Genomic DNA, 72,089 nt, shown 5'->3' with positions numbered 1-72,089 from the left:
ATTAAACACTCATTAATTAGCACTTAACACAATTATCACACACATATTAAAATATTTAAATAGGTAAAATCACACCATGGCGACAAATAGAATAAAAGATGCATATTTTTTGTGATTTTCCTTTTTATAACTGAATTATGATTTAATTACACACGACATATATATTTTGTATTTTTTGTTTGATAAGACTAAATAAGAATGGACAGAACCACAAATAACTACCAAAAAATGTCACGTAAATTCCAAAAATTGTACGGCGAGACCATTTGTTATTATTTTGATTTCTTTTGGAGTGATTGTCGCGTAAACAAAAATCACGTGCTCACAGAAGTCAGGAGCCCGCCTGTAGAACGGAGGTTGTTTATTTTAAGATGGAGAAGTCAGGAGCCCGCCTGTAGAACGGAGGTTGTTATATTTTTAAGATGGAGAAGTCAGGAACCCGCCTATAGAACGGAGGTTGTTATATTTTTAAGTTGAAGAAGTCAGGAGCCCGCCTGTAGAACGGAGGTTGTTATATTTTTAAAGTTGAAAAGTCAGGACCCCGCCTGGAGAATGGAGATTGTGTCATCTTTCAAAAATCAAGTTGGAGTCAGGAGCGTCCTCGCCTGCAGAACAGAGGAATACATTTCAAGATCAAATCAGAAGTCAGTAATGAGGAGGGTTACAACAAAAATCCCCAGCATAACAAGTTTTAATGTAGAAAGCAGTGTCCCCAGCAGATAGATCGGAATAATAAAACTTGTGTTCAGAAAAGCAAAAGGCCAGTGTCATCCCCGGCAGTTTTCGAAAGAAAGGCACCAGAGGAAACCCAAGCCGACAAGAAAGCAAAGCAACCAGAGCACGTGGAAGATAGATAAGATTTTGTAATTCATAGACTATAGTTTAGTCTAGCTTTTTGTTTTCTTTCAGCATAGTGTAATAAGGAGGTCGGTAAGCAGTAGCAGCAGCATGTAACAACTGTAGCGGTTTACAGTCCCATGGTAGTCCCAGCTACCAAAACTTCCCGAACTACATTGGTCTGATTCCCTTTTAGCCGGGGATATGTCGGAAACCTTTGAAGCAAAGGTTCGGTTAAATCTTTTTCAAAAAATGCTTCACTCGGAGTACTCGGATGGGCAAAAATCGCTCACTTTATCTTTGCACGAAAAACTCTTCGTGTTTTCGTACAAAGAGGGGCAGCTGTAAGCACGTGATTTTTGCCCTATGAGAGAATTACTCCCAAAAAAAATTCAAAATAAAACAATTTTCCTTTGTGTACAATTTTGAGAATTTTCGTGGCATTTTTCAATAATTATTTGTATTTGTCCATGCATGTTTATTTATTAAATTAATAAAAAATACAAAAATATGTCGCATTTGCATTTAGGATTTAATTCTACCATTAAGAGTAATTAAGTTTGTTTTACAAAATAAAAAAATCACAAAAAATAATGTATTTTGCATTTTTACCATTTAATGTCCAATTGTATGATTTTATTTTTAATTGGTATTTAATTATGTGTGATAATTGTTATTAGGAGTTAATTAGTATTTTAAGATAATTTTGGTTTTTATAATTTAATCTTAACATTTTAGCTTTATTAATTAGGAAATTGAATAAATAAAAAAGAACAAAAATAGAGAGAAAACCGGACTGGGCCACCTTTCAAATTAAATCAACTAGGCCCCAAAACCCAAACCCCTTTACCCATTTTTGTCTGCCCTGCCCCATGGCCCAAACGACCCCCCCCCCCCCTTTCTTTTACTTTCATTTTTCAATTACATTCACCCTTACACCCAAATAACCAAACCTTAGAGACCCCTAAACACCCACCCCCTGCTGCGTCGTCTTCTTCAAACCACCAAACAGTCGCCACCCTCAAGACTTCCCTCCCCACGAACCAGACACACCCCCTTCGTCTCCAGCCTCAGTCCGTCGAACCAGACACCTCCAGCCATGAACGACGCACAAGCACCTTAGGCAGCAACCAAGCGACCTTTCTCCTTCCCCCAACTGCCCAGCGACGCCAAACCTCCATTAACGCTAGCTCCACGCCGGAGACCAACGTCCGAAATGACCACCAGCCTTCACGTCCCAAACGACCACCAGTACACCAACCAAACGACCCTTCTCCTCTTCTTCACAAGAGCCAGCAAACACCCGCCAATGACCCGTCGTCGTTACCACCCCAGCCACACCGGAAAAACCAGTGTTGCCCTCCCCGTCCGCTATTAATAGCAGCACGTTGCTGCTTCTTCTTCTGCTACGTCCAGCCAGCTTCACCTTCCTTCGTCTTCGTCGAGCTCCGGCCAGCTCCACCAGTTCATTGACAAGCAGCGTTGCTATTGTCCCTTTCTTTTTCTTCATCGATTGAACTCCATCACCATCGTAAAATGGCGACGGAAGTTTGTTTCATCAATGGAGTTCGAGGAGAGTTCGTTTGAGTTTGTCGACTGACTTTCAAGTTTATCGTTCCATTTGGTGTAACGTTCCTGTTGAGTCGAGATCCGTTAGGTTTGACAGTCTTGGTTCGAGTTTTTCCATTGTCGTTCGAGTTCGCCATTGTTCATTTCCGGTTAGTTGGTTTAAGTTTCATTTCTGTCCATATTTTGCTTGATATTCTCGGATCCGAAATCAGTGTATGTTTGTTTCTTTCTTGTTCGTGGTTTATCGTTTCTTGATTATTTCTTCAGTTTGTTTTTATTCATTTAAAAGAATTTAGTTTTAATATAGAAGTGTGTTAGTTTGATAACTTGAATCCTTCCTCTTGGTTGTAATATTGTTAGATTTAGTTTAAGGTTCAATTGATTATTGAGTTTAATGATTTGAATCTATTTATTTATTCCGTTTAAGTTTAATTTGAATTTGAACTCAGTGATTTGATTATACTTGTTTGTTATTGTTGTTGAATCTGAAAGTAGGTTTGTTGTTTAAAAAATATTGTCCAATCAAAATAATTCCAGTTGTTTCTTTGTTGTTCATCATTTAGTTTGAATTTGTTGATTGAATTTGATTAAGAATTGGTTATAGCTGCTATATTTTGGTTAATTGATTAGGTGAATTGGTTATAGCTGGTAATCTGATTTTAGTTCTTAGATAATTTTTGAAGTTTGAACAGATTTTTTTGAATCAGGGCAGTAAAGTAGTTTTAGGGGTAATACGGGAATTAACCAATTGCAGATTTATTTAATTTAAGTGCTCCGTCCACTAAGCTCTAATAATAGTAAAATATTATAGTGGGGAACAAGACATATGGTAGTGGGAATCTAATATATTCATTTAAGTGGTAGTGGGGAACAAGACATAATGATGTAAAGTAAAAAGGAGGATGATTAATAATGAGGTCTTCTTTGACCACTAAAAAGGGGGGGGAACCATGGGGTCCATGTTGACTACTTTTACTTAATTAAAATCAGAAATAGTATAAGTAATAATAAAGGTTAAAAGGTACACATAGTAGAAGAATATTGGGCTGAAAAGTAAAAGAGGTAAAAAAGGGTAGTAATAATAGTTTAAAAAAAAGTAAAAAGGAAATAGGTAAAAAGAAAATGAGGAGTCTTGCTTTGGGTATAAATGAGGACTCATTTGACACTTAAAAGGGGACTGAATTTGGAGATAAAAATTTCAGAACTAAAGAGGAGATAAAAACAGACTTTTAAATCTTGAAAGTTGAGGATTGAGAAAAAAGAACTGATTTTCAGAAATCATAAAGAGTCAATAGTTTGAGAGTGTTCTACTTCGAGTCTTAAAGAAAAAAATCAGAATTATCCCATTGTCTCTTCTGTTTTTTTTGGTTCATTCTGTCCTGTCTTTGAGAGTTATTGGGATTTCTGGGTCTTCGCTTGGTTTTTCCTAAGTCTGGTTGATTTTTTGGTTACTGCTCCACCGGTTTTCAAACTCTGTTTCTGGACTATTGCATTACTGCTACTGGTTGTTTGTTGTTGTTGCGTTGTTCCTACTGTTGTTGATCCTATTCTTCCTTTCCTTGTATTCAAATACCAGGTACACTATTCTGAATCATTTTGACATATGCATTGAAACTGAAATGAAATGGCCAGAAGATTTATGCTTCTAATTATAGAATATTCTTATTTTTGGTTAGATATTCATTATGTGTTTCATGTTATATGAATGGTAGCGTTAAATTGCGGAACTATTGGATGGGTGTTGGTATGAACACCATAAGTATTAGTTTCGGTTTGTTAATTTTTTAGTTTGAGATTGCATTCAAATCAAATTGGTAAATAGTCAATATGGGAAATCGATTTAATTTTGGGGGGGAAGGGTTAGTAAAATATAGATTTGAATTTGCAAATATTGGAATAGAAGCAATTTGAGTTTTTTTTAATCTTTGAATCTTGTTAGTAACAAAGATCCGCAAATATTAGGCCAATAATTTCGTAGAATCAACAGGCTTAATGCTTTTAATGTGTGATTCAACGTAGCAAGGCTAAGAACATTAATCCATTAGATGTGAGCTTGAGCAAGATGAGTCAACGTTTAAGTTTAATAAACTTTCTAATAAGCTTTAGTAATTATGGTTAAATCTAGTTTCAAATGGTTGTGAATAATTAATTCTAATAGTTTTTTTATAACAATGCGAGCTTTTAATCTAGCTATAATTGATTTCTTTTGAATATTAGTTGGCGAATTTCGTATTTTATTTACAATTTTGAATATTTTTTTTAGTAAAATTTCTTTCCATTAATATTTGTCTTAATCTAGCAATTAGTATGTTACGTTTTCTTATTTTTTTAAACTCGTAATTAATTAGGATTTTTATTTTATTTTAGAGGCTAATTTAAATAGAAATGTAGTCACTTTAGGATATCCTTAAAATAAAGGAGGCGTGCCTCGCCACAGTAAATCACAAATTGCGGGGCCCTCAATAAAAGGGCTCAATAACTGGATAGACTTTGGAGTTGGCCGTCTAGTGAATTTTCACGGCCTCCTCCCAAAATAACGATATGATAGTCTCTTTAGGACGCGCCTTAATTAATCTTACCTTCCTAAAACTCGGGTGTGCATTTATGCAACCCAAATCCAAATCTCGACAGAGTCGAAATGTGCCGACGACCACATGTACACTGATTGTAACGTGGTTCGAGATGCATTTCCATGACGTTGCAAATTTTTTTAAAAAATAAAAAAATTTAACTAATGAGACGTGCCTCGCCGAACAAGAATACGCTGGCTACAGGGCCCTCTATATGTGTTTTGATGAAACTTCTTAGATTTCGGGACGGGGCCGTTTAACAAAATTTTACGGCCTTTCCAAAACAACAATATGCTAGTCGCTTTAGGCGCGTCTTCAATAAATTATTTTCTTAAATACGGGTGTGCATTCATGTGACCCAAATCCAAATCTCAATGGAGTCGAAATGTGTCGATAACCACGGGTGCATTGACTGTGACGTGGTTCGAGATACGTTTTCACAACGTTGCAATTCTCCGTAAAATAATAACAATAATAATAAAATTGATAAAAGCGGTTCAAAGTTAAAATTTGCATATAAGTTCTTAATTGTTAAAAATCAGATAAATAAGCCGAATATAACAGTTGAACCACCGCGCTAGAACCACGGAACTCGGGAATGCCTAACACCTTCTCCCGGGTTAATAGAATTCCTTATCCGGATTTCTGGTTCGCGGACTGTTAAACAGAGTCAATCTTTTCCTCGATTCGGTATTCGACCGGTGACTTGGGACACCATAAATCTCCCAAGTGGCGACTCTGAATTAATTAAACAAATCCCGTTTCGATTGTCCTTTAATTAGAAAAACTCCCTTATACCCTTACGGGGTAGGAAAAAGGAGGTGTGACAATCTTTTGTAACATGATCACGGATAAAATGATGATTGATTTCAATGTGCTTTGCTCTAGAATGATGCACATAATTTTTTAAAGGTAAATAGCACTAGTGTTATCACACATAATTGGAACATAATTAAGACGTAAATCATAGTCTAACAGTTGATGCATAATCCATAAAACTTGTGTGCAACAGTTGCCTATAACCAGGTATTCTGCTTCAGTAGTAGATAAGGCGACACAACTTTGTTTCTTGATGTGCCAAGATATAAGAGATTTTTTCAAGTAATTGGACATTCCACTCTTTCTTTTCTTGTCAATTTTATCACCTACAAAACTTTGCATCTGAAAAACCTTTGAGATCAAAGACATTTAAGCTTTCATACCATAGTCAATAATTGTCCCTATCAGACATCTAATAATTCGTTTAACGACATCCAAGTGAGATTCCTTGGGAGCTGAGTGATATCTTGCACACTTGTAGACACTAAATCTGATATTAGGTCGATTAGCTGTAAGATAGAGTAGAGATCTGATCATACCTCCATACATTATTTCATCAACACTCTTACTATTTTTATCTTCATCAAGGGTGGTTGATGGACTCATGGAAGTCCCTATGGCTTTGTCATTAGACATGCCAAATATCTTAATGAGTCTGCTAATGAAAATCCCTTTATGTGATTGCTTGATTTGTATCCCAAGGAAGAAAGTTAATTCTCCCATCATACTCATTTCAAATTTTCCTTTCATGATGTTTGGAAAATCCTTGCATAAATTTGGGTTAGTACTTCCAAAAATAATATTATCAACATAGATTTGTACAATTAAATTACCTTCGTCTGAGCGCTTAATAAAGAGAATAGTGTCAATATTACCTCGATCAAACCCATGTTTGACTAGAAATAAACTTAGCATTTCATACCAAGCTCTAGGAGCTTGGTTCAACCCATATAGGGCTTTTGATAGTTTATAGACATGATTTGGAAATGATTCATTTACAAGTCCTGGGGTTTAATTAATAATCACTTCCTCAAAGATGAATCCGTTTAAGAAGGCATTTTTCACGTCCATGTGGAACAGTCTAAAGCACTTGTGAGCAGCATAGGCTAATGAGATACTTATAGATTCTAACATGGAAACAGGTGTGAAGGATTCCTCATAGTCAATTATTTCTTGTTGTGAATAACCTTGAACAGCCAGTCTAGCTTTATTTTGTATCACTTGGACAAACTCGTTCAGCTTATTCTTGTAAACCCACTTTGTTCCAACAATATATGCATTTGGGGATTTAAGGATGAGTTCTCATACCTTATTCTTCTCGAAATGATCAAGCTCCTCTTGCATTTCAGTTTTCAATATATTATCCCCAAGAGCCTCATTTACCATTTTTGGTTCAAATTGAGAGATGAGGGCAATTTTTGATGTCTGCTTTTGAGATCTTCTCGTTTTCATGTCTTCCAGAGGATTGATAATGATGTCTTTATGTGGATATCCAGATTCACCTTTCCATTCATTTGGAACAACTGAGGCTGGCTCTTTTTCGGTGGGAATTGATTGTTCAATTGTATGTGACTCCTAGTTTTTTATGTGACTGTCAGTTGATTGATGTTGCTAATTAGTCACCTCATCACGAATGTCCTCACCTGTATTAACAAATTTTGGAACTATGGAAACTTTCTCGTCTTCAGGAAGTTTTTCATTCCTTGAGCGAGGGTTAGTATCCACAAATACAACATAATAAATAAATTCCGTTTATTAAAAACTCTATATGCTCTACTTGAGGGAAAGTATCCAAGAAAAATATCTTCATCGCTTTTTCGATCAAACTTACCAAGGTTTTTTTCCCATTATTGTAGATAAAAGCATTTGCATCCAAATGGATGAAAGTAGCTGGTGTTGGGTCTTTTACCTTTCCACAACTCATATGGAGTCTTTTTTAGAATGGGTCGAATCAGGCATCTATTAATGATAGGATATGTGGTACTTACAGCTTCTGCCCCAAAGTAGTGTGGAAGAGAGTTTTCAACAATCATAGTTCTTGCCATATCTTGCAAGGTTTTATTTTTGTGTTCTACCGCTCCGTTTTGTTGAGGTGATCTTAGGGAAGAAAAATTGTGAGAAATTCCTTGATCATTGCAGAAATTTTTAAATGCTTTGCTTTCAAATTCAACTCTATGATTACTTCTTATGGCAGAGATGTAATATCCCTTTCCTCATTGTACCTTCTTGCAAAAGACTTCAAAATTCCTTAATGCTTCATATTTATGACTCAGAAAAATAATCTAGGTAAATCGAAAAAAATCATCTACTATAACAAAAGAATATTTTCTACCACTAATGCCAATAGTTATGGTTGGACCAAAGATATCCATATGCAAAAGTTGAAGAGGTTTTGTAGTAAAAACTATGTTTTTGACTTTAAAAGAAGACATATTTGTTTTCCTAACTGACATGCATCACAAATTTAATCTTTTGAAAAATCTAGTTTTGGAAGACAAATGACAAGATCACGTTTGGAGAATTTTTGAATTGTATGTATGCTAGCATGACCAATTTTTCTATATCATACTCAAGGATCATCAATCATAGAAGCTAGACAAATTTGATTTCCTGGACTATCTATATTACTGAGAGTGTAGACATTCCTATCTCTATTCCTATATAGAATAATTTTACCTAATTTGTCTTCAATGAACCAACCATACTTTTTAAAATGAACCTCATAGTCATTGTCATATAGTTGACTGATGCTGAGTAGGTTGTAGCCAAGTTCATCTACCAGGTAGACTTCGTCTACATCACATGATGAGCTGAGGGGGACTCTTCCAACTCCAATGATGCTTCCTTTTGATTTGTCTCTAAAACTGACCGATCCACCATCTAGCTTAGTGACATTTTTGAATAATTGTTTGTCACATGTCATGTGTTTGGAACACGCGCTATTAAGATACCATTTCCCTTTTTGATTCTTCTTACGGTGTTCCTGCAAAAACAAATTACTTATTTTTAGGTACTCAAGCCTGCTTGGGTCCTGGATAGTTAGTATTTTGATTGTTAGCCTGATTTGAGGCCTTGGGTCACCAAACTCACCTTTTGTTATTCTTAAACCTACAATAGTTAGATGTATGGCCAAGTATTCCAAAATAAAAGCAAGATGGATTATTAAAACTTTCAGGGGCTTTTTCTCTGCTATTTCTAAACCTGCAATGATTAGAGTTGTGACCATCTTTACCACAATGAATGCATGCGGAGTAATTTCTTGTCGTAGATGAGTTATTACGAGAAGTTGACTAGTTTGATTTGATAGAATTGTGATTGGTGGATTTTCACAATCCATTCAGTTGAAGTTGAAGTTCATGAACTTCTTCTTTAAGCATGTCTCTTTTAATTTCACATACTTCTAGTTTTAGTGACGAGGCTTTCTTTTCTCTTTTAATCTTTCGAAGTTCATTTAGAACTTTATCAATGTCTGCAAGAGCAATATCAATAAATTCTTGAAGTTCATTACATTTAAGATACATAGATAAACGTACCTCACTTGTTCATTTGTCTGCCATGAGGCCAAGTTCGCTTGAATCTTTATTAGTGTCTTTTTTGATGGTCATAAACACATGTTGGCAATTTTCTCATGATCAGATTCTTTTTTATCACTCCATACTCCAAATGACTTCTTCTTGTGGAAGTTTCTGCTGAGTTTCTTTTTCAGTTCAGGGCATTCAGCTTGAATGTGTCCGTCTTTTTGTCACGAACCAAATTTCACATGTCGTGATGGCGCCTATCACAATACTAGGAAAGCAAACAATCACAATAAACCACACATCTTTAGAATTTGAAACCATACCAGAATAAGTTTAAAAGTAAGATCCCATAAATACTGATACAAAAATAGTGCAACTCAATACAACATTCTCAAATTCGGGTGTCACTAAGTACATGAGCATCTATACAAAAATATGGTCTGACTGTTGAAACACTATCTAGGAAGGTAGAACAGTATATATAAATAAAACTAAAATATAATGGAGGAGAGTCAAGGTCTACTGACGCCAAAACAGCTTCCTCGAGAATCTCCGAACTGATAAAGCTCCAAAATTAGCAACCACCGTACCCGGAAGTACCTGGATCTGCACATGAAGTGCAGAATGTAATATGAGTACAAATAACTCAATAAGTAACAAAACGAACCTTTGGACTGAAAGTAGTGATGAGCTTCGCATGTACAGTCCAAATACAGGAATAATAGTACAAAAATGTATACACGCTTTCAAGTTCAACAGTTTAAGTTTAAAACGGGTAAAATGTGCCAAGTATGACTGAAATGAGGAGTGATACATTTCTATACATACATGTCACTTATTCATGCCAACTGCAATGCAATACAGTGATAAAAATCATATGCATCCTCTCGGGATATCAATTCACTCAGTCCTCCCATTCACTCAATCCTCACAGCCACTTAATCCTCACAGTCACTCAGTCCTCACAGTCACTTAATCTTCCCAATCACTTGGCATTCATACTCACACTCAGTAGGTACCTACGCTCACTATTGATAAGTCAGACTCCTGAGGGGCGAATCTTGCCCAAGCGCTAAAATAATACAATAATGGAATGAATCAATAAAGACTGCTGCGACGCACAGCTCGATCCCATAAATAACTTCACAATCAGTCCCTCGGCCTCACTCAGTCATCAATCTCTCCAGTCTTTTGGGCTCACAAATATCATGAAAATCAGTCAAAACAATGATAATATGATGTAGTAATATATGGCAACAGAGACTAAAATATGATATGTAAATGATAAATGTGACTGAGTACAAAATTTCAAATTAAACAAGTAATTCAATAGGAACACGACCTTTGTGGGTGCTAATAGTACCAGCATATAGCCTAAGCATGATCTCTAACATAAATCACAGTTCAATTTCTCTAACACATGGAGAATATATAAAAAATAACAAGATTATTAGACTACACAGCTCCACAGAATCAATTGAGTCACAATTTCTATGGTGCACGCCCACGCCCGTCACCTAGCATGTGTCTCTTCTCCACACCAATCACATAACACGTAATTCAGGAATTTCATACCTTTAGAACCAAGTTTAGAAGTGCTACTTACCTCAGACCGTGCAAAATCTCTACTCCAACAAGTCCTTGCCTCGCAAATCAACCTCCAAATGCCTCGAATCTAGCCACAAACAACTTGATAAAATCAACGCAAGCTATAGGAATCAATTCCATATAAAAAATGCTAAGTTCTTAATCAAAGACAAAAGTCAACTCAAAATTCAACCCCTGTGCCCATGCCTCAGAATCCGACAAAAGTTATAAAATCCGAACACCCATTCAACCACGAATCCATCCATACCAAACTTACCAAATTCTGACACCAAATCGTCACTCAAATCCCCAATTCTTATTTTCTAATTCCTATCCCAAAATTCCTAAAATTACACCTTAAAAACACGTAAACTAAGTGGAAAATTCAATGTTAATTCAATATTATTGAATAAAAATGATTAAAAGTGTCTTACCTCAAGAGTTTTTGTAAATCCCTCTCAAATATCGCCCTCAACCGAGCTTTTAAAGTCCAAAAATGACAAAAACCCGAAATCCTCAAATCCTTATTCTGCCTGGTGCTTTCGCACATGCGCTCTAACTAACCGCACGTGTGGTCTTGCTTTTGCGGAAATTTTCATTGCTTATGTGATTCTCCCATTCCATCCCACTTCCGCATCTGCGAACAAACATGCGCAGATGCAAGTCCGCATCTACGCTCCCCAATCCCCTCACTAAGCTTTACACCTGCGCCTATACGCCGCATCTGTGACCTCGCAGGTGCGAAAAATAACCTCGCACCTGCGACCACTACCCAATACATTCTAGGCCCCATATGTGACCATTCCCTAGCTTCTGCGGTTGTGCACCTGCGACCAAATCCATCGCAAGTGTGATCACACCAGTCCAGAACTCCTCAACCATTTCTCAAGTTCAAAATTCGATCCGTTAACCATTCGAAATTCGCTCGAGGCCCCCTCGATCTCAACCAAATATACCAACATGTCCTAAACATGATACAAACTTAGTCTAGACCTCAAATCACGTCAAACAACATCAAAAATACGAATCGCACCCCAATTCAAGCCTAGTGAAACTAACAAATTTCCAACTTCTACTATCACTGTCGAAACCTATCAAATCAACTCCGGATTGACCTCAAATTTTGCACATAAGTCATAAATAGCATAAAATACCTCTTCCAATTTCCAAATACAAAATCTGAGCCCGATAATCATAAAGTCAACTCTCGGTCAAACTTCTCAATTCTCCAAACTCCTAATTTTCCAACTTTCTTTATTTAAAGCTAAAATCATCTACGGACCTCCAAATTGATATCCAGACACACTCCTAAGTCCAAAATCACCACACGAAACTATCGGAACCATCAAAACTCTATTCCGGAGTCATTTACACATAAGTCAATATCCGGTCAGCTCTTTCAACTTAAGCTTCCAACCTTGGGATTAATAGCCTCTTTGGCCAAGCTGGAGAAATCAGCTTATATTGAGAAGTGCTTTTGAAAAAAGTACTTTTGGAGAGAATCAGTTTGTGTTTGGCTAATCAGTCTAAAAAACACTTTTGAGAAATAATTTGTGTTTGGCCAAGCTTTTTAGAAAGTGCTTTTAAGTGTAAAATTACGAATAAAGACATGAATAGATTTACTTAATAATTAATATTATAAGTAAATAAATAATATCAAAATTATGTTATTACATGCAATGATTTAAAAAAATCATTTTATTTAAGTAAAATATGAAAATAAAATTAAAAAATACTTAATTCTTTTAATATAAGTTAAATATATTAAAATTCCTTCAACAAATATAAAAGCATTCACCCCTAAAGTCAATATATATTAGAAAGCTTCCTAAAAATAAGAAGAAATATTTATAAATTAATATCCTAAGTATTAGGTTTAAGGGTTATTTTGGTATATTCTATATTTTGTTAAGTGTATTTTAGGTAAGAAAAAAAGCCAAAACTGCTTCTGCTTCTGCTTTTGGAAAGAAGCTACTTTTTCTGCTTCTCTGAAACTGCTTTTGCTTCTTCCCAAAAGCACTTTTTCCCAAATAAGCTTGGCCAAACACCTCAAATTAGGAAAAAAAAAGTGCTTTTGAGGGAAAAAAGCACTTTTTTTGTCTTGAGAAGCTTGGCCAAATAGACTATAAGTGTCCCAATTCATTCCAAAATATCCCCTAAACCAAACCAACTACTTCGGCAAGCTACATAATAGTAATTGAGCATAAAAAAATAGCAAATGAAGGAACGAGTCTATAATACTCAAAGGATCGGCCGGATCGTTACATTTTTCCGCATTAATAGCACTTCCATCATTTTTGTCATTCTCATTTCCCATCTTTCCTTTTCTGAAATTTGGCTGACCTCTTCTGTTGTTTATGTTTTTCCACATCATACTTGTTACAACTTTAGCGAGCATAGATATATTTTCATCTTGTTCTCCTCCTCCTTCGTCTTCTGATTTAGCCATTGTTGCTTTAAACGCAATTATCTTCTTCTTTTCTTGTTGTACTTGTATGCCTAAATGTGTTTTTCTCAAAGGCAATTAGATCACCTCTAAGTTCATCATATGACATCTTGTCAAGATCCTGACATTCTAGTGCAATGAATTTGGGTTGCCAAATAGTGGGTAGACTTCTTAGTATTTTCCTGACCTGTACTCCACTTCTAATTGGTCTACCAAAGGATTTCAAATCTCTAAGAATTTTGCTGAATCGAGAGAACATTTCTTCCATTGATTCTCCATCTTTAATTTGAAATAATTCATAGTCACAAACCATGAGATTTATCCTTGTTTTTTTTTACTTTGTTTGTTCTTTCATATGTGACTTCTAACTTGTCCCACATTTTTTTGCAGTTTCACAGCTTGATATCTTTTCATATTCTTCTCCGCTTATCGCATTGTACAAGAGATTCTTAGCCTTAGCATTCACTTGAATAACAACTTCTTATTCTTCAATGTGATCATCTAAGTCGAGACGATCAGATGATGTTATGATCTCACCGTGTTTATCCTTCCATAGTGGAATGGAAGATTTTCCTTTTTATCACATGCCATACTTTAATGTTATAATGATATACTATAAGTTTCCATACGCACTTTCTAGTGTGAGAAGTGTTGGCCATTGAAGTAGGGTAGACTTACCTGAGAGGTTCCTTTTTAGAATAGTGCTCCAACGACTGTGTTTGTCACCATGATCTCTTCCTCGCTTGATGTTAGGCAATAATTGTGATCTTTGATCAATTGAAAGTACAAGAGGGAGGGGGGTTGAATTGTAAAATATTTAAAAACTTAGTTGACTAGAGAGGAAATTAGTCGACTAAGCTTTTTCAGCGGGTTCGATCGCAACAGAATTAAACTGTCAGAGATAAAAGCAGTAAAGATATAGAAGTTTTATACTGGTACAGTATCAGTGTGGTACCTACATCCAGTTCCCTTGGGTCACAATGGTTCTTTTAGATCTTCAATATTGAGTCGTTACAACGAGTTGTGATTTTTGTTCGTTCACCACTAACGATATTCAGCAACAGTGTTTGTCTAAACTTGACACAACTCTTATTTTATTTTCTAACTCTTCCTATATTTTATGACACTTGTAAATTCAAGAATACAGTATTTGTACTAAGAACAAGAAAGATATAGAAACTTGTATTAAGTTGTGTAACCTTCCTCGTCCTTCCTCCTCTTCTTTAATAGTGCTCGATGAAGTTTCTGATTCTTCTTTTCTGAGATTGTGGAAGATCATTGATTGTAAGATTTTTTGCTTTGAAGCAGAATCTTCTAAGAGTAGGACCCAAAGGTAGCCTCATGAATCTAGCGTGTGAAGTACATCCAGATTCTTTCTCAATCCATAGTTTGGCTCCTTCATCTTTTCAATCAATTGCTCTTAAAAACTTCCGTTGATTTCTATTGACTGATTCCCTTTTCTTCCTCGTATGCTCGAAAATCTCTTGCTTATTTGATTGATTCTCTTTCCTTCCTTGTATGCTTGATAATCTCTTGCTTTTTTATTGATTTTCTTTCCTTCCTGGTATCCCTTTGATAGACAATTTGAATGTCATAACTGTTGGCTCCCTTCGATATGTTTAGATGATTTCCTTTCCTTCCTTATATTATTCGGAGTCGTTGCTTCCTTGTGAATCTGCACACATAGTACAATGTACATTAGTCAAGGTTTTTATTAATCATCATTAAAATTCTAAACTTAACACTATGTATATCGGCTAAAAAAATTAGACAATAAATTCAACCTACTATTTGTGTAAAAATCCGAAAGTTAAAAATAGAAGTTTACTTGGGTCAACATACGTTAAGGGAGCCGTAAGCTACCTATTCAATTCAAATTTGGGCAAGTTAGATGAGTTATTATAATATTAAAGTTGACAAATTTGGATAGACTGCGGTCAAGTTGGATGCGTTAATATGAATTGACTAAATAACTAGTTATAACTCAATCCGTCCAAAATGTACTTAGGTTAAAATTAATTGAGCAACTTATCGTGTAATGACCAATCCATATAACTTAATTAGCTTGTTTGACACATTTTGCAGGCTAGTTATTAGAATATAAAAACGTACAATTTTCTTAATTAAGATCATCTTGCGTACTAATTTGATATAAGAACATTACATAAAGAAAGGATAATAATGTATACGGTCGAAATCAGGATCTTCCATTGAATGGCAGACTGGGATTGAAACGTGAACGGCTGAAGATCGACCTTGGGTTCTATCGAACTAGGACACGAGGTCAAAATGCCCGTCTTCAAGGATATCGAATCTGTGAACTCAGAATCGATCCTGACACCGAAAGAGTTCGAGAAAACCTTGTCAAACCATATTACAGAAGGCCGAAATATCTGTAACCGGTCGGGTATCACGGTGGAAATCTCGGTACATATCAATGAGAAACCGGATAATGAGTAAATCAAGGGATTTTCTATCTTTTATAGGATTGTACCTAAAGTAGGACTCCCCTACAATATAAAGGGGGTCTAATTATTTGTAAAACACATTATAACATCCACTCAGAAGCAATATACTGTTATTTTCTCTTTATGTTCTATTTCAACTGTGTCTTGATACTGATAGAAGTGCATCTTATTCAAGGGGGCCCTCTCCCAAGGCTATTACTGTCTAATTCGTGTGGTTTTAATTTACTTCATCATACTTTATTTCCAATCATAATTTAACTTATTGATTTGTGTCAATTTAATCTACGTATACTTAAAACCACTTACAATTTCAATTGTTATCCGATTTTGAGGATAAATAGTTTGGCGCCTATCATGGGACTAAGGATAATAGTGGTTATTTGATACGAATTACTATAACACACACTATTTTACACTTGTTCTTTGAAGTGTCTCTGATTTTAGGATAGAAATATCAGACCCCCAATCAGCACCCCTACATGTTGACAATGAGTTTGGCCACCATGACGAAAATGACAGCGTAGCGCCCGGGAACGACATGCCCCTAGTCGATCTCGACGGAGTCCCGGGTGCAGTTACTATCGACGTGAGCTCGCATGTGGCCATCAACTCAAACTTGCCACTGATCCTAAAGGTAGAATCTGTAGGGATGTTCAATCGGTCGCACAAAGCACACACGGCAGCGAGGATGGTAGAATCAACTTGCGGGTGATCTTCGAAATGTTAGAGGCTCAACAAGCGGCGATAGCCCAACTCTAGACTCTGAGCCGCCTATCAAGTTGGACTGATCCTGGGCCACCCTAGGAGGTTGTTCACATAGTTGAGTCGGCCTCAGGGAGATTGAATGAAGAGTCGGGAACCAACCCGGTAATTATAAAGACGTTCAAGGAACTGACAAAGCGGATAGAGTCGTGAGAGAAGAAGATGGAGAAAAATGATAAGAAGGTGAAAACCTACAATTTCATGGTCGATCAAATCCTAGGAGAGCCACCGATATTGAAAGGCATGGACTCCAAAAAGTTCGTACAGAAACCTTTTCCTCCGAGCATGGCTCCCAAGACGATTCCTAAGAAGTTCTGCATGCCCAAAATTCCTAAGTACAACAGAACGACCGCCCCAAATGAGAATGTTACCTCCTACACATATGCCATCAAAGGAAACAACTTGGAGGATGACGAGATCGAATCTGACTTGTAATGAAATTCGGGGAGTCCCTGTCAAAGGGAGCCATGATATGGTATCACAATTTACCACCTAATTCTATATATTCATTTGTTATGCTTGTAGAATTTTACATGAAGGCACACGCCGGGGATGTCAAGGTTGAATCCAGGAAATCGGACCTTTTCAAAGTAAGCCAGAAGGATAATAAAATGCTCAGAGAGTTTGTGTCCCGGTTTTAAATTAAATGAATGGACCTACCACTGGTCGCTGATGATTGGGACTTTCAAGCTTTCACCCAAGGACTGAATGTTCAAAGATCGATGACTTCGCATCAGTTGAAGTAGAATTTGATAGAGTAGTCGGTTGTCACTTCGGTCGATGTGCATAATTGGTTTCAATCAAAAATCAGAGTCAAAAGATGATCAACTTAGGGCTCTTTTCGGGTCCGTTTATCCTGTCAGACTCGTCGATAGAATCAAGAGAGATATCAATTGTGAACCGAGATCAAACAACGATCGGTACCAGCCGTATAATAGGGACCGGAGAAGCAGTGGGTTCGGGTGAAGTTCTACGCAAAATGAAAGGAGAAGTGATCGAGGACAGAGTACTCGAGGACACATGAGCAAGAACGGCTTTGACAGGCCTATTACACCTAAAGAAATACCAAGGTTATCAGAATATAACTTTAATGTTGATGTGAATGCCATCATATCAGCTATCAGACACATCAAAGATACCAAATGGTCTCGACCTTTACAATCATATCCAACCCAAAGGGATCCTAACTAGATGTGCAAATATCATAGCATTCATGGCCACAAAACGAAGGATTGCCGACAGTTGAAATGGAGGATTGCCGACAGTTGAGAGAGGAAGTAGCCCAATTGTTCAACAACGGGCACCTTCGAGAATTTCTAAGCGTCCAAGCCAAGAATCATTTCAGAAACAGGGATTCTAATGAAAAACCTCAACATGTCATTAACATGATCATCGATGGAGCCGATGTCCCTCAAGGGCCGATATTGAAGCGCACCAAAGTGTCCATCACAAGGGAAAAAAGGACTCGAGATTACATACCAGAGGAACATTGTCTTTCAACGACGAGGACACAGAAGGGATCGTGCAACCCCACAATGATGCACTAGTAATATTTGTTACTTATAAATAAATATTGAGTTAAGCATAAGTTAATTGATCCAGGTAGCTCAGTCACATCATCCGGTCGAGAGTCGTAGAACAGCTCGGTCTACAAGATCAAATCGTGCTTGCAATCTGAGTTCTGAACGGATTCAACATGGCATGTGAAACCACTAAGGGAGAGATAACATTACCGGTCAATGCCACTAGGACCGTCCAGGAGGCCAAGTTTTATGTGATCGAAGTTGACATGAGGTACAACGCCCTATTCGGGAGGCCATGGATACACAACATGAGGACAGTACCCTCGACTCTTCACCAAGTGTTAAAATTCTCAACGCCGGGAGGGATTAAGACAATCTATGGAGAACAACCAGGCACAAAAGAAATGTTTGCAGTCGAAGAAGTGATTCTGATATCCACACTCGCAACGTCAAAGGAACTGAGTTCGGGAGCAAAGCAAGAGGCAAAATAGCAATCACAGATACTGGCCAAGACCCAACCGGACAAGTAGGGGACTGACAAAGACGTGAGTACGTGGTTCCCCGATGTTTTATAGTTCCTGATGACCCCGACGCTACTATATCAACGGTCGAAGAGCTGGGAAAGGTCATATTGATCGAGCATCTACCCAATCGGAAGGTATAACTGGGCACAGGGTTAACTCCCGAGCTCAGGAAAAAACTCATTCAACTTCTTATAGCTAACATAAATTGTTTCCCTTGGTCCCATTTTATATTACAGGGATCTTGTCGGAGATAATCACTCACAAACTAAGCTTGGACCCAAAATTCCATCCGGTCAAGCAGAAGAGGAGGCCTCAGTCCAAGGTCAAACATGTTTTCATCAAGGACGAGGTATCTAAATTCGTTAAAATAGGGTCCATTCGGGAGGTTAAATACCCGGACTGGTTAGCAAACGTAGTGGTAGTCCCAAAAAAGGGGAACAAATTAAGAATGTATGTAGATTATAAGGATTTGAACAAAGTGTGTCCCAAGGACTCCTTCCCTCTCCCCAATATCGATTGCATGATCGATGTCATGGCCGGCCAAGAGATCCTCATTTTTCTCGATGCCTATTCTGGGTACAACCAAATACAGATGGACCCGGATGATCAGGAAAAAACCTCTTTCATCACTAAGTATGTCACATACTATTATAACGTGATACCATTCGGACTAAAAAACACTGGTGCCACTTATCAATGCCTAGTAAATTGGATGTTTGAGGAGAAAATAGGAAAATCGATAAAGGTTTACATTGACGATATATTGGTTAAGTCCCTATGAGTAGAGGATAATTTAAAACATTTGCAAGAAACTTTTAGCATTTAAGGAAGTATAATATGAAGCTGAACCCGGAGAAATGTGTGTTCGGAGTCGAGTCGGGTAAATTCCTCGGGTTCATGGTATCTAACCGAGGAATCGAGATCAACCCCGATAAGATCAAAGCCATTGCAGATATTACGGTTGTGGACAACCGCGAAGGCCGTGCAAAGATTAACCGGACACATAGGCGCCCTAGGATGATTAATCTCGAGGTCCTCAGATAAAAGTCACCGATTCTTTTCGCTATTAAAGAAGAAGAAGAACTTTTCATGGACCCCAGAGTGTCAATGGGCCTTGGAGGAACTCAAGCGGTATATTTCGATCCCACCGCTACTTCACACACCGAAGGCAAACGAACAACTATACATGTACTTGGCGGTATCGGAGATAGCGGTTAATGTAGTCCTGGTCCGGGAAGAACAAGGTACGCAATTTCCAATTTACTATGTTAGCAGGACTCTATGTGAGGCTGAAACTAGGTACCCTCACCTAGAAAAATTGGTGATCGCTTTGCTAAGCATATTTTATTGTTGGTTGTCCATGATCCATGTCTACCATTTATATTGATCTCGTCAACCCTAAAAGATAATAAAAAAGGGTTAGATAAAATGTACGTTGGTGCTCGGCAAGTATGGTCGGGTGCTAGTCATGGCCCTCCAATTTGGGTCGTGACAAACTTGGTATCAGAGCAAGTTTGTCCTAGGGATAGTGCCATCCCATATGTGTTGTGACGACTTACCCGTTACAAAATGTTATGCATAAACCCAAACTCTCGAGATGATTGGCAAAATGGTCAGTGGAAATTAGTGGGTACTATATTAAATATCAACCTCGGGCAGCCATCAAATCCCAAATTTTGGCAAATTTTATGGCCGACTTTACGTCGGCCCTAATACCCGAGGTTGAATGAGAGTTATTGGTAAACTCGGGGATGTCCTCGGGCATCTTGACCCTCTTTACAAATAGCACCTTGAATGCAAAAGGGTCCAGACTTGGTATTGTGCTAAACCCACCAACAGGCAAAATAGTTAGGTAATCTGTTAGGACTGTAAAATTGACTAACAATAAGGCCTACTATGAGGTCATGATTGTATGTCTCGTACTAGTCAAAAGCTTGGGAGCAGAGGTGATCGAAGCTAAGTGTGATTCCCTCATCATGGTAAACGAACGTTCGAGGTCAGAGAATAACGAATGCAAAGGTACCTGGATAAGTTGCAGGTAGCATTACATCGGTTCAAGGAGTGGACCTTGCAACACGTGCCCCAGGATCAAAACAATGAGGCTGATGCCCTTTCTAACTTAGGGTCTTCATTCAAAGACAATGAGCTAAACTCGGGGGCAGTCGTATAACTAATGAAATCAGTGGTGAAAGAAGGTCATGCAGAGATAAACTCTACAAGCCTGACTTGGGATTGGAGAAACAAATATTCAGAATATCTGAAGATTGGAAAATTGCCTTCGAACCCAAAAGAGTGAAGGGTCCTGCGTACAAAGACAACCCCGTTTAGCTTGTCCGAAGACGAAACCCTACTTAGAAGAACGTTCGATGGCCCACTAGCGATATGTCTAGGACTACAAGATACTGAGTACGTCTTAAGGGAAATTCACGAGGACACCTGTAGGAATCATTCAGGCATCGAATCATTGGTTCGAAAGGTGATCAAAGCTGACTATTACCGGACCGACATGGAAAATGACACAAAGGAGTTCGTACGTAAATGTGATGGATGCCAACGACATGTTCCGATGATTCACCAACCCGGGGAGCTGCTGTATTCGGTTCTGTTGCCATGGCCCTTCATGAAGTGGGGAATAGACATCGTCAGCCCCTTCTATGGGCACCCGGTAAGGCTCAATTAATTTTTGTTATGACTGACTATTTTCCAAGTGGGTAGAAGCCTAGGCACATCATATGTCGGTTCGGAATGCCGTCCGGGATCGTGTGCGACAACGGAAAACAATTAATCGGTAGCAAAGTAACCAAATTTCTTGAAGACCACAAGATTAGAAGGATCCTATCAACACCTTACCGCCCTAATAGGAATGGACAGGCCGAATCGACCAACAAAAACCATACTCTAAAACCTCATAAAGAAGTTGACCGATGCGAAAGGAAAATGGAAGGAAATCCTACCTGAAGTCATGTATGCATACTGTACGACCTCGAAGTCCAGTACTGGGGCCACTCCTTTCTCATTAGTTTACGACGCCGAAGCTCAATACCAATCAAAGTTGGAGAATCGAGTATCAGATTCTGATATGTAACAAAGGAATCAAATGATAAGGGCATGAGTAAGAGCTTGAAGCTATTGGACAAAGGTGTGAAGTCGCCCTCGTTCGGTTGGCTGTCCAAAAGCAACGGATCGAGAGATATTACCGAGCAACGATGAACTCGAAACCACCGGAAAGGGTCCTATAAACTCGAAACGATGAACGGCGAATAACTACCGAGCAATTGGAATATAACTCACTTGAAACGATATTACTACTAAGGTACGACCCCATTCGTTTTCTTTTTACTTATATTTTGGACTATCAGTTATTTTTAGGCCTGAAAGCACGTGTTGCAATCTTTTTCCCTTGAATCGATTTTGTACCAAATGGGTTTTTCGACAAGATTTTTCACCAGGCAACAGTGGATCGTGCCAACTTAGAATCGAAGATCGGTCATGAACTGGTGTCGGAGATCATATTAATAGTATCCAAGGCTTCCCTATGATCAACCTCGAATATTGGGGGTCATTACCCTCGGTTATCAACTTTAGCAATGGAAGAAACTTCGTAACCAAAGGGTCTCGATCAATAGGAGTTATTGTAAGGGCCAAACGGCCAAATAAACCGTGCCCACATAGATTGCTCGAGCCCTAACACAAAGTTTGTACACGTGTAATTATGATGCACAAGAATAAAAAGAAGTCTCTTCCTTGGGGATAAGTATCGTGTCTTTTTAAATTCTTCCCGCATTTCTTAAGGAATTTCCTACTTCCAATCTCCTAATTGTATTGAGCCCAAGGGCCACCTTAGTCTGAGTTCAAATGATCGCTCCTGCCCCGGGACTGCCGTCCAAAACCAAACTTGGATGGTCCGAGCAATTGGAGCTCGGAGGAATAAGTCCTATTAAGGTAATGCCCAAATTTTAAAAGCTAAGGCCACCCCCACTCGGGGACTGGCATCTTAGGCAAGCCCGGATAACTCGGGATAACAATATTAACACGGGGCAACACCCGAACTATAAAGGCTACGGCCACATAAACATGGCTCGGAGACGTCCGAGGCCCATAACAAAAATAACAAGGCCTTAAAATTTCTTAGCCGGTTCTAAAGGCTACCCGCGGTAGACTATGACTTAAAAAAGTCTAAGTACTTTGGGAGGAAAACTTTCGGTCACACTGAACCCCCACGATGCCTTAAAATGAAATAAAGTTGAAGGCAAAGTTTGTTCGAATCTCTAAACAAAACCCAACTATTTCATGCTAAGGCATTTATATCTTTGCAAATAAAAGTAAATAAGGCAAAGAGAAAATTCGAAAGCTGTTGAAGGGAAAAAGCCTTATATTCATAATCAATTCTTTTTACAAGGGCTAAATAGCTCGATGCAAATTTTTACAAAGGCCAAATGGCCTCAACAAAAATACAAAAAATAAAAACATCTAAAAGCCTAAGTGACCTAGTATTCGTTGGGGGAAACATCGTCACCTTCGGGATTTCCTCCACCCTCGGACTCACCCAAATCTTTGGACCCATCGTCGTCTTCAGGATAGGACAATATTTTGGCCTCGGCTTCGAGCTCTTTGACACTCTCGAGCTCAGCTGATAAGTTGAAGCCTCGAGCATGAATTTCCTCGAGGGCCTCCCTTAGAGATTTCCACTTTGCATGCTCGATAATTTCTTTTGCCCGAACCTGAGCCGCATCGGCATCAGCCTTATAAACGGCTATCATTTCGTCGGCATTATCTTTAATTACTTTGGCCTCAGACTTGACTGTTCCGAGATCCTGACCAGATTTTCCCGATCAGAGACGACCAAATTCAGCTGGGAATTGAGCTCTTCAATCTTCTTGGCATGCGCCAAGGACTTCTCCTTTAAAGCTCGAAGTTGAATCTCAGCCGATGCCAATTAGGACTGGGCGGTCTTCTTTTCTGAGACCAGGTGGTCCATATTATTTTTACATTCTTCAGCTTCAGCCTTTACTGCATCCACCTCTGCCCAGAGCTGTCCGATATGGTCAAGCTTTTATTGGGCCTGCGAGTTTGGACCATTAGCCACCATATCTGACTCATCGTCACTAACCTCAAAGCCTCTTCTTACCTGCTCGACCAAGCCAGCATGCTCCTTCTGGGCCTCCTCCATCTCATCTTGAAGTTTCTTGGCCTTCTCCTCACATTGCTCACTGAAAAGCTTGTAAGCAACCCTCTTCTCGATGAGCTCTCGGGTCTCGGCCTCATGGTGGGTTTAACTCTTCTCGATATTGGAGAAAAGTCTCGTGATGGAACACCGAGGCCTACAAACACAAGGGAAAAGGTTACAATCATCTTAATGTAAATACATAATAGAAAAGTCGTCAAGAGGCATTTGAAGTTACCCGGTTTAGCGCATGTTGGGCTTCGTTGAACAGGTAGGGCGCTTCTACCTCGTTCATATTTACTTGATCCTCTTCGGTAACCAAGCACCGAAGATAACTTGCAACCCCCACGGCGGCATAGAGGACCCGGGCATCCTCTGGAATGGACATAATAATTGATCACTTCTGGCCAGGATCCGCACTCGGAGTTGGGAACTGGTTTACTAGTTTCGGACTTAAAGAAGGCCCGCTAGTTCCCGAAGGTGGACTCTTATTTGGTATCGGTAAGTCACCTAGCCCGATGACGTCCTTCGAGGTGGAAGAATCTAAACCATTAAGAAGTGGTTAAAAGGGTTTGCCACCCCTTGGGCCCCTCAGTTGGGCATTCTTTTAGCGTTCGGGCGTCGTGGATCATGGAGTCGGTAAATAAGGGCGACTTAGAGAGATCTATCACTCCAGGTGGGTCCTTCAGGGCATAATCCTCTACCCGAGAAGCACCAGCCATAGTATGTTGGTCGGCCTCCCTAACTTGGGGCAAAATGGCCTCACCCCTCCCTGATTCGGAGGCCTCGGCCATGCCTCCTCAACAGCCCCCCTGGTTTGCGGTAATACAACATTGCCTCGCACGCGAGCCACCAGTTCAGAATTTTCTTCTTCTTTTTTGGACTCATCCCTCAGTGGGTGGACTAAGTCTGATGGGAGCTCTCGAGCGCTGGTGTTTTCCTTAGATTTGCGCACCAACCTCATTTTTTGTTTTTTCTTCTTCGAGTTTCGAGAACTCGGAGGCCTTCTCCTCTTTTTCTCCTTACCCTTCCTCGAAGCAGGGGACTCAGCGGGGCTATCCTCATCGTTGGATAGAGGCCTCATTACAACATTCTTCCCAAAGACTACAAAGAAAAAAGAAATGAGTAAGGCAGCATATGAGAAACCAATGCATTATCCACTCAAGAAAGGAATCTCACCGTGAGAACGGGCCTCCCACTGGCCTTTCTAAAGTTTGCGCCATGTGCACTCGGAATACAATTTCTTAGAGACGATGCCTCGACCCATTCCCTGAGTAGGGGAACTACATCTAGAACCTGAGCAACAGCTACATCGCCACCAAACATCGATAAGAAAGAGGAAAAAGAGAGCAAAAATATAAAAATCTTGGAAAAGGGGAAATTTAATTATGTTTTGTGTTCCACTCTTTGGGGAACAGCATGTCCTTGGCCGGGATTAGGTCCGAGGTCTTCACTCAGACAAAAAGGCCTAACCAACCTCGGTCTCGATCTTTATCGATGCTCGAGAATGGGGATTTGGTGGCCCGGTGTGCAAGTTTAATCAATCCCCCCTGAAGAATCGGGGACTGTATAGGCACATCAGATGATCAACAATGTGAATGGGCATCCATCAATCTTGCTCACGAAGAATCGGAGGAGAATAACTATCCTCTAGAACGAGGGTGGATCTGACCAAGACACACCTCGTACCTTTTGTAGAAGTAATGATCACTGGGTCCAACGAGCCCAACATAAAGGGATAAGTGTAAACACTTAAGTATCCCTTAACATGGGTAATGATGTCTTCTTCGAGCCCAGGGACCACCACGTCTTTTTCGGCCCAGTTGTAGTCCTTTATGACCGTAGGGAGGATATCTTCAGTGATCGAGAAAATATACCTCGATACCTTTTTACCTCGGCCCGAAATGGGTGAAGGTTTCTCAACTTTGAAGTCGGTGGTCACCGAGCAACCGCCAGAGATAAACGCGTCAATAGGAGGTTCCGCCGCTGGTTCATCGCCGGCTGGCCGGGAAGAAGAGGCGGTTTCTTTCTGAGGGACTGTCTTAGAAGTCTTCACTATTTTTGGATAAATATGAAGAAGAGGAAGTTAAAGGGTACGCTTAATTCTAACAAAGCTCTCAAAAAATCTGGGTACAAGTGCTAGAAAATGCAAAGATTTTGGAAAACAAGAGTAGTAAAGGTTTGGATGTAAAGTTTGATTGAATGAAGGAAGGGGTATTTATAATTTTCAAATGACGGTTCAAAACTAGGAGTGGCCTACCAACAACTGACGAGCATTTAGTGTCGTTAAGACATGACTGACGAGACGTTTCACTCATTTTGTCGTTGCTAACGCGGGGTATCGAGGGGAGAATCAGGAACTCATATCATTTCTCGTCGTTTACTCTCCGAAAAATGAGAGGAATATATGTATACCATCAAAATTAGGCTCGTCTATTGAATGATAGATCGGGATTGAAATGTGAACGGTTGAAGATCAACCTTGGATTCTATCGAACTAGAATACGAGGTCAGAACGCCCGTCTTCAAGGACATCGAGTTTGTAACCCCGGAATCGACCCTGACACCGGAAGAGCTCGAGGAAACCTTGTCAGACTGGATAACTGAAGGTCAAAATATATGTAATCAGTCAGGTATCACGGTAGGAATCTCGGCACGTATCAATGGGAAACCGGCTAATTAGCAAATCATGGGATTTTCTACCTTTTATAGGATTGTACTTAAAGTAGGATTCCCCTGCTATATAAAGAGGGTCTGATTATTTGTAAAGCGCATTGTAACATCCACTCAGAAGTAATATACTGTTATTTTCTCTTTAAGTTCTATTTAAATTGTGTCTTGATACTTATCGAAGTGCATCCTGTTCAAAGGGGACCCTCCTCCCAAGGTCGTTACTGTCTAATTTGTGTGGTTTGAGTTTACTTCATCATGCTTTATTTCCGATTATAATTTAAGTTATCGCTTTGTATCAATTTAATTCACGTATCCTTAAAACAACTTACAAATTCAATTTTTATCCAATTTTGAGGGTAAACAAATAATAATGCAAAACACGAGAATGTCTGATAACATATTAAAGCAAATTTTCTTTAAACCAAAAAGAAATTGCAACGTCACATATTGCTTTCTTAAACATTATTGCTACAAAGGATACAATAATGTCTTCATTTGTCTTTGGAAATAGTTTTTACTTTCCAATCAAATACGGTAAAATAATGTTTCCAAATTGTTTTCCTATCATAAAGTGGATAAGCTGGCCTAATCATTTTCGTGTTGTCTCAATTCATACAAAGTCATTGCACACATGTTGCTATCATTTGATTGTTCTCGTAGTATAAACTAGTTAGGAGACCTACGGATTCCTCTGTTAGCGAAAACAGAGCATCGGTGATCAAAAGATCGAATTACTATGCATGTCTTGGTGGTCGTCACTTTTGGTGGTCTTTCTTTTTAGTCCTTTTCTTGTTCAATTGATCAGCAACCCGACTCGAATTACTGATCGTTAAGAATCCTCACGTGACAGGTAGCTCTATAATGCAGAGAATCAAACCCTAACCGTCATTTGTTGTTCATTAGAAATGTTAGAGAAAGCCTCTTTTCTATACACCCAAAGTTGTGTATTTATAAGTTATAAGTAGGATTTAGGAGGAAGACTTATTAATGGACTTATGGGTCATCCAGTACCCCTTATGAATGGACCCTATCCAATAATATGAGAAAATGATATTGTATAGCTACTCTCAAAATAATAGTCGAAAATGTATATTTTATGTATATATTTTTTATATATATACATTTTTTATGTTATATTCAAAATTATAGAAATTTTATACATTTGTTTTGCTACAAAATGTAAATATTCTGGCGTGGACTAAAATTGAAAAAAGCCCATAATATTTTCCAACAGTTCTGCATCTTTCACACACTGATCTCTCTCTCTCTCTCTGAATATGTAACGACCCGACAAGTTGTTTTACTTTCTAGAACTTCGTTCCCCTAAATAAGACTCCCCGTACTTGTTTTTATTGATTTATGACTTGCGGGGATGGTTGGTTCGGGATTTGAAAGAGTTTGGGTTGAAATTGGAACACTTGGTTCCTTAAGGTTGGCCTAAAAGGCCAAGTTTGGCTTCGATCAACTTTTTGAGCAAACGACTTCAGAATCGAGATTTGACGGTTTCAATAGGTTCGTATGATGATTTCAAACTTGAGCGTATTCCCAGATCGGGTTTTGGATGAACCGTAAGCATTTTGGCGCCTAATAGGGAAAGTTAGTTCTTGAAGAACTTTGAAGTTCTTTAAATTTGGTTTGGAGCGGGTTTTGGTGATATCTAGGTCCGAATTGAATTTCGAGGCCGGGAATAGTTTCATAACGTCATTTAAGACTTGCACGCAAAATGTAGTGTCATTTCTAGTAGTCTAAGTATGATTCGACGCATTCGGCGGTTTTGGAAAACTTGAAGTTCAAAGTTCAATTCAATTTGATTTTGGGATATGATTCTTGGTTTTGTTGTTGTTTTTCGCCTTTTGAGAATTCGAGAAAGTCCGTATTATGATTACAAACCTGTTAGTGCCTTTGGACGGGGTCCCAAGTGATTCGGGTGAGTTTCGGACCCCTCGGAACTAAATACATGAAACCAGATCTTCCCAGTTCTGGTTTCCTTCTTCGCTAACGCGAAGGAACCATCGCGTCGCGTAGAATGAGTTGGGTTGGGGAAGGAATGCTCTTCACGTTCGGGATAGATGCTCCGCGTTCGCGAAGGTCTAGGCTAGTGATCTTCGCGTTCGCGTGAGGTCTCTCGCGATCACGTAGAGTAGATTAGCTGGGTCGGTCCAGCTTTGTTCTTCGCGTTCGTGAAGTTACCATCGCGTTTGCGAAGGTCTAGCCAAGCTAGCCTTCACGTTCGCGTGTCAGTTGTTGCGTTCGCGATGAAGGGACTTCAGAGGGCCTGAGCCAATGGCCTTTGCGAATGCGAGGCCCCTGTCGCGTTCGCGATGAAGGGGTGGGCAGTGAGTTTAAAAATCGGGACTTAGGCATATTTGGGGTCATTTATTACATCCTTGAGCGATTTGGGAGCTTCAAAAGGAGAGATTTCAACCTAGCTTTGTGAGGTAAGTAACATCTACCTAATGTGAGTTTAATACATAATTTATTGGTAAATTACAACATGTAAATTAGTGAAAATTATCGGTTTAGAGTAAAACCTAGGTTTTTGATAAAAAATAAAATTTAACCACAAAATTTGTTATGGAATGTAGTAAAAATCATATATTGTTGATCCTAAGGTTATAGGTAATAACTTTCTTAGAAAATTTTCGAAATCTGGGCACGTGGGCCTGGGGTGAATTTTAGGAATCTTGCAATATGGGTTGGGTAATCACTCTAATAGTGGGAATATGAACTTTTGAGCCTATATTGATTAGTTTTTACGTTATTTGGATAGTTTCGGATTGTTCGACACCAAATTGAGGGTTTGGGCTTAAGCTTGGACCGGAAAGTAGCCCTTGAAGAGAGGTACGTCTCTTTTTTAACCTTGTAAGAGGAAAATTTTCCCATAGGTGAACTAAATTAATATATGATTATTTGTGGGGGCTACGTACGCACGAAGTGACAAGAGTCCGTACGTAGCTACTATTCTGGTTATGTTCGGGTAGTTCTAGGCATACACCATGTTTTGTGGACACCTTTATCTGAGCATATTTTGTTGGTTTGCGTTGAATAAAACTATTTTGAGAATTTTAAGATTTCAAAGGGTTTCAAGTAAATTATTATTTTAAAAAGAATTGAGAAGAACTTTGTTATATTTATATTTGACCGCGTCGCAAGTATATTCCGCGAGCGGGGTGACTATTTTCACTACTCTCATGGGAGCGGGACGTTGGCCTCGGCATGTTAATAGATGCATTTATCGTTCGCGCCATTCGACCCTCTGGCAGTGCACATTTTATTATTATGTTGGATCGAGCCATATGACCTCAGCATAACTTGTACATGCTATTTATTTGGACTTTCTGTGAGATGTATTATTTTAATGCATTGAATGTAAATTGTTAAATGATATGACTGGAATTGGCACTATATTATGAAAGAAGAATTTATCGCTTCCTGTTGTTAAGCTTTCAGTATTATTTATGATATTCATGCTTAGCGTAACACTTTAATTATATTATTGTTGACCCCAGTAAGTGTCAAGTCGACCCTTCACCACTACTTCTTCGAGGTTAGACTGGATACTTATTGGGTACATATTGTTTATATACTCATACTATGCTTTTGTACTTAATTGTACAGGATCTGAGGCAGACTCATCTAGTTATCCACCAGGCGCGTAGACTTGATCCCCCAGCTTGAGACTTCACGGTGAGCTGCCCCTTCGAGACGTTCTGCGGCAGCTGGAGTCTCTTCTATGTCTTTATTTTCTGTCTATTTCCTTTCAGACAGTAGGATAGCATGATTTTGTATATTCTACTAGATTGCCCACATACTTGTGACACCGGGTCTTGGCACACACTAGTAAACTTATGATTTTGGATTTGTTTACATGATTTCGGTTTTCACTTATTTGCTTTCGCTTTAGTTGTGTTTTAAATTGCAAATTTCTAAACCTTTTAATAAAATGAGAAGATAATATCCACTTAGTAACCTATTTAAATGGGAAATTACTAGTTTGTTCAGTGTTGGCTTGCCTAGCAATAGGGTTGGGCACCATCGCGGCCTGTAGTGGAATCGGATCGTGACAGAATATGAGATTTAATATTACTGTTAGAAAGGTGGAAGTGTATTTAAAATATTTCCTTTATTCTCTTTTCTTGTCCTTTTAACCCTTTTTTGAAATTCCCCTCTGCACCCCTAGCATGTTGTGTCACGGGATCAAGAAAAGTGTATTTGTGGCTACTCGTTAGTATTACCTTAATCTTCCAAAATTTGAATTTTCTAATTGATAGACCAATTGCAAATCAACAAATCAGAAAATCAAATCTTTCTTCTCTGATTCCATTAGAAAGTGAAAGGTTTTAGATTTTTAGACAAGACCTTTCCGTCGCGTCTCCACATTTTCCAAAATATGTGTGTGAAATTATTTACTTAATTATAGTTGAAATTTGTAGTCTTATTTGGGATAGTACGTTCCAAGATGATACAACTTTTAGCGTTAAAAGTTCGAAATTTGCAATTACCATGATAGGTTATCACCCTATTCCTATAAACAAATTTTTTTTTAAATTAAATGAGAATTTACGGGGAGGGAAGGAGATAGAGAGCGTGTGTTTGTAAGTTCGGTAGGACTCAATATTTTGAAGTGTATATATGTGGGGGGGGGGGGGGGGTTCGCACATGGTCGTACTTATAGACGAAGTTAGATATAATATATTTCAGAATTATACTCTCTCGATTAAGAATATTTAAAGACGTGTCAATTTTGAATTCGCTATTGATCGAGTAGTTTAAGGCTATTTATCTATCTATATATATATATATAAACTCATAAACTTTAAATTATAAATTCGCTTATGGACTGAGAGACAAAAGACCGTGAAAAAGGAGGAATGTGAAGTCCTAGTGGTGTGGCCACCCTCAAAGATACTGCAAATCTACATGGGGATGAGACTATTATCATGAGAGTAGTCTCATGTCTAAAAATGATCAAAATCATAAATATACCCCACTGTTTATACTCTACCAGCCTGTCTTAATTTCGTCTTACTGTGCAATTATGGCTATGCATATATTGCATGAGAATCTTAGTGAACCCCAAAAAGTACAATCAATCACTATTGCCCACCACAAGGGTATTTATCCATAAGTGCAATCCCAAGTATCAAAATATATTGATCCCGATTAATTCGGATTCGCAATAATTAGAGTCGATTGTAAGTTCCCACTCGGAGTATTATTTTTTTTTTTTGCATTTTCAAAACTTCATTGCGTTACCTTTGATTAATGATGGTAAACTCGTCCATTCCACCACATCCTTAAGTAATATTGCTTATGATTATGTGAAAACAGAAAAAAGGTAAAAATAGATTGAAAGAGAGGGAAAAACAAACATTATAGGCATTCCCACTTTTTGGCGGGGGAGGCAGTGGCGGAGCTACAAGCCCCAATATGGGTTTGATCGAATATTTTGCTCAAATAATGTATTTTTATTAAAAAAAATATTAAATAAGTACGAATAGTAAATTTAAAACCCAGTTAGTAGCTTTTAAAAGTTTTACTCTAAAATTCAGAATTCATAAAGTTAAAATCCGGGCTTTGTGTGTAGGAGAACAAATGCTAATTGACATATTTTGATAGTGTGATGAAACAGCAAATGAATAGCCTCTCACAAGGAACTTAAACAAATGGATTTCTTTATAGGTATGAATAATTAACATGTTGGGGGCTTCTTCACTTTCATCTAACAAAACCATGCAAATATATTAATTTAAATTTGGCCACTAAAAGGTGCTAATTTAATAGTTTTATTCCTTGTATCCAACATATCGTCAAGTTGATCGAATCTTTGAATTGATCACTAAAACCCAATCCTCAACAATCTTTTATACATACCCTTTAGGAAAAGATCAATCTACAGTATTATTATCATAAGAATGGAATAGACAAAAAATCCAGCGGGAAAATAGATAATATATTGTGTTGCATATATGATATAGCCAATGGCGGAACCAGAATTTTACTAAAGATGATCAAAATATGAAAAAATAAAGACACAAAAAAAAAAGCTAAGAGAATTCAATATATATTATCTATACAATGAAAATTATTTTATATAACTATACAATATACGTAATTTTCCGACAAAAAAGTGTCAGGTCACGTTAGACAAAGATGGCTCCACTAGTGCAAATAGGACTAATAATTAAATAGCTGGCATCCCCCAAAGCTGGAACATAGTTAAGGAAGATTGGAATTTTGGGCATTTGTTAAGAGACAAAATTAATGACGAAAAAGAAAAGGTAACCCCAATTTGCATAGCTTTCACTTCACACACAAGTTGCATAGATATGGTGTTGGATTGATAATTTTAATATGCTTTTTACTATTTAATTTATTCCTAATATTTTTCTGTAATCCCTTGAAATGCTTGTCCTTAAGTAAATATACTTTTATAATAAGAATAATTATACCTCAATCTCAAACATGTAAATATACTTTTAAATGTTTGTCTTTTGTAATTACTCTTAAGGCATTTAGTCATTTTATTTTAATAGTTAAAAGCACCAACAGCTTACAGGGATCACCGAACCCCGTTAATCTCGGTAAAAATTCTAAATATATATATATATATATATATATGTGTGTGTGTGTGTGTTAAAAACGATCATATATTTTGCTTGGAACCCTTAAGATCAAAAGTCTAATGGTGATACTAGTTGAACAATTCGATCATGTGCCCTTGCTATCTTCAAATCTTGAGTTTGCCTCGGTGCTTGTCAACTGCTTTTAGTCCGTTAGTTAGCCAAATGTGCTTACATTTGTTTATAATTATGGTGTTCGGCCAGTTTACATACATCTCGACTAATTCCACGGGATAACTGCAAATGGGCTTACATATAAACTGATAAATTTTATCCAAAACGAATTTCACTCGCCAATAGAACCTTTGATTTTTTTATTTATTTTTTGGATGAAAAACGTACGTAATATGCATGTAAATATGGCCCTCCAACATATAGTACGACTAGAACCCGTGGAGATAAACTGTAGAACAAAATCTTATTGTCCTTTGAGAAATTATTCGTATGAAGCTGGAAAATGAGCTGGGCTGACAAAGATAGCAAAAAAGGTGTGAAAATGATAGATCTGTGAATACGCTAGTACAAGTACACAACAATATGCTATGCTAATCACCAGTGTCATTTCAATAACTAGTTAGTATATATAACTACAAACAGTGATCATAGTATTATGGTGAAGTGGTAAGTACTCCATTTTTAACGAGAGGTTTCAAATTTGAGCACTGAATATTGTTACGCTTTAATTAGAGAATGCATTACCTCCTTCCCACATGTGGAACTTCGCAGCGCGAATTCGAATTTAGTAGGATTTTACTGTGAACAGCAAACATTGAGCGGAAATTAAAAAAAATAGTTCTAGTTAGTATTACTAGTAAGATCATCAGTGAACAATGGTGTACGAATTCTCGTCACAAAGTTTTATCATATTGATGAGATGTGTGTTAGATTTTCTTGTCATAATTGCCCAACAACTATACATAAAGAGATGAACGACCTTTGGTGGCATCTAAGAGAGAATAAATGAAACGTCAATAGTTATAAATTATAATGTGAACCTATTTTCTTTTTAGTCCGTGCCAAAAAGAATGACCTCTTTCCTTATTTGGAAACAATTTACCTTTATGCAATGATTTATAGCCACACAAAATATATGTGCTTCATTTTACACCACAAGTTCAAAAGTCTTCTCTCTTTTCTTAAACTCCGTACCCAGTTAAATGAGTTCACATAAATTTGAAACGGAGGGAGTAATAAATATTATTTACTTAGTTCCTTTTTATGTAGTATATAAGTCTTTTTAGTCTATCCTAAAAAGAACATATTTTAATTTTTTATTTTATCAAATGAATTATAACCACACATAATTTATAATTTGTTTAAAACTACAAGTTTTTTTAAAAAAAATGGTTCTTAAACTTTGTGCGCAATCATACACCGTCGATTAAATTAAAACAGATGAAATACTAAAAATCTTCTTTATTACACATTTAAAAGGAAAAACAAGTTCGTCCGATTAATATTCAGAATGCATAAAAGGACAATTCGGTGCAAAAAGTATCTCACGTTCACGTAAAGTTCAGAAAAAGAACCGTATTTAAGGGTCTTTCTCCTGACCCTACGTGAATACAAGATATTTTATGCATCAAAGTTGTGCTTGATACATTTTGAATATATTCAGAATGCATGACAGTTTCCAAAATTTTGGATGAATTAGGGGGCCACAATCCCAAAAGAGAAAATATTTGTCAAAGAGCCAAAAAGGGAAAAGATCTTGTAATATCAAACAATATGACAAATGGGTAATTCATGAGAATGTACCATGAAGATATACTTGGTTCCCCCTGTCTTCTTAATACATAGATTCTTTGCTTCCTTATCCAGAATTCCAACTCAGCTTTACAGTTTATATGTGGTGCTCTTTTTAACTCATTTTTACACATTTTGTTTTTGGTAATGGTAATGTCTGGACCAATTTATATTTTTGTTTATTATGTAATCGGTTATTTATTACTTTCCACCGGTATATGTATCGGGTTTTTATGTATATTAAAACCTAGGCATAGAGGCGTATGTAGCCTTTCGGCTACACATTCAAATGAACTCATAACTTTCGATATAGAATATGAATTATATGTAAAAATCTACCAAAATTTCTAATAAGTATTAGATTTGAACCCATGATATATATGTTGACAGTTGAGTGCAATGCTAAAAATCTTACAAAATGAACCCTTAAATTTAAATCTTGGATTTGGCGTTGCCTAGTCATGATTTTCTATTATCTTCCCTACAAGTATTATATACTTGATAACATCCATTAAGGTCGTCCATCTAACCATTTAAATTAAAGATAGCCGGTGGAGGTATAATATATAGTACATACATAATTTATATATTATTCGTATAATCTATATATATGGCTAGAAAAAGTAAACAATGAATATGACTGACTATTTGGGTAAAGATCTCTATCTTTTATGCACAATATGTACTGAATGACTTCGTTCACTAAAGTTTGAACAAATAAGAAAAACTTGCCTAGTAGTTTTTTTTCCTCTATTGAATTTGCACCATAATTTTCACTAATTTCATTGACCATTAGACTAACTACACCCCTGAGTGCTCCTCTGGAATTTAGTTATTGAGTCACTAAAGTGTCAATATTTTTGCACTCATTTCTGCGAACTTATTTCATAAATGATCATTACTCCAAAAACTTAATTGATTTTATGACCTAATTAATTTCCAAGCATTATAATGATTTGGTCGCAAGAATATTGTGTTGGGTGATTTGGAGCACTCCGAGAGCTATTATAATTTTAGGTATTGTAGGCGTTTTAATATCGAGGAGGTCGCGGGGGTTATGCGCATAAGCTGAGCAGGGACAGGGTGATCGGGCCGGATAAGATCCCGAATGAATTTTGGAAGTATTCGGGTAGGGCTGGCTTGGAGTGGCTGACTGGGCTATTTAATATCATTTTTAGGACGAAGAAGATACCCGAAGAGTAGAGATGGAGTACGATGATTCCAATTGTATAAGAACAAAGGTGATATTCAAAACTATAACAACTATAGGGATATCAAGTTGGGAGAGGGTGGTGGAAGCGAGGGTAAGGAGGATTGTATCTATATCGGAGAATTAGTTCTATTTCATGCCGGGATTCGACTACGGAAGTCATCCATCTTGTTAGGAGGTTGGTAGAAGAGTACAGGGGTAGGAAGAAGAATTTTCATATGGTGTATATTGACCTAGAGAAAGCATAGGACAAGATCCCTAAGGAGGTCCTTTGTAGATGTTTGGAGGCTAAGGGATCATTTGGTATGAGGGATAAGGTGGGATAAAGTGCAGTACTAAATTTATATCATGTTTGGTTGATGGTATAAATTTATCCCGGGACAAATTTATACCATCAACCAAACATGGTATAAACTTAGTCCCATACTTAATCCTGGGTATCCCATCTTAGCCCACTTTATCTCATTAAATTTGGTATTATTTTATCTACCTCCTACCTTCCAAGTAGAATAAATTAGTCTAGAAATTATAATTTTAGGATTATAATATCGGGATAATTTAATCTGCATACCAAACGACCACTAAAAATATTCTTATAGCATACCCTAAGATGATTAAGGACATCTTGTTGTTTTATGATGATGAGGTCGACATGTTAAGGATAAAAAGGAGAAGAAAAAATCAACATTTTATAACATTTTATACCCTTTAAAACATAGTTCGTGTCACAAAAGAGGCTATCTTGATATTAATTAATATTTATGTCATTAGTATAGCTGTCTAATACCACCAAAAGTGGTGACCTAGCTAATTTTGCATATATAGCCACAGGAAAAATCCCTTAGTTATAATGATATATCTTAGCTCTAATTATAGCTTTAATCACTTTTGTCTTTCAAATCTCTATGCAAATCCCTGCTGATGGCAACCACAAAGATTGTGAAATCATTAACATCAGACAAAATTGTTTTATTTCTAGAAGAGAAAAAATAATATACACGAATGCAATTATGTGGCTAATTAATCAATGATCATGCTATACATAGGTTATAACATGTGCAAATTTAGCCAAAATTATTTTGTTCTTTTGTCTCCGTTTGCACGCATGCTTGGCTTGGGATCATAATTATCTTGGATTAAAGAGGTCAATTATTTTTGCTTTATCAAGGTAATCTCATTATTAAGATTTCAATAATACAAGAGAACTATTAAAGCAATGAGTAAGTTTTATATATTTGTAAGATAATTACAAGTATTCCGTCATAAATATTAATTAGCAATCTAGTAAAACTGTAACTCTCTCTGGTTCATTTTAATTGATTTTTTGGTTGTTTTTGCATATATTAAGGACTTCACCTTTTAACATTAATTAATAATAAAATTAACTATATTAACCTTTACTATCTCTTTAATTTGTTCATTAAAAATATAACGGATACTCTGTGACTCTTTACTCAAATGCAACTTTGAAAAAAAGAAGTTAATTCCTTCTTGATATCTAAAAAAATCAAATATTGTTAACCACAGAAAAAAGACGAAAAAATCAATTAAATTGGATCGGAGGGAGTAATTGACATGCTATTACACATTAAACTACATTTAATGAATTTTCTATCATTTTTGTATATAACCTAAATCCTTGAAAGTAATATACTCAATTACTCTAGTAGTTTTGCATATATACCCGCTTTTTGGGTCACATTTTAACTTGTGCCCACTTTGGAAAAAAATTGCAAGCGTACTCGCTTTTTCGCGTAACTTCAGCATACAGGGCTGAAGTAGCAAAGGCAATCACGCAAAACTTCAGCAGTCTAGTAGACGGTGAAGTAGCAAGTGTGTTGAACCAAGTGTGCTGAAGTTTTTGTTTGTAATTGCTAATCTTAAGCATAGTAGCTGAAGTTTTGTTCTCTATTTGCTGAATCTTTGTTCTCTATTTACTAAAGTTTTTGTTTGTAATTGCACTAAATAAACTGAAGTTTTTTGTCCTGGATTCATTAGTTTTGTCATTAAGCTTTTTCAAAAACTTCAGCAGAAGATGCTGAAGTTATTTAGTTCATTTATAAAAACTTCAGCACTAAATAAGCTGAAGTTTTTTTGTCCTGGATAAGCTTTTTCAAAAACTTCGGTAGAGATGTTGAAGTTATTTAGTTCATTTGTAAAAACTTCAGCTTATTTAGTGTTGAAGTTTTTATAAAAAGTGAAAGTTTTAAGACAACGCTGTCAAATTCTCAAGCCATTGCTGCGGAAAAGTTTGCAACCTTTCCTTGCTGAGCAACAGTTGACACATGTTTTAGTAATCCTTTGTCCAGTAAATGGGCAAACCATATAAGCTACATCTGGATAGCCAATTACTGTGAATTAAGACTTTACCAGACAAAAGGAGAATAGCAAGAAAAGCAACAGTGAATAGCCAATTACTGTATCTATGAATATCTGTATTACTGAAGTTTCATAGCAGCACCAACAGCAGCAGAAGAAAGAAGAAGAAGAAGAAGAAGAAGAAGAAGAAGAAGAAGAAGAAGAAGAAGAAGAAGAAGAAGAAGAAGAAGAAGAAGAAGAAGAAAACGAAAGAGGAGAAAGGGGCTGAAGTTGTTTAAAAAGTAGGTACAAGTTAAAACTTTAAAAAAAATGGATATAGGTTAAATGGGGTGACCAAATAAGTCACCCCGTGCAATTTTTACATTGTTTTCTTGTGGTGGGTTTAGGAATTGGGTGCAACTCTTACTAAGAAGTAAGAATGTGCTACTTTCTAGGGACAAAGATGGCTTTTATGAAACATGTTGCTGTAGTATATTTGAAGTTTGGGCAATCTAAAAGGCAGATCCACATTTTGGAAAGGGAGGAAAGTTTAATTAAGTATGTGAAACATAAAATAGGTGGGGCTAAGCCTAAAAAAAAGATAAGAAAAAGAGTGCATAAACTTTATTGACTTAGCAATAAAGGCCATTAGCTTGGCTGTACTCTGGAATGTTAAAATATGAATCTTAATTGTCTATATTAGTATAAGCAAATTTAGAATTGAAACTTAATTGAATTCAACTTTTAAGATTCTTAAGACTAAAGGCATTGCCCTGGAGATTATGGGTTCAAAAGTTAATATTTCTTAGACGTTTGATAGTTATTCACATGGAAATGTGTAAGTCATGCCTAATCCTCTCTTTTCTCAAATAGAGAGCAAGAACTTGTTGTTGGGATCGAAATAACATGGTGCATGTGAAAGCTAACAATACAAAGTTTAGCAGGCAATAAATCAGATAAGAAAGAAAATATACTAAAATACGTATTATATAAGAAATCAGATAAGAAATCAGATAAAATACGTATTATATTAATACGTATTATATAATATAGTTTGATCAAGTAACCAACATAAGATCTATCACTAATTAATACAAAAAGAGAAAATAAATTTTTATGAGAGAATAATCTCCCCTAAACATGATTCCCGTAAAGACTACATTGTGGAGGTTGTTTTTGTTTGAGAAGGAACCCGCAATTAATAGAAGTGCAAAATTTCTCTTCCAAGAAAATGATAAGGCATATAAAAGAGATTTTATACTTTTAGGAGTCTTGTAAAACCCTAACAGTTGTTTCAAAATACAATTTTGATTGAGATTTATTTTCTTCAGCAAAATTACATACTACAGTTCTGTGACCAGAGGGGCTTCTTTCACTTCATTTTCTATGAAGAGCAATTCATCCTTGGAGAAAGAAGTTAGTATCTAAACTATCAGTGAACTGTGATAAATACCAATTCAGAGAAACCATTGCCATAAGAACTAGTTCAATATCATTCATCATACAGGATCCATAAACAATATATAAGAATTGCAGCAACTGTACAAGCAGAGATACTGCATATAAAACCACATCTAACTGCAAAATGCATCTTGCTTTTTATTAGCTGTTGGAGGGAGAAAAAAAAAAGAGGGCGAATGGTAGCCGCCTCTATAGAGCTGATACATATTCTCGCCCCAAATTTTGACCATCACAGTTCTACGAGCATTCGTTCAGGAAAAACCCTGCTGCAAACAGGATTATGTCAAATCCCAAGTTTACACAGCTGGAACCTTTTTCCCATCTTCTATGAAGAATACTGCAGATGCTGGAACCTGAGAACCGCAAAGTGAAAAAGCTTCAGCTGGCATTTTATGAAATAGGGCAATTGAAAAAAAATTCAATTAATTTCTAATTTCTAATTTTGATAAATTAAAGCTGAAAATTTCCTCTTTTTACGTTAGTGCTAGTCTTCAGCATTGGTCCCAATTTTGTCTGATCATAAATAGTAGCGACCAAGATGCTTTTACAAACTTCTTTAGCTGAATGAAACTCCTATGTGCATACCACAGAGGTGCATGTATTTGATTCATTTGATTAGTGAAGTACTTCTATGATCAAAGGAATACATACTAATGTAAACTTAGTTTCTTCTTATTAGTCAGAAAAAACAAGACGACATTTATTATCTTAGAGGTCGACATTTATAATTGTGGTAGATAATGCAGCGCAACAGCAGTCATAAGTTTCTGTTGGACAGGTAAAGTACCAGCCTGAGACGCATATAAAGACAATAATCAGAAGGTAAAAAACATACATCTCGCCAGGTTTCTGTAATAAAGTCCACAATGTCATATGATATGTCCCCTTGAACATCAATCTGCTCCTTTTCAGTTGGGCCCTGAAGCATCAATCCACGTAAGGTATACATCTAACTCATATTGGAGAATATTAGAAATCACAACTTCAACATACCTTAACCACAGAAGCTCCAGTAGCAAACTTTTTACCAAGCTTTTTTGAAGCATCACTTAGTTTAACACCTAAAATTGTCCAAAATAAAGCCAAGCTAAATGCTTTAGCAACTTGGAAGACGGAAAAAGATTGAAAGAAAGACGAGCAAGATGATACATATTGAACTACAGATATTGCTCACCAAAGAGATCGAGGCCCTTGATGGTAGTGATACTTTTCCGTCTGTTTCTTGTGACCTTTTCGATAACAATCTCCTGCCTCTCCTACAAAATAACCAAGCAAGTTTATCTACTTATAGATTTTGCTTACAAGTCCCATTATCACAGCATGATCTTTTGAGATCATGACACCACAGCTGAACCAATGAATAAAACTCCATATTGCCTGAAAATGAGAGATCAGACATTTCATAGGAAGTTTCTCAAATATAGTGAGGACTAAGTTTAGCATTAGGCAAGGTGATAGTTTCAGTTGTCATTGCTAGGCCGGATCTCCTGACGGAGAGAGGGAAAGAGAAGAAGAATGCACCAGATTTGTATAATAGCTAATAACATAAAGGAACAATTGGTAGTTGAAATGTGCTAGTAGACATGCCTCACTTGCTGTTTTGCCATGCCAGAATGGAAACTAGTTCCTGCTAAATGACCTGGGAGTTTCATGCTCACTTTTAACCCAATAAGATGGAGTCATTTCAACTAAATTCACTAGAGAACTTTCCAAATACATTTAAGTGAGTTTCCCTAGTTGTTCTAAAGTGTCTGACATAGAACTTTCTTTGAAGAACCATTTTATAGAGTTCCTCCAAATAGACATCCTATGAAGGATGATCATTCTCAAGGTCCTGGACCATTTGCTTTTTTTTTTCCACAATAAGAAACCTTTATTTCCTCCACAGCCTCACATAGTCAGAGAAAGCAATTTTCTTTGCAATATCTATATTGTGTCCACAAACCTGAAACCAGATATGAACTGCAAGCATCTTAACAGAAAGGGTTGCAGAAAACAGGCCATACGACAACCTCCCAGATTCGTCTAGGTCAGATTTAATTACATTGGTCCAAAGGAGCAAACCCGTGATTTGCAGAACAAAGGAGATTAAAAGAGTTAGTCTAATTATTTCAATCATTTCACATCAGGCATTTGAGATTCATCGATGCAATAAGATACTAAACATAGGACCTTCAACTGAAATTGATTAATGCAACAATGTAAAATTCCCAAAGACAAAAGACATTGCAAGTTAGAAGTTAGGACCAATCCAATGATTTTTTCCCCTGGTTGGTAAAATTACCTTCTTCTGTCTTTTTGAGATGGCTAGCTGGTAAAATTAATGGATTACGCTCTTTTTATTTTTGTAGTTTCTGTTTACTGCCTCTTTTGCCAAGGAGAAACTACTAAGCAAGCTTGCATATTCGTATTGCAGGGAAAACCCTTTCCGAAACATTACAGCTTCGAGTAAGTTCAACTAGGTGAAATACTCCTTTTGTCCCATTTTATGTAAGGTGTTTGACTGGGCATGGAGTTTAAGAAATTAAAGGAGACTTTTGACATGTAAGCTAAAAATAGGCAAAGTGCCAGCTTTCTCAAAGAGAGAAAAAAAAAAAAAAAAAAAAAGAGTGATGGTGAGAGTTCCACGTGTCTTTTCATTTGTTCTGTCCTTGTAAAGATGAAGTTCTATATCAAGATAGCCCTAACAAGTCATGGCATCAAGGGTAAAATGGGGATGTTAAGATTAAATAGTTTCAAAAAGAAAAATGATAGTTAAATAGAAAATTCTGTCACACAAAATGGGTTAGAGTCAGTAACATCCATCCAAATTTGAAAATAGAGGATTAAAGCAAGCTTTGCAACTAAATAGCGCAATGAGAAAAGGTGAAATTTAGTTAGACTGGTCCAATATCATTATATGTTGCTCAAACTCAGTGTTATAAATAGCGCTCGCCTCAGCGCTAATAGCGTGAGGCGAGGCGAGGCGAGGCGAGCAGCCTGCACTATTTTGCCTCTGTTGCGTTGCGATTGTAAAAGGCGAGCGCCTCTGCTTGTGTAGCGAGAGGTGCTGTGTAGTGAGAGGCGAGTTGTGGCGCCGCTTTTTGAAAAAAAGAACGAAAAAGGCGCAGATTAGGGCTTAAAACACTAGGGCTTGCAGTGACTTCACGTTTCTTTCTTCTTCAACCTTCAAACAACAGAGCACCCAAGTCCACCCAGCCCAGGTAAGCTTCTCTTCTTCTTTCTCCTCTCTTTCTTTCTTCTTTTTCCTTCTTCTTCTCTTCTTCTTTCTATTTTTTTTCCCTGTTTTTTGCCGAGTAACAGTGCAGAACAGAGAGTCTGTCTGTTGCTCTGTTTTTTTTTTTTTCGTTTTTCTTTTCTTCTGATCTTCTCTTTATCTTTCTATTTTTTGCTCTGTTTGTTGTCGAGCAATAGTGCAGCAAAAAAGGACAGAGAGTTTTTATTCTCTGTTTTTTTTTTCTTTCTTCTTCTGGTCTTCTCTTCTTCTTCTTTTTTTGTTGCTCTGTTTTTTATTGAGCAGCAGTACTGCACCCTTTTTTTGGAGAGGCAGAGGCAGAGATCTTCAAACCTGAAATTTCCTCCTTTTTCAGTTATAGAGTAGAATTAATTGCATATTGTGAATTGATATATTTATTAATATATCATTGTTATTGAGTTTTTAGTTATATATATAACATTTTATTTTTTTGTGTATAAATTGTCGCTTCACATCAAAAAGGCGAGCGCTTCGCTGCGCGCCTCTCGCCTCAGTGAAGCGGGCCCTCGTCGCTATTTGTCGCCGCACGCTATCCAAAACACTGCTCAAACTAAAACCTAAAGAGGTTAGCTTACATGGAGCAACAATGAAAAGTTTTACGGGCACAGGAACTCAAAGGATTACAAGAGCATCACTGAACTGAATTTGCTCCGTGCTTATAATATCACATGGATGGCATAGAGCCATACCATTTTTGAAGAGGGATTAATATATATTAGACAAAAAGAAAAATGGTTGGAACTTCTTACTTTCTTTTTTATCTTTCCACCAGGAAGACGCTTGACTTCTTCTTGCTTGGATGTTGAAGAGCCTGACCCAACAAAGGAATAAAAAGGTTAAGAACAGAATTCAATTTGAACATGCAAACTGGAAACAAGATAAAATGAAATCCAAAAAACTTAGAGCTCTTCGTTCAAAATTTTATCTACAACTATTAGCCCCGCATGGAAGGGAGGACGGTTTAAAATATCAAATCCAGCAGACATATCACATTATACCAGAATTTATTCTTCCAAGAACACAAAAACCCAGAAAAGCAGATGGAAAGGGGAAGGCTAAGAAGGTTAAAAACAGGATTGTATTTCTGAGGAATTAGATAAATGGATTTCAAAATCAAAACCAGAGTTCTTTAACACTTGGCCATCGAAGAAATCAAAGAAATGAAATGAAAAGTTGAGACGAGAAAAAAGAATTCAACATCTTTTTTATATTGTGTCGTTATTATTCCTTTAGCAAATTAGCACAAATGAGCTACGCACTATGGTGATCTTCAATCTTCACTTCATTGAGGTGGTTCGGGAGGAGTGCTCTCATTTGATAGAGAGCTCAGACAAAAGTGCTCCTCTCTCACCATTCATGGCCATTAAGGTAATGCAATGCCTTAGAAAAGCGTAGCAAGAAGAAATTGAAAGGGGTTGGTGAAGTGACCTCCATGTAGCAACATAAGGAGTACAACCCACTCACATTTGTCTTTTCTACGACACCCTCACTTTGCCAATGTTGGCAGAGCATAACTAGTCCAAGTCCAGGTAATGAAGGACGGTGAATGTAGATTGACGGCTGTTATTAAAATAGAAATCAAATTACGATGAATCTCATATTGATGAATTTGTTGGGACGTGTTCATCTAGGAAGACACTATTTGACATTTGAGTTTTAGTGTTAAATTAGTAAATGGTTCCACCACATTGCTGCCTGGGTATGAGGAGTATAAACAAGGATTCTCGCATAATGGATAAGTGTGGATAAAGAAGTTAGACTCACCACATCAGCGCCCGAATGTGGTACTAGACAGTACAAGATTCCCATCCAAAAGATATTAGATAGGTATTTCGTACATAGTGTTGTTGACAAGAAAGTCAAACAGTATCAATGGATTCGTTAAAGAGATGGAAAGACCTCAGGTGAAAGATTTCCGTGTTTATAACAAGGCTCTATTAGGAAAGTAGCAGTGGAGATTTGGGATAGAAGAGCACATACTAATATACAATGGAGAAAGGTGACAGTGTACAAATACATAACAATAGGCGGGGGTTAGAGGACTAAAGGGATCATTGTCCTTTTATGGTGTGGCATTCGGAGGAACATTATGAAAGGATGGGAAGAGCTTAATGGACGCATTACATTCAAGGTATGGAATGGGAGCAGGAGAAGCTATTGGAGGCACATGGTATAGAGATAACACTTTGAGGCTCGCATTTCCAAACATCTACAGATTCTCATGCAAAAAAGAGATGATAGTCCAACAGGTACGAAGGCTACAAAGGGTAGTGCTCTTTGGGACCTAAGGTTTAGGAGGAACCTTCAAGACAGGGAGGTAGCAGACCTCCAAAGCCTGATTGAAATGCATTATAAACATAATACATCGCTTGAGAACCAAGATTTATGGAGGTAGGGATGGAAGCAGTGGCATGTTCGTAGTAATCCTACTACAGTTCCAATAAGCTTTTAATCCAGGAGGACTTTGGTTTGTTGAGTCCTACATCAGCCACTAAGGGATGGGAAGGCTTCTTTATATGATCTGGAACAATCTTTACCTCATGAGCTAGCTTTTGGGTTTGAGGTAGGACCAAGATCATCTATTATGGTATTAGAGCCAGGCTCATGCCAATTCGTTTAACGATGTTGGGCCCCCTATCTTATATTGTTCACACTCTAGATGTCCAGTCTTGGGCAAGCAGGGGTTGTCGAGTCTCACATACGCCATTAAGGGATGGAAAGGCCTTTTTATATGATCTTGGGAAATCCTCACCTCATGAGCTACCTTTTGGGATTGAGTTAAGCCCATTGTCCATTTATCATGATTCCCCCTCACCTATCGGTATGGATACTGAGGGTACCAAGAGCTGTGTGCTTTTCTTGGTAGGCAACAAGGAGAGTGATTATGATAGCTAAAAGCTTGAGGAATAGAAGGATCGCATTTGTTAGCTAATGCTAAACGTGCAAAAACTCAACCTATGGCGTGGCTCATCCCCTTTTGTACTTCCAACTAGTTATACATCTGCGGTAGGAGGTTTTGAGATGGTTCAGCACGAAATAGACAACACCAAGCACGGTGAAGGAGGCTCTATTCGGTTGTGTTTACAGAAGAGAAGACATATGACATGGGATGTTGCCCATTTGTGCCCTGGTTATATAGAAAGAGAGAAACGTGAGAGCTTTTGATGGGATACGAATGACTTTAAACATTTGAAGTAACCTCTTAATTTTAGTTTTCTTTTGGTGCCCCAATGAGGTCCCAATTTGTATACAAGATTGGGCGTCTTTATAGAGAATCATATATTTTTGTAGGTTCTCTACTTTTGGTGTACTTTTTTTTATAACTAAGGTATCCGAGCCAACTCGTGCACCTCGACTAATTCTATGAAATACATGCTACCTCCAACCAGCAATAGGTACCAGGTAAGTCTATCCACCTCTACTTTCGGTATGCTACTTATATATAGGTGTCGTTGTCAACATTAATTATATATCTACCTTATAAAAAAAATTATGATGCTTTTAATTGATTGAAGTAAAGAAACACGTGTTTGAATTTACACGAAACTAAATATTTTTCACACTCATACTCCGAACTAATACAGAGTAATATAGCAAAAAAGAACTTCACCTTCTGAGATTGAAGTCGACTGGAGTTGATCAGAGACTTTATCAGCATCTTTTCCATTTGCGTCTGCAAAAATAAACAAATAAATAAACTAATAATAAAAAACAAGCAAGCAAGCAAACAAACAAATATATAAATAAATAAATAAATAAATAAAGTAGCACAAAAATTAACGTAAACGCGATTATCATATATTCGCAAAAAGATGCTCATTTTCCTGGGAATACACTGGGTTCGTTGTTGTTGTTATGCTCATTTTCCTATATTTACAAGAATGCTACGGTTAGGGTTTTGTTTTAACCTTTAAGGAGATCCGGATAGAGATCGGGTGCATTTTGGATCAACCAGGGTTTGCATTTCTCAAATTCGGATCCGAATTCACAGTACTCAGCGGGTAACCCGCAAACTCCACAATAGAGAACCTCTACTGGTTGGGGCTTCTCCGCCATTACAGAACTAACTCAAATTTCTGTGAGGAAAATTTTGAAACTTGAAGACGATTGAGTAGCAAACGGTGTCGTTTTCGAGTAATGTAATCAGAAAAGTATAGGAAATTAAGCTTTTAGCAAATTTATTAAACAAAAAGGCACAAATAATAACCGTCCGCAAAAGGAATAAGAGAATATTTGTACTAGTATTATTGATGAGAACAAACTTTTAGCATCTCAAAAAGAGTGAACTCAATTTGGAAAATCCAAGGGAAAGTTATGGGAATTAATCTCTAAGTGGGCGTTTGGACATAAGAATTGTAAAATTTCAAAAAACGGTGGAAAAAAATTTCAAGTGAAAATGGTATTTGAAATTTAGAGTTGTGTTTGGACATAAATATAATTTTTGGGGTATTTTTGAAGTTTTGTGAGTGATTTGAGTGAAAATTTTAAAAAATAACTTTTTGGAGTTTTTCAAATTTTCGAAAATTTCCAAAATGCATCTTTAAGTGAAAGTTGAAAATTTTATGAACAAACACTTATTTCGGAACAAAGTGAAAATTTTTTGAAAAAAAATAAAAAATTTCTTATGTCCAAACGGGCTCTAAGTCTCTCTTGTGAAAAGCCACCATCCAAACAACTCAACCAATTTTAGAGGACGTGAATTCGAATTTAAGTAGTAGGATACTACTAACAAATATGTTATTACTGGGGTGTGCTTGGTACGGAAGAAAATATCTTCCAGAAAACTCCATAATGTTTCCAACATAAAAATAGGAACAAGGGCGGCTCTAGGGTAAGGCAAGTGAAGCCTTTGCCTTAGGCCCCCCTAATAATTAAGGCCCCAAAAATAAGAAGCACTCCTATATTATTATATAATATATATTTCATAATTTATATTTATATAATTATTAATAAAAGATTATAAATGTCAATAGTATATGATAACTTTATTCTATATTTGACTATTCCAGTTAAATCTATATCTATATATCTATCTATATTATACTAGTATTAGTACTCGTGCGATGCGCGGACACAAATCATGTCGGAGTTGTGATTTGGATTATTTGAATTATGTATAAATAACTCTAAAATATAAACCTTCCAGATAAAATTTATTGATAATCATTACATATTAATTAAGAAGCAAGACATGAAACCATTTCGCAATTCTCATAGTGGATAACCTGTTTTCTTTTTCTATATTTATATAATTCAATAGGTTAATTTTAGTACTTGAATTTCGTTTCGTTATCAAATCTAATTTCTCTTAATCCTTATTAGATTTGTCTAAATCTATTTAGATTATGTCCGAAAAGTACCAAGTGACATTTTCTCAATACGCCACTTGGCTTAATGTCATGCTCTAAATTCAAATTATTTCAATTTATTAATAACATTTTTAAATATTCTATATTTACTATATTTTATTTTTAAAACTAATTTTTTATATTAATATCATTACATTATCTCTAACTTATTATTATTATTTAATATTTAATATTTTTAAAATTTTAATTATTAGACTTGATGTGACCGTATCCACGCTATGACCTTTTTATCATAATAGATATAAAAAACAAAGCTTTCTCAACTCAACTTTAAATAAGGTTTATCCTTATTTTTTCTTTGTGATGAAGTTTTTGATTTTCTCTATTTGTTTTTATTTTATTTTTGTTATTATATTACTAAATACTTAATGGTATTACATTATCATGTGGCTCTTTATTAGCTTGTTTGTATTTAATATCCACCTTTACCATACACATTTTAATATATACATATAATAGTTAAAAATTATTTTAGTAGTAACTTTAACTCTATTGCTCATATTCTAAACTATGATTTTTCTTATCATAATTTAATTTTTTTTTAAATCTCAAATTCAAATAAGTCTTATCTTTCTATTTATTAAATTCGGAAAAAGGTCAAATATGTCTCTGTACCCCTAGTTATACTTTGAGTCCATATATACCCTTGTCGTTATACTATTGGTTCAAATATACCCCTTTTCTGTTAAGTTTGTCCAAAGTGGACATCCAATCCTATGTGACACTTACATTTAATGAGTTGGATGTCACATGGTTTTCCACCTCAGCGCCCCTAATCTATTTTATTCCTCTTCTATTTTCTTTTCCACCGCTAAAGTTTTCTTCCCCTCCACCACTATTGCCACAATTACCGCTACCATGAAAATATTGTATTTCAAATTTTAGTCTTTTACATATGGATAAGGGGCGTTGAGATGGCATGCCATGTGGCATCTACCTCATTAAATATCAGTACCACATAGGATTTGTTATCCACTTTGGACAAACTTAACAGAAGAAGGATATATTTGAACCAATACTATTACGGTAGGGGTATATTTCGACCCAAAGTATAACGAAGGGTATATTTAAACTTTTTCTCATACTACAGGGTTATATTTGGCCCTTTACTGTATTAAATTGGAACGCATTTTCAAATAATTATCTTATGTTTTCAAACTTAAACTAAATGTATTGAATTCAAATATTAATCATAAAAAATATTTTTTTATTTGTTTGAAAACATTATATCTAATTGTTGTAATGTTATTTTCACTATCATTTTATTTCTCTATGTAATGTTTCTAAAACATAAAAATTATAAAATATAAAAAATGGATCATGTGATTAGTGAATAAATTGTAGGAATCCTTAATTTTGAAAATCTTTCAGAATGTACTTACTGTAAATATAAGAGGCAATATTAATTGATATTGACCAAACTAAAGCAATGTTATTAATCTGATTTTTTAAGAACTTAAGTTTAATTGGATGAAAATCCAATTAATAAATGTACATGCAGACAGATTTCATAAAATTTCATCCAATGTACAAGCAAACAGATTCCATAAAATAAGCTCCTTTCTTTTTATGGTCCAAAGTTACCATTTCGAAATTTCAATGAAAAGATTTAGATTATCAATTCAAAATCTTTATATAGATTCTCATTAAAGTTTTCTCAAATTTTTATCCTAAAAGTGCCAAGTAGCATTTTATCAATACACCACTTGATTTAATGTCATGCTTCATTACTCTCCTTTTAATATAATATAGATAATATGTTTACATTCTCATTAATTTTATTTTTCTTTCTTTATGTATAGTTCTTTTTCATGGTTCTTACGATTTTACTTTCTAATTTCAACTCAAATTATCTAAATTAACTATTCCTTTTTGTCACATTTGATTGATCCACACACCAGAAAGTAAGTTCTTTTGTGTCTCATCTTTTTTAACTAAGAAATTCCCGAGGCAAATGTGGCAAGGTTCAAAACATGATGAATAATGGGCTCACTCTTTACCATTTTTGCTTAAGGGAAGAATTCGATACCATATGACGCGCGCACAACTCATACATCATGAGTTAAGCTCTCACCACTATATCAAAGTCATGTAGGTTTTTTTGTGTCTCAATATTATAAGGTTTTTATAAGACGTTTCAGGGTTTTTTAATATATTTTGGTTTAGGCTAATAGTTCTGTTTGAGTCGCCCCTCATTGACAATCAACAATTATTTACAGACTACTGCCCCACCATAAACGTATTGTTCAATCAGCATCATTCACATTTAGTAAGTGAATGACACACTCACTGCCTTTAATGCTCTTGTCATTGTTGTCTTATCTTAAGTGAGACTCTATAAATTTGATTGAGAATGTCAGGGGTGGATAATGGCTCTAGTAGGAGACTAGTAAAGCCTTGATTTAGGTCCCCAAAAATTTTTGATAATGAATTTTATAATTTTATTTCAAATTAGACAATATTAATGTTTGTAGAAAAAATAAAAAAGTACAAAAAAAAAAAGTTAAAAAATAGAAAGAAAGGTGTCTACTATTAAACAGTAAAAATATTTTTAAAATTTTGAATTAAACTACTTAAATCTTCATATTAGTAAATATATTTTTTATAACAATATCAAAGGTAACATATTGTAAATACATGTCTAACATCTCATTTATTTAAGTTTTTCTTTTCTAATATAAATAATAATATTACTATGTGAAATTAAAGACTTTATGTCATTTAAGAATATATATTATAAATAACAAGTATGAAAAAAATGGAAAGATTAATTTTTTTGCATGTATGAGTGTATACGTACTAATAAAAAAAGTATAAGACCTCTTATTAAAATTTGGCTTTAGGCTACTAATTTTATGGAGTTGCCCTTGGAATAGACCGATATAGACTCACAAGCTCATATGTCAACATGGTGCATTGTAACTCTTCCACGTTAAGATATATATATGTTCATTTTGCTATAGTTTTGCAAAATTAACGAGGGTCAGAATACCACTTCTAACTTTAGTTTACCATCTATCTTACATGAGGTGCACAAAATTAAACTGATATTGGCCAACGCAAACAGTAGATATGAACATTGTTTTTCAAAATCATAGTAAACCAAATTTTCTAAGCTATTGAAATTATTTTAAAATTCTAATTTAAAATAATCTTAAGCTCAATATGATTGTGAGAGACGATATTAAGCTTTTAAAAGTGTGAGTGACAACTACCATTTAAAAAAATAACAAACATTCACCCTCTAATCTTATCATTATCTTTGCATCGAATGTGATTGAACGACATGGGTGGCTATAATGCTAGTAAAGCAATCGCTTGGGCCTCAACTTTTTGGCCACCTCGTTTTTTCTTTAAATGTGTATTGTATATGTATTATTAAAAAAATGTGTGTACATTTGAATTTAACAATAATTTTTGGAGCGAAGGTACAATAACTTTAATGTGAGTATCGTTGTAATAATTAGAGAATGGAATAACTTTTAATGAATTGTTTCCTTACATGGACATGGTAGCTATTTTGTTTGCCACACTATATCAATAACTAATATGAGCCCACATTATTATTTATATATTTACTTTTCAATTCTCTCTTTTACTATTCTTATTCTCAATATTAAAAAGTCTCTCAATCGGCAACTTACCGCGGTTTACAAGTTGTCTTTTTCAAAACATTACAACAAGCTATCACTATATCAACTTATCTTGCTGTCACGACCTTAAACCCGGACCCGATCGTGATGGCGCATCTCGTGAAGACAAGGCCAGCCGACACATTCCCAATTCCCTTTAAGCAATTAAGATAATACAATTAAGTCTTAAACATGATAAAATCCCAAAATAAGCAGTGGCAGTACAATTTGCGGAATTAAAACCAACACAACCTGACAACAAGCTATCATTATATCAACTTATCTTGCTGTCATGACCCTAAACCTGGACCCGGTCGTGATGGCGCCTCTCGTGAAGACAAGGTCAGCCGACACATTCCCAATTCCCTTTAAGCAATTAAGATAATACAATTACGTCTTAAACATGATAAAATCCCAAAATAAGCAGTGGCAGTACAATTTGCGGAATTAAAACCAATACAGCCCGATATCGGGGTGTCACCAGTCATGAGTATCTATCAATATGCTACAAGTCTGAAGAGTCTATATAGTCTAATACAGAACTAAAACAGAGAAAATAAGATAAGGGAAGAAGCTCTGGGCTGCGAACGTGGGCAGCTACCTAGAGAATCTTTGAATCCGCCTAAGCTGGAAGGATCAACACTCGCTAGCGGGATCTGAAGCGCCTGAATCTGCACACGGGGTGCAGGGAGTAAAGTGAGTACTCCAACTCAGTAAGTAATAATAATAAATGCAGACTGAGTAATAAGAAATTGTTTAAGGCACATCACAGACTATAAGGAAACAGTAAAAGCTAGTAAAAGTAATGAAACAATGAAAATATGCAAAGTCACTTTAGTTCAGTTTAAACTTCTTAAAATGCCTTTTTAAACAGTTAAGCAAGTAAAAAAAATAGGCAACTAGAAAAGGTAAACACATAAAGAAACGCCCCCCGGGCACAATACCAACAGTATCAGCCCCTCGGGCAACACATGGAACAATAACCAGCCCCTCAGGATATATTTCACATCACAATGGGTACCCGCGCTCACTAGGGGTGTGCAAACTCCTGGAGGGTCCCCTTACGGCCCAAACGCAATATCAAGTCATCTTGTGGCATAATCACATAGGCTCTCGGCCTCATATCAATAAGCCACCTCGTGGTGCACAAATCTCAGGCCCTCGGCCTCATAATCATATTCAGTATTTCCTCACAACATAGGCCCTCGGCCTAACTCAGTCAGAATCTCACAAGCTACTCGGGCAACAGTAAAACATGGTGCTCAGCCCAAAATATCATTTAAAATCTCATTTAAGTGTTAAAGCAGAGTAAACATGGCTGAGTTATGAAAACAGTAGAAAATAGCATGAGTGAGTTCAAGTATAAAGTCAAAACAGTGAGGAAATATCAATAAAAATCCTCTAAGGGTTCAAATAGTTGGCACGAGGCCCAAATATGGCATTCAGCCCAATACATGATGATAGCAAATAGTTTTCAGTCAAATACGCGGTAAAACAATCATTCGGGATGGACTAAGTCAAAATCCCCAACAGTGCACGACCCCACGCTCGTCATTTAGCATGTGCGTCACCTCAATATAGCACAACGATGTGTAATCCGGGGTTTCATACCCTCAGAATAATATTTACAATCATTACTCACCTCAATCCGGTCAAAACTCTAGTCCGCGATGCCTTTGCCTCTCGAATCGGCCTCAACTCGCGTCAAATCTATCCAAAAATCAGAATCACGACGTCAAAATACGCTAAGGGAACGAAGCCCATGCGAAAATAATCAATTTGCAACACAAATCCCGAAATTACCAAAACCCGATCCCCGGTCCCACGTCACGGAATTCGATAAAATTTACATCAATATATTCCTTATCTTTCTACGAGTTCATACATATCAAAAGTACCAAAATCCGACCAATGCTCCTTCAAATCCTCAAGTCTAGGTCTCCAATACCAAGCCCTAGTTTCCCCAATTTTTAACCCTTAAATTCCATTAATTACAGCTCTAATCCGTGAAATAATACCATAAAAACGAGTTCTAGGTCCAAAATCCTTACCTCAATGAAACCCCCTTGAAATCCTTCTTCGAATCGCCCCAAAAGCTCCAAAACCCGACTTAGCAATGGTGGAATAGCTCAAAAATCGCGAAGGAAATAATTTATACCTTTTGGCCCAGGGATTTCGCATCTGCGGCAAAAATCCCGCTCCTGCGGTACCGCTTTTGCGGTCCTTGAACCGCTTTTGCGGTCTTTGAACCACTTTTGCGGTCTTTGAACCGCTTTTGCGGTTTTCACTTAAGCGGCCAAAATAACATCTGCGATGCATTGCCTGCACCTGCGCCATCGCAGGTGTGGCTCCTCAACTGCTTCTGCGGTCACAGCCTTCCCAACCTATTTCTGCTTCTGCGACTGGCATTCCGCATCTACGGTGTCGCACTTGCGGCCCCCAATCCGCAGGTACGGAAACAACAGAATAGAAAAATCTGCAGCTTCACCAAACTCTCAAACTCTCCGTCAACCATCCGAAATCACCTCGGGGCCCTCGGGACTCCAACCAAAAGCACAAACATATCCCATAACCTTATTCAAACTCGTACCAATCTTCAAAACACCTCAAACAACATCGAATCAACCAAAACACATCAGATTCAAGCCTAAGTTTCCAAAATCTTCCGAATTACGCTTTTGATCAAAAAGTATCCCAAACCACGTTCGAATGGCCTGAAATTTTGCACACACATCCCAAATGACAAAATGCAGCTATTGCAACTCCCGGAATTCCATTCCGACCCCTATATCAAAATCTCGCCTATCAATCGAAAAACGCCAAAATTCAATTTCGCCAATTCAAGCCTAAATCTACTCCGAACCGTCAAAACACATTCCGATCACGTTCATAAGTCCCAAATAACCTCCCGAAGCTATCCAAAACATCAGAACTCACATCCAAACCCTATAACACACAGGTCAACATCCGGTTGACTTTTCCAACTTAAGCTTGCTCAAAAGAGACTAAGTGTCTCAAACCTTACCAAATGCTTTCTGAACCCGAGCCAACCAACCCGATCACATATAGAACCGATAGACAAAGCAATAAGAAGCGAAAATGGGAGAAACAAAGCAGTAACGCATGAGACGACTGGCCGGGTCGTCACATCCTCCCCCTCTTAAACAAATATTTGTCCTCGAACGAGTCAAGAAACATACCTGAAGTCTCAAACAGGTGAGGATATTTGCTCCGCATCTCCCACTCGGTCTCCCAGGTAGCCTCCCCCACGAGCCGACCTCTCTACTGCACTTTCACTGAAGCTATATCCTTTGATCTCAACTTTCAAACCTGACGCCCCAAAATAGCTATTGGCTCCATATCATAAGTCAAATCATCATCTAACTGAATTGTGCTAAAATCCAGGACATGATACAGATCCCCAATATACTTCCGGAGCATAGAAACATGAAGTATTGGATGCACACTCGATAAGCTGGGTGGCAACGCAAGCTCATAAGCCACCTCCCCAATCCTCCGAAGCACCTCAAAAGGCCCAATGAACCGAGGACTCAATTTACCCTTCTTCCCAAACCTCATAACACCCTTCATGGGCGAAACCTTCAACGGGACCTTCTCACCAACCATGTAGGACACATCCCGAACCTTCCTATCAGCATAACTCTTTTGCCTCGACTGCGCTGTATGAAGCCTCTCCTGAATTACCTTCACCTTTTCTAAAGCATCCTTCACCAAGTCTATCCCGAATAGCATAGCCTCACCCGGCTCAAACCAACCAACTGGAGATCTACACTGCCTCCCACAGAAAGCCTCATATGGAGCCATCTGAATACTCGATTGGTAGTTGTTGTTATAAGAAAACTCTGCAAGCGGTAGAAACTGATCCCATGACCCTCCAAAATCAATGATACAAGCACGTAACATGTAATCCAATATCTAAATAGTGCGCTCGGACTGTCCGTCCATCTGAGGGTGAAAAGTTGTGCTCAACTCAACCTGAGTACCCAACTCTTGCTGCACAGACCTCCAAAACTGCGAAATAAACTGAGTGCCCTTATCTGAGATGATGGAAACTGGGACACCATGCAAACGAACAATTTCCCGGATATAGATCTCTGCCAACCGCTCTGAATAATAGGTAGTACACACAGGAATGAAGTGCGCAGACTTGGTCAGCCGATCCACAATCACCCAAAGTCCATAGTGATCTGCTCCCACTTCCACTCTGGAATATCCATCCACTGAAGCAAGCCACCCGTCCTCTGATGCTCATATTTCACCTGCTGACAATTGAGACACTGAGCTACAAATCCCACAGTGTCTTTCTTCATTCTTCTCCACCAATAATGCTGTCTCAAATCCTGATACATATTCGCGGCACCCAGATGAATGGAATACCGCGAGTTATGGGCCTCCTCCAGAATCAACTCCCGAAGCCAATCTACATTGAGCACACATATCCGGCCCTGCATCCTCAACACCCCATCATCACCAATAGTCATATCTCTGGCATCATCGTGCTGAAATTTGTCCTTAAGGACAAGCAAATGCGGATCATCATGCTAGCGCTCTCTGATGCGGTCATATAAGGAAGAGCAAGAAACCACACAAGTCAATACCCGACTGGACTCCAAAATATCTAACCTCACGAACCGATTGTCCAAGGCCTGAACATCAACTACAAAAGGTCTCCCCCCAACTGGAATATATGCCAAACTCCCCATACTCACTACTTTTTGGCTCAAAGCTTCGGCCACCACATTAGCCTTTCCCGGATGATACAATATAGAAATATCATAATCCTTAGCAACTCCAACCACCTCCGCTACCTCAAATTTAGATCCTTTTGCTTGAATAATTGCTGGAGACTACGATGATCAGTAAACACCTCACAAGACACACCATAAAGTAATGCCTCCAAATCTTCAATGCGTGAACTATAGCAGCCAACTCCAAAATCATGAACGGCGTAGTTCTTCTCATGGGGCTTCAACTGACGAGAAGCATAAGCAATAACTCTACCCTCCTGCATCAATACACACCCAATACCAACTCTCGAAGCATCACAATACACGGTATATGAACCTGAAGCTGATGGAAAAACTAACACTGGAGTTGTGGTCAAGGCTGTCATGAGCTTCTGAAAGCTCTCCTCACACTCATCCGACCATACAAATGAAGCACCCTTCTGAGTCAACTTGGTCAAGGGCGATACGATAGATGAGAATCCCTGAACAAACCGACGATAATAGCGCGCCAAACCAAGAAAGTTGCAAATCTCTATGGCTGAGGATGGTCTGGGCCAACTCTGAACCACCTCTATCTTCTTCGGATCAACCTAAATACCCTCGCTGGACACCACGTGCCCCAAGAAAGCCACTGAACTGAGCCAAAACTTACACTTTGAGAATTTCACATAAAGCTTCTCCTCCCTCAATCTCTGCAACATAACTCTCAATGCTCCGCATGCTCCTCCGGACTACGCGAATACACTAGAATATCATCAATGAAGACTATGATAAACGAGTCAAGATAAGGTCAGAACACGTTGTTCATCAAATGCATGAACGCTACTGGGGCATTGGTCAGCCCAAAAGACATCACCAAAAACTCATAATGACCATATCGGGTCCTGAAAGCTGTCTTAAGAATATCCGAGTCCTTGATCTTCAACTGGTGATAACCTGAACGGAGATCAATCTTGGAGAACACTCTCGCTCCCTGAAGCTGGTCGAATAAATCATCAATGCGAGGCAAATGATACTTGTTCTTAATTGGTACTTTGTTCAACTACCTATAATCAATGCACATCCTCATTGTTCCATCCTTCTTCTTCATAAATAGAACCGGCGCACCCCAATATGATACACTAGGCCGAATGAACCTCTTATCGAGGAGTTTCTGAAGCTGATCCTTTAACTCCTTCAAATTCGCTAGTGTCATACGATACGGCGGAATAGAGATGGGCTGAGTGCCCGGCACCATGTCAATACCAAAATCAATATCCTTGTCCGGTGGCGTGCCCGGCAGGTCTGCAGGAAACATATCGGGAAAATCCCTCACAACTAGAACATAATCAATACTAGGAGTCTTTGCACCGACATCCCTCACAAAGGCTAGATACGAAGACAACCCTTCCCAACCATACGCTGGGCCTTCAAGAATGAAATTACCCTACTGGGAACATAATCAGTCAAATCTCGCCATTCAATTTGTGGCACACCCGGTATAGCCAATGTACTGTCTTAGCATGACAGTCCAGAATAGCACAACACGGAGATAGCCAATCCATGACCAAAATGACATTTAAATCCACCATACACAATAATAAAAGATCCACTTGGGTCTCCAGACCCCCAATAGTCACCACACACGACCGGTACACACGGTCTGCAACAATAGTATCGCCCACCAGAGTAGATACATGAATAGGTGAAACAAGAGACTCACGGGGCGTATCCAAATAACGAGCAAAGTATGATGATACATAAGAAAAGGTGGAACCGAGATCAAATCATACAGAAGCATCTCTGTGGCAGACTGAGACAATACCTGTAATAATAGCATCGGAAGCAATAGCATCGAGTCTAGGTGGAAGTGCATAGAAACTGGCCTAACTGCCACCTGATTGACCTCCCTCTCTAGGACGACCCCTAGCTGACTGACCTCCACCCCTAGCTGGCTGGGCGGGTGGTGATGAAGCAACTAGTGCTGAAGTCGATGGCTGACTCCTCTGCTGAGATGAACCTGCAAGATGACGAGGACACTGCCTCCACATATGACCCATCTCTCCACACTCATAGCAACTCTCGGGTGCTGGAGACGGGGACTGAAGGGTACCCCTAGCACCAGAATGACTAGCAGATGCGTCTGGCATAGAAGAGCCCTGGACTGATGGAGCACGGGATGAACTCTGAGCTAGAAGGGCACTAAGTGATGACTGGCCCTGATGAGAACTGTGAGAACCATGACCCGATGATGCCCCATGATAACTAGGGCGAGCTGGCTAAGCATGCCTGAATGGATGGCCTCTACCGTGCTGAAACTGACCTCTCGTAGGAGCACTGCTATAACTACCAGATCCTCAAGGCCTCTTGGCCTCCCTCTCCTCTCGCTCCTAGCGACGAACTGACTCAATCTCATGAGCAATGTCTACAACCTCCTCAAAAGTAGCACCAGTCACCCTCTCTCTTATTTTGAGAATACGAAGCTGATAAGTGAGGCCATCAACAAACCTTCTAATCCTCTCTCTATCTGTCGGAACCAACCAAATAGCATGCCGAGCTAACTCAGAGAACCTCATCTCATACTGCGTCACAGTCATCTCTCCCTGATGCAACCACTCAAACTGCCTGCGCAGCTCCTCTCTGCGAGACTGCGGCACATACTTCTCCAGAAAGAGAACGGAGAACTGCTGCCACATAAGGGGTGTTGCACCAACAGGCCTACGCCTCTTAAAAGCCTCCCACCAAGTGAAGGCAGCTCCAAAAAACTGATAAGTAGTGAAAGCGACCCCGCTGGTCTCCAGAATACCTACTGTATGAAGCATCCTCTGACACTTATCCAAGAAACCCTGGGCATTCTCGCCCTCTGCATCACTGAAGGTCGGAGGCTGAAGTCTACCAAACCTCTCCAACCTGCGCTGCTCGTCCTCTAACATGGCAGGAACTACATAGTCCTAAGCAGTTGTAACCAGCTGGGCTGGATGTGCCCCCGGTGTCTGAAGTCCATGCACGACCTGCTTAGGTGTGCGAGCGGCGGGAGTTTAAGTGTCTCCCCCGGCTTGAGAAGTAGCTGTGGTTATAGTAACTGAGACCGCCTGGGCTAGGCCAATGCAAACTGATAGAATTTGAGCCAAGGCCTCCTAAAGACCCGAAATCACAATGGGCACAGCTGGTGCCTGAGCTGGTGCTGCTGGAGCATCCACAACTGGGACCTAATCTTGAACTGGGGCGGCTGGTGGATCTGCAGGTGCTGCCCTAGCTGTTGTGCGGGCCATACCTCTGCCCCTACCGCGACCACGACCGTGTCCTCGGCCTCTAGTGGCCACAGTTGGTGGTACTGGTGGTCATCCATCCTGACCGGTAGCGCGTGTCCTCACCATCTGTGAGAGAATAAAATAATAAAAGTTTAGTACTCGGATCAACAAATTCACACGACAAGAATTTCAAGAATATGAAGTTTTTCCTAAAGGTTCTGCAGCCTCTCGAGGATAAATACAGGCGTCTCTGTACCGATCAATGAGACTCTACTAAACCTGCTCATGACTCGTAAGACCTATGTAACCTAGGCTTTGATACCAACTTGTCACGACCCTAAACCCATACCCGGTCGTGATGGCGTCTCTCGTGAAGACAAGGCCAACCGACACATTCCCAATTCCCTTTAAGCAATTAAGATAATACAATGACATCGGGGTGTTATCAGTCATGAGCATCTATCAATATACTACAAGTCTGAAGAGTCTACATAGTCTAATACAGAGCTAAAATAGAGAAAATAAGATAAGGGAAGAAGCTCTGGGCTGCGAACGACGGCATCTACCTAGAGAATCTCTGAATCCGCCTGAGCTGGAAGGATCAACACTCGCTAGCAGGACCTGAAGCGTCTGAATCTGCACATGAGTTGCATGGAGTAAAATGAGTACTCCAACTCAGTGAGTAATAATAATAAATATAGACTAAGTAATAAGAAATCACGTAAGGCACATCATAGACTATAAGGAAACAGTAAAACTAGTAAAAGTAATAAAACAGTGAAAATATGCAAAGTTACTTTAGTCCGTTTAAGCTTCTTAAAATGCCTTTTTAAAGCAAGTAAAAGACAAGTAACTAGAAAAGGTAAACACATAAAGAAACGCCCCTCGAGCACAATACCAACAGAATCAGCCCCTCAGGCAACACATGGAACAATAACCAGCCCCTCGGGCTATATCTCACATCACAATGGATACCCGCACTCATTGGGGATGTACAGACACCTGGAAGGGCCCCTTACGACCCAAGCGCAATATCAAGCCATCTCGTGGCATAATCACATAGACTTTTGGCCTCATATCCGCAAGCCACCTCATGGCGTACAAATCTCAGGCCCTCGGCCTCATAATCATATTCAGTGTTTCCTCACAACATAGGCCCTCGGCCTAACTCAGTCAGAATCTCACAAGCCACTCGGGCAACAGTAAACACATGGTGCTTAGCCCAAAATATTATTTAAAATCTCATTTAAGTGTTAAAGCAGAGTAAACATGGTTGAGTTATGAAAACAGTGAAAAATAGCATGACTGAGTTCAAGTATAAAGTCAAAACAGTGAGGAAATATCAATAAAAATCCCATAAGGGTTCAAATAGCTGGCACGAGGCCCAAATATGGCATTCAGCCCAAAACATGATGATAGTAAATAATTTTCATTCAAATATGCAGTAAAACAATCATTCAGGATGGGCTAAGTCACAATCCCCAATAGTGCACGACCCCACGCTCGTCATCTAGCTTGTGTGTCACCTCAATATAGCACAACGATATGCAATCCGGGGTTTCATACCCTCATAACAACATTTACAATCATTACTCACCTCAATCCGGTCCAAAATCTATCCCGTGATGCCTTTGTCACTCGAATCGGCCTCAACTCACGTCAAATCTGTCCAAAAATCAGAATCACAACGTCAAAATATGCTAAGGGAACGAAGCTCATGCGAAAATAATCAATTTGCAACACAAATCTCGAAATTACCAAAACCTGACCCCCTGGCCCACGTCACAAAATTCAATAAAATTTACATTAATAGATTTCTTATTTTCCCATGAGTTCATACATATCAAAAGTACCAAAATCCGACCACAAATGGTCCCTCAAATCCTCAAGTCTAGGTCTCCAATACCAAGCCCTAGTTTCCCCAATTTTAACCTTTAAATTCCATTAATTTTAGCTCTAATCCGTGAAATAATACCAAAAAATGAGTTTTAGGTCCAAAATCCTTACCTCAATGAAACCCCCTTGAAATCCTTCTTCAAATTGCCCAAAAAGCTCCAAAAACCGACTTAGCAATGGTGGAATAGCTCAAAAATCGTTAAGGAAATAATTTATACCTTTTGGCCCAGGGATTTCGCATCTGCGGCCAAAATCCCGCTTCTGCGGTTTTCACTTAAGCGGCAAAAATTACATTTGCGATGCATTGCCCGCACCAGCGCCATCGCAGGTGCGGCTCCTCAACCGCTTCTACGGTCATAGCATTCTCAGCCTATTTCCGCTTCTACGCCTGGAATTCTGCATCTGCGGCGTCGCACCTGCGGCCCCCAATTCGCAGGTGCGGAAACAACAGAATAGAAAAATCTGCAGCTTCACCAAACTCCCAAACTCTCCGTCAACCATCTGAAATCACTCCGGGGACCTCGGGACCCCAATCAAAAGCACAAACATATCCCATAACCTTATTCAAACTCGTACCAATCTTCAAAACACCTCAAACAACATCGAATCAACCAAAACACATCAGATTCATGCCTAAGTTTCCAAAATCTATCGAATTACGCTTTTGATCAAAAAATATCCCAAACCGCGTCCGAATGACCTGAAATTTTGCACACACATCCAAAATGACACAAAGGAGCTACTGCAACTCCTGGAATTCCATTCTGACCCCTATATCAAAATCTCCCCTATCAACCGAAAAAAGCCAAAAATCCAATTTCGCCAATTCAAGCCTTAATCTACTCCGGACATCCAAAACATATTTCGATCATGCTCCTAAGTCCCAAATAACCTCCTGAAGCTATCCGAACCATCGGAACTCACATCTGAGTCCTCTAACACATAGGTCAACATTCGGTTGACTTTTCCAACTTAAGCTTCCTCAAAAGAGTCTAAGTGTCTCAAACCTTACCAAATCCTTTCCGAACCCGAGCCAACCAACCCGATCACATATATATCCGATAGACAAAGCAATAAGAAGTAGAAATGGGGAAACAGAGTGGTAACTCATAAGACGACTGGCCGGGTCGTCACACTTGTTGTATAGTTTCTTACCCTTTGATTTTTCCTACTATCTATTGTTTCTTGTATTTCGATTATCTTATTTATCTGTGATAGCTACTGCTCCTTTTTAGAATGCTTTATCATGACTTATCCGCTTTCGTTACTTCCATTTTCATACTGCATTGAATTGATTGTCCTTATCTGACTTTTTTTTCATGCATTTTCTTGAATCAAGGGTCTTTCGGAAACAACCTATCTACCTCTCAAGGTGGAGGTAAGGTCCTCTACCTCCACAAACCCCACTTTAATTAGTGGATTTTCACTAGGTATGTTGTTGTAGTATATCAATTTATCAAATTCTTGAGCCTATTTTATTATTCTACCTTTATTTCATGCTTTTTATTGCAAATTTGTTGTTGATATCCTTACTTAGGGCCTCCCTCTGAAATTTGACTTTAGGCCCCCAATCTTGTTGAGAGGCCCTGTTGAGCGACCATTGTATTATATGCAAACCTCGAAAACCAGAGTTTTCATTTGTCTAAACTTTAATGAACATAATTATGCCTCTCTCTGAAATTTGGCTTTAGACCCCCAATCTTTTTGAGACGGCTCTGAATAGGAAAAGAGTCTTGAAGCTCGTAATTCAATAATTTAGATTTTAAGGAAAGAGTCTTTGGGTTCGTTGATCTATAATTCCGTCCTTGAGTTCGAAATATCATACCGTGAGAGTCATATAAAAGTTTAAAACTCCATCACAATGTGGTGGAGTTTCACATCTACGGAGTTCAACTCCAGCATAGTGTTAAAGTTTCGAACTCAAGCATATTGTGCTAGAAATTTTTTGGTGTTTTAACTGTGAATATTTTTGTCCAAATTCTATTTCTATATTAAAAACTGACTATTTGTTAATTATATTCAAATGAAGCTAATCTTTGAATACCGACTAAAAACTGGCCATTCCGCGCCATTCCCCTCAAATGAGTCATGACCCTACAGAAGGTGAACTTTGAATTTGATTTCAAGGGGGTTATGAGCAAAAGCGCTTCTTTACTCTTTTTACTAATTTGTTCTTAGAATTCTTCTTTTACTAATTTGAAGGGAATCCTTGGAACAACAGTAAAGTTGCCTCCGTGTGACCTTTAGGTCACGAGTTCAAACCGTGGAAGCAGCTATGGGTGTACATAGGTCGGGTTGATTCGAATTTTTTAATTACCAAATCAAACCAATAGTGTCGAAGTTTTTAATCTGTAACCCATACCAAACCAATAAAGTCAGGTTTTTCAATCTCGGTTTTTCTCGAATTTTTTGATTTTTCTAAGATTTTCGGGTTTCTTTCCGGTAAAGTCTTCATAGCACAAAATACGTAACTTGTGCTCCAATTATTTCTTTAGTCCTAATAGGATACAACTACATGATGTATTTTTCAAGAAAATAATACAATAATATGAGATGGGTCAAAGCATTGTACTAAAATATGCATAAAAATGATAATAAAATCGCATAAAGAAAATATTACTATTTAATATGCCATAATAAAAATTAACTAAAATACGTACATCTAATAAGTACTAATTAATTACACAACTAAGCACTAAAGAAAAAGATAAACTAGGTTATGCATTTTTGTTGTAAACCAATGCAAGACTAAAAAGCAGATATTCAACAATATTGTCATTTTTAGAGTTGAATTGAATTTCCTTTATTAGCATTAGTATTGATTTGAACTTTATTTGACTTAATACTTTTATGGGCTATAAAATTTATTAGACCATTCAAGAATGTTAAGTCCAAACTTTAAATAATATGTTTAAAGATAAAACTTGAACAAGTTTAAAAAATATTTATAAATTATATTACAACAAATATTTATATGCATAAAATATTTTACAAAATTGTATAAATATAATGTCGGGTTGGTTTGGTTTCGGTTTGACTTTTTTTTAGTTAAAACAAACCAAATCAATTATAGTCGGTTTTTTCCCAACAACAAACCAAATCAAACTAACCCATAATCGAATTTTTCCCCGGTTTGACCGGATTATCGGTTTGGTGTGGTTTATCGGTTTTCCTTATACACCCCTAGAAGTAGTCACTAATGCTTGCATTAGAGTAAGCTACATATATCACACCCTTAGGGGTGCGGCTCTTCTCCAGACCATGCGTAAATTTAGGATGTTTTGTACACCGGACTGCAGAGAAAGTTCCAAGAGTTCTTCTTAGAGATTAGTGTATAGAGTTCACATGTATAAGAAACAATGGTATTATCAAGGACCACAGAGAGTGAGATTTTCTTATTATATGAACAAAATCTTCTATGTTCACAAAGGGGCCATTGAAATAAACCAAACAAGTTTTAAGATTTAATTTGTCAAAATTCATAGGATCACCCAAAGTATGAGATTTTCTTTAGGATCACATAATGTGGGGAACAAAGAAAGAAAATAATTAGAATTTGACTAGAATCAAAATGACTGTTGACTTTGACCACTACTTTCCCACACTATTAGCTGGCTGCACTTCTGTCCACTGTTTTTTTAAATTTACTCTTTTGCCTTGCTGTTAGAGAATTATTTAAGATTTAATTTATACACAAATATTATAAGATTTTTTTACATTATGAGTAATTTTAACATGTGATCGTCTGTTACCAATTTTGTCATATTGTCAATTAGTATTTATCAAGAGATTTACTCATATTTGCTTAATAAGTAACCTAATTATGTACAATATTTCTTATACCGTTAGTGTATATAGTTTAAACGGTAGCACTTAAAAGTCTCTATGGCTCTAATTAACAAACATTCATCATTCTAACTACCAAGTCTACTATATCAGTCAACTCAATTCACAAAAATCTATTTTTTATTTCTAAAGATATTGATATAAAAATACCACTTTTAACTTACAAATTAACTTGGAAACAGAGATGACTGATCAAAACAAACACTCATTTTCTTCATCATCACTTAGGTCAGTATCTATCGATAGTCCTGAATATTCTTCACTTCATTTCAATAATGTTACAAACACATCTTATGTAACAAAGTCACTACAAACAGAGGCCACTCCAATCATAACTCAATTCCAAGACCTTCAATTCCCAAAAATCGAAGGCGAAAATGATGCAATAACAAGAGCATATCTTGTTGTTATATCATCACCTTCTTCTTATTCATCATATAGCCAAATTCAAGAGAATTTGCCACGAGATTATCGATTAGGCCCTAATGTCTCAATAACAGCAAGAAGTAGTAGACAAAACATGTTGAATAGATCCATGATATTTTTGAAGTGTGGCAATATTTTAAAGACTGTTGACAATTGTCATAATCAAAGCCAAGTGGCATCCCTTCTAGAAGCCATTAGAAAGGTGGCAAAATGCCTTGGTAAAGTGGCAAATTCCATCAGCCACTTTCTTGCCATGCACAACAAGTCTTCATGCTAATGAGGCTATAAATAGCCATTACCAATCACTCCTTTCTCATCAATAATCATTAGCAAGACAAAGAAATCATTCTTCTTCTTTCCTTCTAAATTTTTTTATTCTCCACCTTACCTTTGTTATCTTTCTTTTTGGTAGTTTAATTTCTCGTGTCTCCCCTTTTATATAGCTTGGTTTGTAATATTTAATATTTTGCTGACTCATGTATCCTCTAAATAAATTAGAGATGGACTTGTTTAATCCTGGGGAAACATTTTACATTGAAATAGTTTCTTAGGACGGTGCTCAGCACGACTCAAGTCAATCCGTGTATCCTCTTACAAATAATATTATTGCAGTATTATTATTGTCTTTTTTCTGTGTCATTTACCTAGAATCTAAGAAACTATGACAAGTAGTACTACTGCGAAATTTTTTGATGGTGCTACCAATTTTGGTATTATCTCTGTTGCTACTGTTCCAGCTGTCCTGCCAGATATTCATGGTGTTGCAAATACGTTATTGCATCCACAACTTTGGCAAACACTAATGTCAAAACACAGGTATGTGAATAGACATAGTTACATATCCAATGCTAATATTTAAACCTTCAAGAAAAATGCACCTCAATGCGATAGAAGAGTTGGGATAAATGTCAATCTCGCTAAGTCAAAATTAAATTTGACTAAAGCGGATAATATAGTTGTTGCGGTCATTTTCCAAATAAATAATGTGGCCAATGTGAGAGATTGGGTGATAGACTCTGGTGCTACTAGGTACATTTTTGCAAACAAAAATGAATTTTTGTTTTACAGCAAGTTGAGGAAGGAGAAGAAACTATTTATCTTGGTAACTCAAGAACAACTCGTGTTCTTAACAAAGGAAAACATTTTCTCAAACTCACATCTGGTAAAACTCTAGCATTGAGTGATGTATTGCATGTTCCTAATATCCAAACCAATTTGATTTCTGTGGGATTATTAGGAAAAGTTGGAGTAAAGATTTCATTTGAAAATAATGAGGTCGTATTGACCAAAAATGATATTTTTGTGGGTAATGGATATTGTAACCATGATTTATTCTACTTATATGGTTGAGTCAATTTCTTTGTGGCATGCTAGACTAGGACATGTTAATGTCACGTATATAAAGAAAATGCAGTCGCTGGGATTAATATCTGATTTAGACACAAATAATATTAACAAGTGTGAAATATGTGCTGAAGCTAAAAGTACTAAAAAGATTTGTTTTTCTGTAAATAGAGAAACTGAATTATTATCTTTGATTCACACTAATCTAGGCGATTTAAAGCAGACTATGACTAGAGGTGGTAAAAGATATTATGTGACTTTTATTGATGATTTTTCTAGATATACTAAGTTGTATCTGCTTAGAAATAAAGATGATGCTTTTAATGCTTTTATTTCTTATAAAACTGAGTTTGAAAATCAACTTAGTAGAAAAATCAAGAGAATTAGATATGATAGAGGTGGAGAATATTTATCTTTGAATGAATTTTGTGAAAATAATGGAATTATTCATAAGTAACTTAGCCTTATTCACCTGAGTTAAATGGAATAGCTGAAAGAAAAAATAGAACATTGAAAGAGATGATGAACTCTATGTTAGTTAGTTTAATGCTCCTGATAATTTGTGGAGTGAAGCTATTTTATCTGCATGTCACTTACAAAATAAAATACCGCATAGAAGAACCGGCAAAAACTCCTTATGAATTATGGAAGGGTTATAAACCTAACTTGAAATATTTAAAAGTGTGGGGTGCCTTGCTAAAGTTCTTTTGCCTGAACCTAAAAAGAGAAAAATAGGTTCTAAAACTGTTGATTGTATGCTTATTGGATATGCTGAACATAGTGTTGCATATAGATTTCTTATTTTAAAAAGTGATGTGCTTGATTGCAATACTATAATTGAGACAAAGAATGCTGAATTTTTTGAACATATTTATCCACTGTCTGAAAAAATTTCTCATACACCTGTTGAAACAAATAGTGAAATTATCTCTAATGAGGAACTGAGAAGGAGAAAAAGGCCTAGGAAAGAATATTTTTCTTATGAAAATGATTTTCAGACTTTTCTTATCGATAATGAACCATCAAATTATTTTGAAGCTATATCTTCTTTAGAAGCTAATTATTGGAAAGAGACAATAAAAGTTGAAATCGATTCTATTTTGAAAAATAATACATAGATTTTAACTGATTTACCTCTTGGTGCAAAGCCTATTGGTTGTAAATGGATTTTCAAAAAGAAATTTAATCCTGATGGATCTTAATATAAATATAAAGCTCGGTTAGTAGCAAAAGGATTTTTTCAAAAACAAGATATAGATTATTTTGATACATTTGCACCAGTGACTAGAATTTCTTCTATTCGAGTTTTAGTCGCCTTAGCTTCAATCTGTAAGCTTTTTATCCACCAAATGGATGTCAAAACTGCTTTTTTGAATGGTGATTTAGAAGAAGAAATTTATATGGTTCAACCTAAAGGCTGTGTCATTCCTGGACAAGAAAATAAAGTTTGTAAATTAATTAAATCTCTTTATGACCTTAAACAAGCTCATAAGCAATGGTATGAGAAATTTGAACAAGTCTTAGTGAGAGACAGTTTTTCTTCAGTGGAGGTGGATAAATGTGTTTATACTAAAGTGGTAGACAATGAATATGTGATAATATGTCTGTATGTTGATGACATGCTTATATTTGGTACAAATTTCAATATTGTGCAAAGTACAAAATTATTTATGTCTGCTAATTTTGATATGAAAGATCTGTACAATATTGGGAGTTAAAGTTATAAGGAGTGAAGATGGAATAATGTTGTCTCAAGAACATTATGTAGAGAGACTTCTTAAGAAGTTTGAATATTTTAATGTCACATATGTGAGCACTCCTTTTGATGCTTACTCTCAGTTGAAAAAGAATAATAGTGACCCAATGTCATGATCCTAAACCCGGACCCGGTCGTGATGGCGCCTATCGTGGAATAAGGCCAGCCGACACAATTTCCCAATCCATTTAAACAATTATAATAATTCAATTTAAGTCATTAATGAGTAATAAATCCCAAAAATAGAGTGAAATAAAACAAGTGCGGAAATAAACACAGTTCGACATCAAGGTGTCACCAGTCATGAGCATCTAAACATCCGTTTAAGAGTAGGAAGAGACTACAAAGTCTACTACAAATCCATACAAATGAAAATAGAGATAGGAAGGAGAAGCACTGGTCTGCGAACGCCGAGCAGCTACCTAGTGAACTCCGAACAGTCTGTTGGAAGCAATCAACCCTCAATAGCAGGACCCGAGGCTCCTGAATCTGCACACAGAGTGCAGGGAGTAATGTGAGTACGCCAACTCAGTGAGTAATAAAAGTAAAGGCAGCTGAGCGATATGAAAACACGTAAATCACAGCAAAATGCTACAAAGAGGCAGTGTACAACCAATACAATGCAATGAAATAGTGAAAACTTGTAATAACACCTTAGTTCCATATAAGCTTCTTTAAAACATCTTTTAACAGTTAAAAGAATGAATGAAAAATAGTGAGAAAATATAAACACATAAAATCAGCCCCTCGGGCAAAAGACCAACAGAACCAGCCCCTCGGGCTATCTCACAATCACTCATATCAGCCCCTTGGGCAATAACATGAAACAACGCCAGCCCCTCGGGCTATATCACATCACAAACTGGGTACACACGCTCACTAGGGGTGTACAGACTCCGGGAGGGGCCCCTTACGGTCCAAGCGCAATAACAAGCCATCTCGTGGCATAATCAAATAGGTTCTCGGCCTCATGTAAAGCCACCTTGTGGCGTACAACTCAGGCCCTCTACCTCATCATCATGAATCAACACATTATCGCTGCGACACGCAGCCCGATCCCATATTAACCTCACAACGCATGTCATCGGCCCTACTCAGTCAGAAATCTCTAAAAGCCACTCGGGCACAGTAAAATATGATGCTCAGCTCAAAATATCATTTAAGATGTCAAAACAGAGTTGTGAGCACGTGATTTTTGCCTCACACAAATTACTCCAAAAGAATTCCCAAAATTCGGTCTTTTCTTTAATTATGTGTTATTCTAGGAATTACTGTGCGATTTTCCTGATTGTTTGCATATATTTGTGGGCAAGTTTAATTTTATTAATACATTAAAAATACAAAAATATAGCATTGACATTTAAGATTTGATTTTTACATTTTTTGGAATTAATTAATAATTAGGTGTTTTACAAAAATGAAAATTCAAAAAAATAATAACATATTTTTGTAATTTTAGTCAAATTGTGTGATTTTCTTTTAATTTGGCATTTAATTATTTGTGATAAATATTAGTTAGAGTTAATTAGTAGTTTTAAGTTAATTTGGTGTTTTATAATTTAATTTAAGATTTTTGAGTTTTAATTTTTGAAAGAAAAAGAATAAAAGAAAAGAAAAAAGAGTTAATAAAAGAGAGGAAATAAAATTTGGGCCAAATTTAAATTAAATCCTGTGAGCACGTGATTTTTGTTTACGCGATAATCACTCCAAAAGAAATAAAAAATAATAGCAAATGGTCTTGCTGTACAATTTTTGGATTTTACGTGGCAATTTTGTTTAGTTATTTGTAATCTTGTCCATTTTTAGTTTTTATCAAACAAAATACAAAAAAATGTGTCCGGTTATTAAAAGGAAAATCACAAAATAAGCATCGTTTGTCCTATTTGTTGCCTTGGTGTGATTTTACCTATTTTAAATATTCGAATATGTGTATAATAATTGTATTAAGTGTTAATTAATGGGTTTTAATTTTGTTTAATTAGTTTTTGTGTTTTAAAATGAGAAATAAAAGAAAAGAGTGCAAAATTGGTCAAAATTAGGATTGGGCTTGCTTCCCATTTAAAAAGCTGAGGCCCAAAAAAGAGCAGCCCAAGACAACCAGTCCAACAGACCCATCCCCAGGCCTCCAAAACGACGTAGTTTGACACCAAAACTACGTCGTTCCAAGGCCAATCCATCTCGGCCATCAAACCAAATTGATCTAACGGTCCAGATCTTTCACCCATAATCCCATTACCTGACCCGTTCAACCCCGGACCTACCCGATCCTAATACTAAACCAAACGACACCGTTTGGATTAACCTTTGGATCCAGGCCGTTGATCTCGAGTGATCTAACGGCCAAGACCCAACCATCCACCCCATATAAAAGCCTCCATATTGTACCCTGCCCCCTATCCAAACACCCCGCCCTTAGGTCATCCTCACCACAGACCCAGTCCCTCAGAACCCTAGAGCCGCCCCCTTTTCCCTCACCATAAACCCGGAGGCATGGACGCCGGTGACCACCACCTCAACACCCTAGGACCGCCTCACCACCCTGAACATGGATCTGTTGTCCCTTTGCCTCGAATCAACGCCTAGGTTCTCGAATCTTCATTTGAAGATTCGAGCAAAGCTCGATCTACACCCAAACCACCCCAGGTTCATATCGGGCACTCCCCTGACCTCCCTCGTGACCAAACCATGTTTGGTTTGGTCCGAATCTAACCAGGGAAACACAAATCCCAAATCTGCCCCTTAGGAACCCTAGAAACCCTGAGCCCGATATGTGTCCGTTTGAACCAAA

At 37.4% G+C, this 72,089-nt stretch overlaps 1 protein-coding gene across 1 annotated transcript; it reads right to left on the bottom strand.

The window, feature by feature from the left end:
* Window positions 1–39,783: 39,783 nt before the first annotated feature.
* On the bottom strand, window positions 39,784–47,239 carry LOC107788087 (translation machinery-associated protein 22). Its single transcript, XM_016609743.2, has 7 exons — window positions 46,963–47,239; window positions 46,665–46,727; window positions 43,804–43,865; window positions 40,973–41,054; window positions 40,792–40,859; window positions 40,634–40,717; window positions 39,784–40,151 (listed from the first exon to the last, which is right to left on the bottom strand). Exons 1-7 carry the CDS (start codon window positions 47,108–47,110, stop codon window positions 40,095–40,097), a joined length of 564 nt encoding a protein of 187 aa, XP_016465229.1. The 5' UTR covers window positions 47,111–47,239; the 3' UTR covers window positions 39,784–40,094.
* Between the last annotated feature and the right edge of the window lie 24,850 nt (window positions 47,240–72,089).

The sequence above is a fragment of the Nicotiana tabacum genome, chromosome 8, assembly GCF_000715075.1.
Source record: "Nicotiana tabacum cultivar K326 chromosome 8, ASM71507v2, whole genome shotgun sequence".
NCBI lineage: Eukaryota > Viridiplantae > Streptophyta > Magnoliopsida > Solanales > Solanaceae > Nicotiana > Nicotiana tabacum.
Note: the sequence above shows the minus strand (reverse complement) of the source record. Positions and strands in the feature narration are given on the sequence as shown.

What these genes read in the sequence shown, in the direction of transcription:
- LOC107788087 (XM_016609743.2), bottom strand. Translation starts at nt 47,110, where the DNA reads ATGGCGGAGAAGCCCCAACCAGTAGAGGTTCTCTATTGTGGAGTTTGC. An exon ending in GTGGAAAGATAAAAAAGAAA is followed by an intron (nt 41,055 to 43,803) that starts GTAAGAAGTTCC and finishes GTTATTTTGTAG; the next exon opens with GAGAGGCAGGAGATTGTTAT. An exon ending in CTGGAGCTTCTGTGGTTAAG is followed by an intron (nt 40,718 to 40,791) that starts GTATGTTGAAGT and finishes TTGATGCTTCAG; the next exon opens with GGCCCAACTGAAAAGGAGCA.